General features: G+C 47.4%; 2 protein-coding genes across 3 annotated transcripts; one reads left to right on the top strand and one right to left on the bottom strand.

Annotated features, from left to right (window-relative positions):
* Positions 1-15,436: 15,436 nt before the first annotated feature.
* Positions 15,437-29,354, bottom strand: LOC147083889 (uncharacterized). Its single transcript, XM_085980068.1, has 2 exons — positions 29,127-29,354; positions 15,437-16,823 (listed from the first exon to the last, which is right to left on the bottom strand). Exon 2 carries the CDS (start codon positions 16,714-16,716, stop codon positions 15,595-15,597), a length of 1,122 nt encoding a protein of 373 aa, XP_085836194.1. The 5' UTR covers positions 16,717-16,823; positions 29,127-29,354; the 3' UTR covers positions 15,437-15,594.
* A 6,790-nt stretch (positions 29,355-36,144) lies between these two features.
* On the top strand, positions 36,145-48,490 carry LOC147083888 (uncharacterized). 2 transcript variants are annotated; one of them, XM_085980066.1, is made up of 3 exons: positions 36,145-36,260; positions 39,129-39,200; positions 46,194-48,490. In XM_085980066.1, exon 3 carries the CDS (start codon positions 46,473-46,475, stop codon positions 47,997-47,999), a length of 1,527 nt encoding a protein of 508 aa, XP_085836192.1. In that variant the 5' UTR covers positions 36,145-36,260; positions 39,129-39,200; positions 46,194-46,472; the 3' UTR covers positions 48,000-48,490. The 2 variants fall into 2 exon arrangements, with proteins under 2 accessions (XP_085836192.1, XP_085836193.1); XM_085980067.1 differs by lacking the exon at positions 39,129-39,200.
* The last annotated feature ends 23,255 nt before the right edge of the window (positions 48,491-71,745 follow it).

The following is a 71,745-nucleotide window of genomic DNA, read 5'->3' as shown; positions in this document are numbered from 1 at the left end:
GGAAGCTTTTCAAATATTTTTTTTTGCGAAACAAATTGAAAACACTCATTAATACCCCAACCTCCTCCCCTCTAAAGTGCGATTATTATTATTCTTGTTTTTCCTCATTTGTGTGGGGTGTCTTTTTTTTACCTTGCGGTGGCGTGCGCCGATCCAACCGACCCCTGGGCGTTGCGTGCTGGCGTCAGCGCGTAATCGGAGGGGGGGTGATTGACGCGAGGCGCCCGCCAATCAGGAGCGCGGAAAAAGCTGGGAGGACCGGGCGGGCTGACGGTCCTCCAACCAAAGGCGACGCGGGAGGGAGGGGGGCGGGACCTCGGTGGGCTGCAGGCCGCTTTCCTGCTTTCATTTTCTGCAGGAGCTGTTAAAGGGAAGGGGGGGAGGAGGGGGTGGAAAAAACCCAGCTTGTGAGCGTTTATTCTTTTGCATTACCTTTATTGCAAGGCTATTCATCAACTGCATTCACTTAAAAATAAGTGAACCTTTTCTCTCTTTGACTTTTATCCAGAACAAAGAGCCCTGGTGCTGTGAACATTTTGGTGGGCAGCCACTTTTAAAGGGACAAAGACCAGCATTCTTCCTCCTCTCTCACTCTCTCTCTTGTGAGTATTTGTGGTGGGTGAGAGGCGGGGGGCGGTGAGTCAAAGGGGACTGCAGCCCCTTTTCAACAAAAACAATTGCTTGGCCATTTAAAGGGGAATGGGTGCCCCACAGGGGCAGTGCCTCTCTTTCTGTATCATGTCAGAGCAGGGAGGTTCTGCTTGAACTTTACAAAAACACCAGTTAGGCCACTGGCTAGAGTGCTGCGTGCAGTTCTGGTTGTCCCCATTGCAGGAAAGATGTGACTGTGCTCTAGACGGGAGATTTTCGAGGATGTTGCCAGGACTAGAGAATTTCAGCTACAAGGAAAGATTGAATACATAGAAACATGGAAGATAGGAGCAGGAGTCGGCCATTCGGCCCCTCGAGCCTGTTCCGCCATTCAATGAGATCATGGCTGATCATCCAAATTCAGTACCCTGTCCCTGCCTCCTCCCCATATCCCTTTAGCCTTAAGTAATATATAAGTACAGGAGTAAAGAAGTCTTGGTGAGACCACACCTGGAGTACTGTGTACAATTTTGGTCTCCTTACCTAAGGAAGGATATACTTGCCATAGAGGGAGTGCAATGAAGGTTCACGAGATTGATTCCTGGGATGGCGGGACCGTCGTATGAGAAGAGATTGAGTAAACTAGGCCTGTATTCTCTTGAATTCAGAAGAATGAGAGGGGATCTCATTGAAACTTATAAAATTCTAACAGGACTAGACAGACTAGATGCAGGAAGGATGTTCCCGATGGCGGGGAAGTCCAGAACCAGGGGTCACAGTCTAAGGATAAGGGGTAAGCCATTTAGGACAGAAATGAGGAGGAATTTCTTCACCCAGAGAGTGGTGAACCTGTGGAATTCTCTACCACAGAAGGCAGTGGAGGCCAATTTATTAAATATATTCAAGAAGGAGTTCGATATATTTCTTAAGGCTAAAGGGATCAAGGGATATGGGGAGAAGGCAGGGACAAGGTACTGAATTTGGATGATCAGCCATGATCTCACTGAATGGCGGAGCAGGCTCGAGGGGCCGAATGGCCTACTCCTGCTCCTATCTTCTATGTTTCTATGTCTTAAAGGAGGATAGCGAGGCGGAGAGGTTCAGGGAGGGAATTCCAGAGCTTAGGGCCGAGGCTACAGAAGACACGGCCACTGATGGTGCAGCGATTATAATCAGGGATATTCAAGAGGGCAGAATTGGAGGAACGCAGATGTCTCGGGGTGGGGGTGGGGGTTTGTTTTCTTTGGAACCGGGGAGGCTGAGGGGAGACCTGATTGAGGTGTATAAAATTCTGAGGGGCCGAGATAGGAAGGACCTATTTCCCTTGACAAGAGAGGTCCACAACCAGGGGACATAGATTTAAAATAATTGGTCAGAGGTTTAGAGGGGAGTTGAGGAGAAATGTTTTCACCCAGTGGGTGGTGGGGGTCTGGAACTCACTGCCTGACAGGGTGGTAGAGGCAGAAACTCTCATCACATTTTAAAAGTACTTGGATGTGCACTTGAAGTGCCGTAACCTACAAGGCTACGGACCAAGTGCTGGAAAGTGGGATTAGTGTGGATAGCACTTAATCGGCCGGCACGGACAAGATGGGCCGAATGGCCTCCTTCTGTGCCGTAATTTTTCTGTGATTCTATCGCGGGGGGCGGGTGGTTGTGAGGCTGAAGGGAATAACTAAGATAGGGAGGGGCGAGGCCATGGAGGGATTTGAAAACAAGGATGAGAATTTTTAAATCGAAGCATTGCTTAACCGGGAGCCAATGTAGGTCAGTGAGCACAGGGGTGATGGGTGAATGGGACTTGGCGTTGAGTTACGACACGGGTAGTTTTGGATCACCTCAAGTTTACGTGGGGCGGAATGTGGGAGGCCAGCCAGGAGTGTGTTGGAATAGTCGAGTCTCGAGGTAACAAAGGCCCGGGTGAGGGTTTCAGCAGCGGATGAGTTGAGGCAGGGGCGGAGACGGGCCATGTTACCGAGGTGGAAATAGGCGGTCTTAGTTATGCTGCGGATATGTGTTCGGAAGCTCATTTCAGGGTCAGATATGACACCGAGGTTGTGAACAGTGTGGTTCAGCCTCAGAGAGATGTTAGGGAGAGGGATGGAGTCAGTGGCTAGGGAACAGAGTTTGTGGCAGGGACTGAAAACAATTGCTTCAGTCTTCCCAATAATTAATTGGAGAAAATTTCTGCTCACCCAGAACCGGATTAGAAGATCGTGGAGGGGTCGAGAGAAGTGGTGGTGAGGTGGAGCTGGGTGTCGTCAGCGTACATGTGGAAACTGAGGCTGTGTTTTCAGATGATGTCGCCAAGGGGCAGCATTTAGATGAGAAATAGGAGGGGCCCAAGGATAGATCCTTGGGGGACACCAGAGGTAACGATGCGGGAGCGGGAAGAGAAGCCATTGCAGGTGATTCTGTGGCTACGATTAGATAGATAAGAATGGAACCAGGCGAGTGCAGTCCCACCCAGCTGGACGATGGTGGAGAGGCGTTGGGAGAAGGATGGAGTGGTCAACCGTGTCAAAGGCTGCAGACAAGTCAGGAAGGACGAGGAGGGATAGTTTATCTTTGTCACAGTCACAAAGGATGTCATTTGATGAGACTTTGATGAGACTTGATTTGACTTTAGGGCCAAGTCAGTGAGGTGGATTGGGCTGTTTCTGGCCCGCTGGTTATTGTGGGCACGGCAGGACACCAGTGGGACCGGCTCTGCCCTGTTTGTTCTTTGAGGCAAAATAAGCCAAAAAAAATTCCTGCTTCCCGCCTTACCCTTTCTACACTCCTTTTACAGGGTTTTAGAAGTGGAGCATTTACAGACAGGAAGCTCAAACCAAACAGCACCTCAAGATCTGACAGAGTTACACGTTTCCTCAGGACCTGATTCAGTCGCTCATCCAATCTGCTGGCACAGCCGTGAGTTCACACTGATGAGAGACCTTTTAAATGTTCTGAGTGTGGGAAGAGCTTCAAAATCTACAAGTACTTGAAGCGACAACAGTGGCTACACACTGGGGAGAAACTGTTCACCGGCCCCGTGTGTGGAAGGGATTAATTGCACCATCCGTGCTGCTGAGACACCAACTTGTCCACACCGATGAGAGACCGTTGACCTGCTCCGTGTTTTTGATGCGATTCACTCATTCTTCCACCCTCCTAAGACACCAGCTTGTTCACAGTGATGAGAGACCGATTAAATGTTCTGACTGTGGGAAGAGATTTAAACGGTCCTAGGAGCTGAAGCGACACCAGCTGGAGAGAGCAGGAGAGATTCTGTTCACCTGCTCCGTGTGTGGGAAGAGATTCACTCGGTCCTCAAATCTGCTGGCACACCAGCGAGTTCACACTGGGGAGAGGCCAGTGAAACATTCCGACTGTGGGAAAAGCTTTCAAATGTCCCAGGAGCTGAAGGGACACCAGCTGGAGAGAGCAGGAAAGAGACCATTCATCTGCGCCGTGTGTGGGAAGGGATTCATTCGGCCATCCCACCTACAGGCACACCAGCGAGTTCACACTGATGAGAGACCATTCACCTACTCCGTGTGTGGGAAGGGATTCACTCAGTCATCCCACCTGTTGGGACACCAGCGAGTTCACACTGATGAGAGACCATTTAAATGTTCTGACTGTGGGATGAGCTTTAAAACCTCTGGGGATCTGAAGGAACACCAGCGACTTCACTCCGATCAGACACCGTTTACATGTTCTGTCTGTGGGATGAGCTTTAAAAGCGCTGGGATTTTGAATGGACACCAGCGAGTTCACACCGGGGAGAGACCATTCACCTGCTCCGTGTGTGGGAAGGGATTCACTCAGTCATCCCACCTGTTGGGACACCGAGTTCACACTGATGAGAGGCCATTTAAATGTCCTGACTGTGGGAAGAGCTTTAAAAGCTCTGGGGATCTGATGGGACACCAGCGACTTCACACTGGGGAGAGGCCGTTCACCTGCTCTGTGTGTGGGAAGAGCTTCACTCGGCCATCCCACCTACTGAGACACAAGCAAGTCCACACTGGAGAGAGGCCATTCACCTGCTCTGTATGTGGGAAGGGATTCACTCAGTCCTCCAACCTGCTGATGCACCAGCGAGTTCACACTGGGGAGAGGCCGTTCACCTGCTCCGTGTGCGAGAGGGTATTCGCTAAGTACTCCAACCTGCTGAGACACCAGCACATTCACACGGTTCCAGTCATAGAGTCATAACGGCACAGAAGGAGGCCATTCGGCCCATCAAGTCCGTGCCAGCTCTCTGTAGAGCAATCCAGTCACTCCCATTCCCCCGCTCTATCCCCGTAGCCCTGCAAGTTTATTTCCCTCAAGTGCCTATCCAGTCTCCCCTTGAAAACATTGAGTGTCTCCGCTTCCACCACTTCCGTCGGCAGCGAGTTCCAGGTCATCACCACTCGCTGCGTAAAAAAGCTTTTCCTCACATCCCCCCTGTATCTCTTGCCCAAAACCTTAAATCTGTGTCCCCTAGTCCTTGTACCATCAACTAGTGGGGACAGCCTTTCCCCGTCCAGCCTATTCAAACCCGCCATAATCTTGTACACCTCTATCAAATCACCCCTCAACCTCCTTTGCTCTAATAAAAACATCCAGCTTCTCCAACCTGTCCTTGTAGCTAAGATCCCCCATCCCCGGAACCATTCTGGTAAATCTCCTCTGCACCCTCTCAAGGGCCTTCACATCCTTCCTAAAGTGTGGTGACCAGAACTGGACGCAATACTCCAGTTGTGGCCTAACCAGTGCTTTATAAAGTTTCAGTATAACTTCTCTACTTTTGTACTCAATACCTCTATTTATGAAGCCCAAGATCCCATATGCTTTGTTAACCACTCTCAATATGTCCCGCCACCTTCAGGGACCTACGCACATTAACTCCCAGGTCCCTCTGTCCCTGCACACTCTTTAAAACTGTGCCATTAAGTGTATATTGCCTCTCCCTGTTCCTTCTGCCAAAATGCATCACCTCACACTTCTCTGTATTAAATTCCATCTGCCACTTGCCTGCCCATTCTGCTAGCCTTTCTATGTCCTGTTGCAGTTGTTTGGTATCATCCTCACTGTTTACCACACCCCCAAGTTTGGTGTCATCGGCAAATTTAGAAATTCTACACTGAATTCCAATATCCAGGTCATTTATATATATCAAAAAAATTATATAACTGCTGTGCTGATGATTCTATAGACACTGGAACAGTTCCCATGGATTGGAGGGTAGCTAATGTTACCCCACTGTTCAAAAAAGGTGGTAGAGAGAAAACAGGGACTTATAGACCGGTAAGCCTGACATCGGTAGTGGGGAAAATGCTAGAGTCCATTATAAAAGATGTAATAGCAGAGCACTTGGAAAACAGTGACAGGATCAGACAAAGTCAACATGGATTTACAAAAGGTAAATCGTGCGTGACTAATCTACTGGAATGTTTTGAGGATGTAACTGGTAGAATAGATAAGGGAGAACCAGTGGATGTGGTGTATTTGGACTTTCAGAAGGCTTTCGGTAAGGTCCTGCATAAGAGATTAGCGTGTAAAGTTAAGGCACATGGGATTGGGGGCAAGGTACTGACTTGGATAGAGAACTGGTTGGCAGACAGAAAGCAAAGAGTTGGAATAAACGGGTCTTTTTCCGAGTGGCAGGCAGTGACTAGTGGGGTACCGCAGGGATCGGTCCTAGGACGCCAGCTATTCACAATATAAATGATCTAGACGAGGGAACTAGATGTAATATCTCCAAGTTTGCAGACGACACAAAGCTGGGTGGGCGTGTGTGCTGTGAGGAGGATGTTGAGAAACTCCAATATGATTTGGACAGGTTGGGTGATTGGGCAGATGCCTGACCGATGCAGTATAACATGGATAAATGCGAAGTTATCCACTTTGGTGGCAAAAACAGGGAGGCAGATAATTATCTGAACAGCAATAGATTGGGAGAAGGGGAAGTGCAACGAGACCTGGGTGTCCTTGTGCACCAGTCGCTGAAGGTAAGCATGCCGGTGCAGCAGGCAGTTAAGGCAAATGGTATGTTGGCCTTCGTAGTGAGAGGGTTTGAGTACAGGAACAAGGATGTCTTGCTGCAGTTGTACAGGGCCTTGGTGAGACCACATCTTGAGTATTGTGTGCAGTTTTGGTCACCTTATCTGAGGAAGGATGTTCTTGCCATGAGTGCAGCTAAGATTCACCAGACTGATATCTGGGATGGCAGGAATGATGTATGAGGAAAGTTTGGGTCGACTGGGCTTATACTCGCTGGAGTTTAGAAGAATGAGAGGGAATCTTATTGAAACGTATAAAATTCTAACAGAACGAGACAGACTAGATGTAGGAAAGATGTTCCCGACGGTCGGGGAGTCCAGAACCAGGGGTCACAGTCTAAGGATAAGGGGTAAGCCATTTCGGACAGAGATGAGGAGGAATTTCTTCACCCAGAGAGTGGTGAACCTGTGGAATTCTCTACCACAGAAGGCAGTGGAGGCCAATTCATTAAATATATTCAAGAGGGAGTTGGATATATTTCTTAAGGCTAAAGGGATCAAGGGATATGGGGAGAAAGCAGGGACCGGGTACTGAGTTTGGATGATCAGCCATGATCTCATTAAATGGCGGAACAGGCTCGAGCGGCCGAATGGCCTACTCCTGCTCCTATCTTCTATGTTTCTATGATTCCCTTCTTTTGACTGTTCTTGGTGTTACATAGAATGTACAGCACAGAATCAGGACTTTCAACCCAACTGGTCCATGCCGGTGTTTATGCCCCACACCCGCCCTACTTCAATTAACCCGATCAACATATCCTCCTATTCCTTACACACTCATGTGGCTTCCCCTTAAATGCATGTGTACTTTTAGCCGCAACTACTCTTTGTGGCAGCGAGTTCCACATTCTCACCACTCTCTGGGTAAAGAAGTTTCTCCTGAATTCCCTCCTGGATTTATTGGTGGCCATCTTATATTTCGTGGATATTAAAACCCCAATAACTGGACTGGATTTTAATATTCTGTATCAATAAATCAGCTTTGTTTGAAACACCCAGTCTATTGAGGCCTTGTTTCTAAGAAAAGCCGAGAGCTAATTGATGACTTGTTACAGACATTCCCTGTCCTCTCAATGTCGGTGTCCAGGGGAGAAGCTGATGGGTTTGTGTTACTTTCTTGAAGTGAATTTTTGTGTTCATGAAGGTGCTGGATGTCACTGTGGGGAAAGGAACATTTTAACATTCTCAGCACCTGGTGTCAACATCAAACACTCTTAGGCCAGGTACAGCACAGGTTAGATACAGAGTAAAGCTCCCTCTACACTGCCCCATCAAACACTCCCAGGGCAGGTACGGCATGGGTTAGATACAGAGTAAAGCTCCCTCTACACTGTCCCATCAAACACTCCCAGGGCAGGTACAGCACAGGTTAGATACAGAGTAAAGCTCCCTCTACACTGCCCCATCAAACACTCCCAGGGCAGGTACGGCATGGGTTAGATACAGAGTAAAGCTCCCTCTACACTGCCCCATCAAACACTCCCAGGGCAGGTACGGCATGGGTTAGATACAGAGTAAAGCTCCCTCTACACTGCCCCATCAAACACTCCCAGGGCAGATACAGCACAGGTTAGATGCAGAGTAAAGCTCCCTCTACACTGTCCCATCAAACACTCCCAGGGCAGGTACAGCACAAGTTAGATACAGAGTAAAGCTCCCTCTACACTGTCCCATCAAACACTCCCAGGGCAGGTACAGCACGGGTTAGATACAGAGTAAAGCTCCCTCTACACTGTCCCATCAAACACTCCCAGGGCAAGTACAGCACGGGTTAGATACAGAGTGTCAGCCGTGGCTGGGGCGGCAGCACTCTCTCCTCTGAGTCAGAAAGTTGTTGGTTGAAGTCCCACTCCAGAGTCTCGAGTCTGAAACTCTGTGCTGCCCCTCCAGTGCAGTGCTGAGGGAGTAAAGCCTAGTGCAGAGTAAAGTTCCCTCTGCACTGCTCTACTAACAGGCCTGAGCCCCAAACTCAGAAGAGCGCCCTCTGCTGCATTCCACTTGTCTCAGCAGCGGGAGAAGCAGGCGGTTAAGAAGGCAAATGGTATGTTGGCCTTCGTAGCGAGAGGGTTCGAGTACAGGAACAAGGATGTCTTGCTGCAGTTGTACAGGGCCTTGGTGAGACCACACCTTGAGTATTGTGTGCAGTTTTGGTCGCCTTATCTGAGGAAGGATTTTCTTGCCATGGAGGGAGTGCAGCGAAGATTCACCAGACTGATACCTGGGATGGCAGGAATGACATATGAGGAGAGATTGGGTCAATTGGACTTGTACTCGCTGGAGTTTAGAAGAATGAAAGGGGATCTCATTGAAATTGTAAAATTCTAACAGGACTGGACAGACTAGATGCAGGAAGGATGTTCCCGATGGCCGGGGAGTCCAGAACCAGGGGTCACAGTCTAAGGATAAGGGGTAAGTCATTTAGGACAGAGATGAGGAGGAATTTCTTCACCCAGAGAGTGGTGAAACTGTGGAATTCTCTACGACTGGAGGCACTGGAGGCCAATTCATTAAATATATTCAAGAAGGAGTTGGATATATTTCTTAAGGCTAAAGGGATCAAGGGATATGGAGAGAAGGCAGGGACAGGGTACTGAATTTGGATTAACAACAGAAAATGCTGGAAATACTCAGCAGGCCAGGCAGCATCCGTGGAGAGAGAAACAGAGTTAACGTTTCAGGTCTGGGACCGTTGATCAGTTCTGATGAAGGGTCCCAGACCTGAAACGTTAACTCTGTTTCCCTCTCCACAGATGCTGCCTGGCCTGCTGAGTATTTCCAGCATTTTCTGTTGTTATTTCAGATTTCCAGCATTCGCAGTATTTTGCAATTATATTACTGAATTTGGATGATCAGCCATGACCTCATTGAATGGCGGAGCAGGCTCGCGGGGCCGAATGGCCAACTTCTGCTCCTATCTTCTATATTACCCCCTAATCTTTTCTCATATTCTCTTTGCCCTTCTTATATCCTGTTTCAATTTCCCCCGCACTCTCTGTATTCTGCCTGGTTTTTGACTCTATTCTGTACCTGACATTTGTCGTAAACCTCCTTTTTCTGTTTTATTCTAACCTCTGTATCCTTTGTCATCGGGAGCTCTAGCTTTGGATGGCCCATCGTTCCTCCTTATGGGAATATGCTTGGTTTGTACCTGAACTATCTCAGCCTTGAGGGCCTGCCATTGGTCATTCACTGTTTTCCTGGACAATCTTTGTTTCCAGTCCATCTGTACTCGATCCCTTCTCAAATCACTGAAACTGGCTCTCTTCCAGTTGGGTATTTTCACCGTTGATTTTATTTTGTCCCTTTCCATAACTACTTTAAACCTAATGATATTGTGATCACTGTTAACCAGATCCCTCCTGCCCCAGAACCGATGAGAGACCCTTTAAATGATCTGACTGTGCAAAGAGGTTTCAGAGTTCATCCCACCTGCTGAGTCACCAGCCTGTTCACACAGATCCTCAAAAAAGGAAGATGTTTTAGAAAGGCTGGTGGCAGTAAAAGTTCGCAGCCATCTCAGAGCAGTGTCCCTTTAATTACAATCTCGCAAAACAAGGAGAATTGCTGTCCCTTTAACTACCACAAATCCCTGTGTGGAGGAGAGGGGAGATACAGTCTGTCCCAGTAACAGTCGCAGAACAGAATTAGCGACCCTGTCCCATAAGGGCCCTCCTGCCATCTGGGAGACGCTACAGATGCATTCGCACCTGAACGACCAGATTTAGGAACAGCTTCTTTCCCAGGGCTGTCATCCTACTAAACTCCACAAATAAACTCTAAAGCCTGCACATCTGCCAATGCACTTTATTATGTTTATGTTAATGTATTACAAGCCAAATGAATGTTGAATGTTTAAATGTCTTAATCTAAATGTACACTCTCGGGAGCCGCAAGCTTACATTTCGTTGTACTGCACTTGTGCACTAACAATGACAATAAAGTTGATTGTTATTATTATCCCTGCTTTTCTTCAAGTGTCTCATCCTTAAAATTTTCATCCTTGTTTTCAAATCCCTCCGTGCCCTCGCCCCTCCCTATCTCTGGAATCTCTTCCAGCCCCGACAACCTTCTGAGATATTTGTGCTCCTCTCATTCCGGCCTCTTGAGCATCCCCGATTTTAATCGCTCCACCATTGGTGGCCGTGCCTTCAGCTGCCTGGGCCCTAAGCTCTGGAATTCCCTCCCTAAACCTCTCCATCTCTCTCTCTCCTTCTTTAAGATGCTCCTTAAAACCTACTTCTTTGACCAAGCTTTTGGTCATCTGCCCGAATATCGCTTTATGTAGCTCGGTGTCAGATTTTGCTTTCTAACGCTCCTGTGAAGAGCCTTGGGATGTTTCACTACATTAAAGGTGCTTTATAAATACAAGTGGTTGTTGTTGTTTCCTGAAACTAATAACTAATTCCCCAGAGGGGAAAAAACTTGTACTTTTACTCCCAAATATTAAAAAGTTTGTGCCACAGAAGCACGAGGTTTATCTGCTTTTATTCATGTATTTAAAAAGTCTGTCTTGCAATCTGAGCCCGTGGGTTGTGAGCCAAAGAGCCTTGTGTCCAATGAGGGGAATAAAGGCCCACAGCCTCCCCTGGCCCCGGGCCCTGAACAAGGGACTGGAGAAACTCGCTGCCCTGCGGATCAGATAATCAGCCGGTGCAAGTCCCGCCCCGTGGGCTCCCCGATTGGTTGGAGGACCCGCCGCCAGCTCGCTCCTCCAGCCCCACCCCGCTCGCTCCCTATTGGTCGGAAGCTCCCGTCAATCAGGCCGTGGGCCCGGGTCATGTGTCCCTCACCGACTTTACAAAGAAAGCCCTGCGCGGTCGCCGGGCGGAGCTGCTGGTCGGTGGGAGCGGGGTCGGGAGATTAATAAACTGCAGGTAGGCCCCGAGCCCCATTATTAAAACACTCAACATTATCCGCTTTACAAACACCCGGGGTGGGCCTCAGGCCCCAAACAAGAGCCTCCATGTTAGTCCAGTGGCTGAAGGGTCTGTAACCCTGTCAGGGACGCCCCTGCAACAAACTTCCCTTAACTCCAACCCTCTGATTTCTATTTTGTAGCCAGCTTTCCATCCATTCTGCTGCCGGGCCCTTCACTCCACACGGCCTGACCTTGGTCATCTTGTCGGTCTTACATACTGTTTATTGATATAGCAAGCTGGTCACAAAACAGAAAACAGAGAGATGGGGTTGGGAGCAGCTACTCAGACTGGCAAAAGGTGGGAAGTGGAGTTCCACAGGGATCGGTGCTGGGATCACTGTTGTTCATAAACGATTTGGACTCGGGAATCAGAAGAACAATTTCAAAGTTTGTCGATGACACCAAATTGGGAGGTAGAGTTAATACTGAGGAAGACAAAATGCAAGAAGACATTAATAAATTTCAGAATGAGCATGTAATTGGCAAATGAATTTCACTGTAGATCAGTGTGAGGTGGTGTGTTTTGGTGGGAAGAATAAGGAGGCCACTCACTACTTGGACAAGGGGGTGAAATTGGGTTGCTTTGTGCCTCCTGTGATATTCAGCGGGAGGTTAGCGGTGGCGGTAGCCGGTAGCGCCCCGCGGCACTGCACCGCCGGCAATGACGTCATCGCCATGTGCAGCACCCCGGCTGCAACCTTGGGTTGCGACCTCTGACCTATCGCTGGACGATATGTCTGACAGGGTCAGGGGTCGTTCCTGCAACCATGGCGATGCCACTTAAAGGGCAGGTGTCGGGCGGCAACTTTTTATTTTGTACGAGGCCCCTTGGGTCTGAGCGATCATAATATGATTGAATTCTTCATTAAGATAGAGAATGAAGTAGTTCACTCAGAGACTAGGGTCCTCAATTTAAATAAAGGAAACTACGATGGTCTGAGGAGCGAGTTGGGTAGGATTGATTGGGGAATGACACTCAAAGGGTTGACGGTGGATAGGCAATGGCAAACATTCAAAGACCAAATGGATGAGCTACAGAATTTGTTCATCCCAGTTTGGCATAAAAATAAAACAAAAAAGGTGACTCAACCATGACTAACAAGGGAAATTAGGGATAGCATAAGATCCAAAGGAGACGACATATAAATTGGCCAGAAAAAGCAATAATCCTGAGGATTGGGAGCAATTTAGGATTCAACAAAGGAGGACAAAGGGATTAATTAAGAAAGGGAAAATAGAATATGAGAGTAAGCTATCAGGGAACATAAAAACTGACTGTAAAAGCTTTAATAGACATGTGAAGAGAAAAAGATTGGTGAAGTCAAGCGTAGGCCCCTTACAGTCAGAATCAGGGGAATTTATAATGGGAAACAAAGAAATGGCAGACCAACTAAATTCATACTTTGGTTCTGTCTTCACAAAGGAGGACACAAATAACCTCCCAGAGATGCCGGGGGACATAGGGCCTGATGAAAGGGTGGAACTGAAAGAAATCAGTATTTGTAGGGAAATGGAGCTAGGAAAATTGATGGGACTGAAAGCAGATAAATCCCCAGGGCCTGATAATCTACATCCCAGGGTACTTAAGGAAGTGGACCTAGAAATAGTAGATGCATTGCTGGTCATCTTCCAGAACTCGATAGACTCTGGAACAGTACCCATGGGTTGGAGGGTAGCTAATGCTTCAAAAAAGGTGGTAGAGAAAAAGCGGGGAATTATAGACCGGTAAGCCTGACATCGGTAGTGGGGAAAATGCTAGAATCTATTATTATAAAAGATGTAATAGCAGAGCACTTGGAAAGCAGTGACAGGATCGGACAAAGTCAACATAGATTTACAAAAGGTAAATCGTGCTTGACTAATCTGGAATTTTTTGAGGATGTAACTGGTAAAATAGATAAGGGAGAACCAGTGGATGTGGTGTATTTGGACTTTCAGAAGGCTTTCGATAAGGTCCCACATAAGAGATTAGCGTGCAAAATTGAGGCACATGGGATTGGGGGCAAGGTATTGACCTGGATAGAGAACTGGTTGGCGGACAGAAAGCAAAGAGTTGGAATAAACGGGTCATTTTCCGAGTGGCAGGCAGTGACTAGTGGGGTACTGCAAGGATCGGTCCTTGGACCCCAGCTGTTCACAATATGTATTAATGATCTGGACGGGGGAATTGGATGTAATATCTCCAAATTTGCAGATGACACAAAGCTGAGTGGGAGGGTAAGCTGTGAGGAGGATGTCGTGAAACTCCAGTACGATTTGGACAGATTGGGTGATTGGGCAGAAACATGGCAAATGCACTATAATGTGGATAAATGTGAGGTTATCCACTTTAGTGGCAAAAACAGGAAGGCGGATTATTATTTGAATGGCAATAGATTGGGAGAAGGGGAAGTGCAAAGAGACCTGGGTGTTCTTGTGCACCAGTCGCTGAAGGTAAGCATGCAGGTGCAGCAGGCAGTTAAGAAGGCAAATGGTGTGTTGGTCTTCGTAGCAAGAGGGTTCGAGTACAGGAACAAGGATGTCTTGCTACAGTTGTACAGGGCCTTGGTGAGACCGCACCTTCAGTATTGTGTGCAGTTTTGGTCGCCTTACCTGAGGAAGGACGTTCTTGCCATGGAAGGAGTGCAGCGAAGATTCACAAGGCTGATACCTGGGATGGCAGGAATGACGTATGAGGAGAGATTGTGTCGATTGGGATTATACTCACTGGAGTTTGGAAGAATGAGAGGGGATCTCATCGAAACCTATAAAATTCTGTCAGGTCTGGACAGAGTAGATGCAGGAAGGATTTTTATGATTGCCGGGGAGTCCAGAACCAGGGGTCATAGTCTAAGGATAAGGGGTAAGCCATGTAGGACTGAAATCAGGAGGAATTTCTTCACCCAGAGAGTGGTGAACCTGTGGAATTCTCTGCCACAGAGGGCGGTGGAGGCCAGTTCATTAAATATATTCAAAAAGAGTTGGATATATTTCTTAAGGCTAAAGGGATCAAGGGATATGGGGAGAAGGCAGGGACAGGGTACTGAATTTGGATGATCAGCCATGATCTCATTGAATGGCGGAGCAGGCTCAAAGGGCCGAATGGCCTACTCCTGCTCCTATCTTCTATGTTTCCCCTTTATTCTTCGGGGTGCCGGCCACGATCTCTCAGCCCGGCGCTCCTCTTGATCCAACACCCCGTTCCCCAGTGGCCCAGCAGGGCCCCGGTGTGCGCAGTGCCATACCCCTCCCCTTTAATCAGGGAGGGAGGTCTGCTATGACATGGTGCTATGTGCCGACGGGTATGGCGACGTTACACAAAGCACCGTGAAATTCACTGGTAGCACCTCAAGAGGGAAGGGCGCGCTTCCAGTACCACCCCGCCTCCTGCCTGGGGCGCTACCACTGAATTTAATGCGCAGGGGCGCTAACTTTTTCAGGGCGCTAAAATTAGCCCCGGTGACGTTAGCGACCCAAAGGGGGCGCCACTGAATTTCCCCCTAATAGTCTAAATGGGCTGGAGGAGCAGAGGGATCCAGGGATACAGATACACAAATCACTAAAAGTAGCAACACAGGTTAATAAGGCCATTAAATAAAAAGCACTGGGCTACATTCGTAAAGGAGCCTCCAGTTCCGTGTCTAGGAGCTCTAAACCATGGCAGAGAGCAGCTGGGACACATTTCTCACACATCTCGAGATTAACCCACACGGCAACTTTGCTGTCAGTGAAGAGAGACGAGAAAGACCAAAGTGCCGTTTGCCCCTCTCAGTGTGGCCCTGAAGGACTGTGTCCAGGCTGGAGTTCTGTTCCCACCGTATGATCCTCCCCCAGATTGTCCTTTCTGAGCTCCAGCCAGGTGATGCTAAACACTCAGGTGGGAAAGAAGAAAATCTGCAACAATGTGTTTAACACAAAGCTGATTTATTTGACATCTATCCAGAATATTAAACTCCAGCCCAGTTCCCAGACTTATTAATATCAGCAGAAACAATCCCCACCTGTCAGAATGAACATGGTTCAGTCCTGGATGTGATTAACAGCAGCAACAACAGAATCCAATCCCTGCAGTCACTTGTGAACTCGCTGGTGTGTCAGTAGGTTGGATGACTGAGTGAATCCCTTCCCACACTCAGGGCAGGTGAACGGCCTCTCCCCAGTGTGAACTCGCTGGTGTCTCAGCAGGTGGGATGACTGAGTGAATCCCTTCCCACACTCAGGGCAGGTGAACGGCCTCTCCCCAGTGTGAACTCGCTGGTGTGTCAGCAGGGTGGATGACTGAGTGAATCCCTTCCCACACTCAGAGCAGGTGAATGGTCTCTCCCCAGTGTGAACTCGCTGGTGTGTCAGCAGGTGGGATGACTCAGTGAATCCCTTCCCACACTCAGAGCAGGTGAACGGCCTCTCCACAGTGTGAGTGCGCTGGTGTGTCAGCAGGTGGGATGAGCGAGTGAATCCCTTCCCACACACGGAGCAGGTGAACGGCCGCTCCCCAGTGTGAGTGCGCTGGTGTATAGTGAGCTCAGATGACTGCCTAAACCCAGTCCCGCAGTGAGAGCAGGTGAACGGCCTCTCCCCAGTGTGAGTGCACAGGTGTACAGTGAGGTCAGATGATCGCCTGAACCCAGTCCCGCAGTGAGAGCACCTGAACGGTCTCTCATCAGTGTGAACACGTTGATGGCGTATCAGTTCCCCGGACACTTTATAGCACTTCCCACAGTCCGAGCATTTAAAAGGTCTCTCATCAGTGTGAACTCGCTGGTGTATCAGCAGGGTGGATGAACGAGCGAATCCCTTCCCACACACGGAGCAGGTGAATGGCCTCTCCCCAGTGTGAACTCGCTGGTGTGTCAGCAGGTGGGATGAGCGAGTGAATCCCTTCCCACACACGGAGCAGGTGAACGGCCTCTCCCCAGTGTGAACTCGCTGGTGTACAGTGAGGTCAGATGACTGCCCAAACCCAGTCCCGCAGTGCGAGCACCTGAACGGTCTCTCCCCAGTGTGAACACGTTGATGGTGTATCAGTGCCCCGGAACTTTTAAAGCACTTCTCACAGTCCGAGCAGTTAAAAGGTCTCTCATCAGTGTGAACTCGCTGGTGTCTCAGCAGGCGGGATGAATTAGTGAATCCCTTCCCACACTCGGAGCAGGTGAACGGCCTCTCCCCGATGTGAACGGTGCTTTTTGCTTCCATATTCAAAGGCCGATGATATTCAGTTCCTGATGAATCGAGTGACTGTCAGATCTTGACGTGATGTTTGGTTTGAGTTTCCTGTCTACAAATCCTCCCCTTCTAATACCCTGTAAAATGAATTTAAAATGGAGCGTGAGAGAGAACCCTCTAAAGAGGCAGGTTGTGAAATTGAGCTCAATGAATCTGGTTGTTTGTGGGGCCGGCACTAGAAAAAAAGTGACCATGAAAGCTGCCGGATTGTCATAAAATCCCACTGGTTCACTAATGTCCCTCGGTGAAGGGAATCTGCCACCTGGTCTGGGCCTCTGGCCTCTATGGGAGGAGAGAGAGAGAGAGGTGGGAGTGGGAGGGGGCGAAGGAGATGGACTTTATACCTCTGCAACTCGACCAGAACTTTGACAGAACCTCCAAAACCCGCAACCTCCAGCACCTAGAAGGACAAAGGCAGAAGGTGCATGGGAGCACCATCACCTCCAAGTTCTCCCAGTCACACACCATCCTGACTTGGACATATATCGCTGTTGCTGCATCATCACTGGGTGAAAATCCTGGAACTCCTTACACAACAGCATTGTGGGAGTACCTTCACCACATGGACTGCAGCGGTTCAAGAAGGCGGCTCACCACCATCTCAAGGGCAATTGGGGATGGGCACTAAATGCAGGCCGAGCCAGCGACGCCCACATCCCATCAATGAATAAAAAAAGGTGGCCCACCATCACCACCTCAATGGGAAGATGGGGATTGGCAACATATTCTGGTCTTGCGAGCGACGCCCACATCCCAAGAATGAATTAAAACAAATCTGTATATGTAAACTGGATTAAAAGCCTCTACAGAAATACTTATTCCTAAAACAATACTCTTTTACATTGTAGGGACAGTGTCTGTGTAACAACCTAATCTCCCCCAGAATCCACCGCCCTTGACTGTCACACATTGGAAATTGTTGGGTCCCCCTGGGCTCAGAAGTACTGGGGGTTAAACCCAGCAGCTTCTCCTCCATCTCCACTCCAGTTCAAACTGAAGCAACAAAAAGACCTACACAGGCGGCCAGGGACCTACCTGCCATCACCTGCAATAAAACTCTTCCCCACAGCCGCTGACTAATGGTGGCCGCAGCACCCACAATCACCGCGCCCCAGAAACCGCTCTATCCAACGCGATGATGTCCCCGCTGAGAGTGCACATGCTCCTCGGGGCCACGGGCCATTCTGGGAGCCTGGCTCCTGTCCTTTCTCCCGAGTCGGACTTGGTGGAACCGGCTGAAGAAACCGGGAAGCGGCGGCTCGGATGGGGGAGGTGCTGCACCCTGGGTTTCCTGGTGCTGGGGCCCGGCCGCTCTGATTCTGATTGAGTTTTTTGATGAGGTAACAGAGAGGGTTGATGAGGGCAATGCGGTTAACATGGTGTACATGGATTTCCAAAAGGCGTTCGACAAAGAGCCACATACTAGGCTTACCAGCAAAGTTGATACCCATGGAATAATAGGGACAGTGGCAGCATGGATACGAAATTGGCAAAGTGACAGGAAACAGAGAGTAGTGGTGAACGGTTGTTTTTCAGACTGGAGGAAAGTACACAGTGGTGTTCCCCAGGGGTCGGTACTAGGATCAGTGCTTTTCTTGATATATATTAATGACTTTGACTTGGGTGTACAAGGCACAGTTTCAAAATATGCAGATGACACAAAACTTGGAAGTATAGTGAACAGTGAGGAGGATAGTGATAGACTTCAAGAGGACATAGACATGCTGGTGGAATGGGTGGACACGTGGGAGATGAAATTTAACGCAGAAAAGTGCGAACTGATATATTTTGGTAGGAAGAATGAGGAGAGGCAATATAAACTAAAGGGTACAATCCTAAAGTGGGTGCATGAACAGAGAGACCTGGGGGCATGTGTGCACAAATCATTGAAGGTGGCAGGGCAGGTTGAGAAAGCGGTTAAAAAAGCTTACGGGAACCTGGGCTTTATAAATAGAGGTATAGAGTCCAAAAACAAGGAGGTTATGATGAACCTTTATAAAACACTGGTTCGGCCTCAACTGGAGTATTGTGTCCAATTCTGGGCTCCGCACTTTAGGAAGGATGTGAAGGCCTCAGAGAGGGTGCAGAAAAGATTTACAAGAATGGTTCCAGGGATGAGGGACTTCAGTTACGTGGATAGACTCGAGAAGCTGGGGTTGTTCTCCTTAGAGTAGAGAAGGTTGAGATGAGATTTGATAGAGGTATTCAAACTCATGAGGGGTCTGGACAGAGTAGATAGAGAGAAACTGTTCCCATTGGCGGAAGGGTCGCGAACCAGAGGACACAGATTTAAGGTGATTGGCAGAAGAACCAAAGGCGACATGAGGAAAAACTTTTTTACGCAGCGAGTGGTTAGGATCTGGAATGCACTGCCTGAAAGGGTGGTGGAGGCAGATTCAATCACCGCTTTCAAAAGGGAATTGGGTAAGTGCCTGAAGTAAAGAAATGTGCAGGGTTACGGGGAAAGGGCGGGGAGTGGGACTCCCTGAAGTGGTCTTGCAGAGAGCCGGCACGGGCTCGACGGGCTAAATGGCCTCCTTCTGTGCTGTAACCATTCTATGGTTCTATAAAATATTAGAAAGTTTGATCTACAGAAGCACGAGGTTTATCTGCTTTTATTGATGAATTTAAAAAGTCTCTATTAAAACCTGAGCCAGTGTGTTGTGAGCCAAAGAGCCTTGTGTCCAGTGAGGGGAATAAAGGCCCACAGCCTCCCCTGGCCCCGGGCCCTGAACAAGGGACTGGAGAAACTCGCTGCCCTGCGGATCAGACAATCAGCCGGTGCCAGTCCCGCCCCTCGGGCTCCCCAATTGGTTGGAGGACCTGCCACCGGCTCGCTCCTCCAGCGCCGCACCACTCGCTCCCTATTGGTCGGAAGCTCCCGTCAATCAGGCCCTGAGCTGGGTCACGTGTCCCCGCAGAGATCACGTGCTCCGTCCAACTGACGTCGCTTGGTCCAGGGCCTCGCGGACTCTCAGGTTTTTCTATTTCTCTTTGTTCTCTCCCGATCCACCCCTCCCCCCCCACCCCGCACGAATCTCCACCCAATCGGACCGGAGAAAACTCACTTTGCGTCACCGATCGCGACTCTGGACCCGACACCAAGGACTTTCCCCGGAATGTCCCGCGCCGACTCCGTCCGGCAGGATCCGAGTGCGCAGGCGCAGCTCTGAATGGGGGAGGGGGCTGGTCTCCTCTGGGCATGCGCGGTTGTTGCCCTTGGTGACCGGGAGGGGTCACTGTGCCGGACTCGGCCCAAACCGCCGCTCCGTGTGTGCATGCGCGGACTCTCGGCTGTCAATCAACCATCAGCCAGTAGAGGTCGCTGGTGAGACCAGTGAAAAAAGAAACACTTGCATTTCTATAGCGCCTTTCAACACCACCGGACGTCCCAAAGTGCTTTACAGCCAACGAAGTACTTTTGAAGTGTAGTCACTGTTGTAATGTAAGAAATGCGGCAGTCAAATAGCGCACAGCAAGCTCCCACAAACAGCAATGTGATATTGACCAGATAATCTATCTTTTTGTTAACTCTGTTTCTCTCTCTACGGATGTTGTTTGGCCTGCTGAGTGTTTCCAGCATTTCCTGTTGTTATTTCAGATTTCCAGCATCCGCAGTATTTTGCTATTATCCTTTTGTTACATTGATTGAGGGATAAACATTGGCTCGGACACCGGGGATATTTCCCCTGCTCTTTCCCACATTACAACAGTGACTACACCTCAAAAGTACTTCATTGGCTGTAAAACACTTCAAGACGTCTGCTGGTCATGAAAGCACGATATAAATGCAAGTCTTTCTTTCTCAAAATAGTGCCATGGGATCTTTTACATCCACCTGAGAGAGCAGACAGGGCCTCAGTTTAATGTCTCATCTGAAAGACGCCACCACTGACAGTGCCTCAGTACTGCACTGGAGTGTCAGCCTGGATTTTTGTGCTCTAGTCTCTGGAGTGGGACTTGAACCCACAACCTTATGCCTCAGAGGCAAGAGTGCTACCATAGAGTCATTGATTTATACAGCACAGAAAGGGGCCCTTCGGCCCATCGTGCCCACGCCGGCCATCAAGCCCTGTCTATTCTAATCCCATTTTCCAGCACTTGGTCCGTAGCCTTGCATGCTATGGTGTTTCAAGTGCTCATCTAAATGCTTCTTGAATGTTGTGAGGGTTCCTGCCTCTACCACCCTTTCAGGCAGTGAGTTCCAGATTCCAACCACCCTCTGGGTGAAAAAGTTTTTCCTCAAATCCCCTCTAAACCTCCTGCCCCTTACCTTGAATCTATGCCCCTTGTTATTGACCCCTCTACTAAGGGGAAAAGTTCCTATCTACCCTATCTATGCCCCTCATAATTTTGTACACCTCAATCAGGTCCCCCCTCAGCCTTCCCTGCTCTAAGGAAAACAACCCCAGCCTGTCCAGTCTCTCTTCATAGCTGAAGCGCTCCAGCCCAGGTAACACCCTGGTGAATCTCCTCTGCACCCTCTCCAATGCAATCACATTCTTCCTATAGTGTGGCGACCAGAACTGCAAACAGTATTCCAGCTGTGGCCTAACTAGCGTTTTGTACAGCTCCATCATAACCTCCCTGCTCTTATATTCTATGCCTCGGCTAATGAAGGCAAGTATCCTATATGCCTTCTTAACCACCCTATCTAGCTGTCCTGCTGCTCTCAGGGATCTGTGTACATGCACACCAAGGTCCCGCTGATCCTCTGTCCTTCCTAGGGTCCTACCATTCATTGTGTATTCCCTTGTTAGTCCTCCCAAAATGCATCACCTCACACTTTTCAGGGTTAAATTCCATTTGCCACTGTGCTGCCCATCTAACCAACCCGTCTATATTCTCCTGTAGCCTGAGGCTTCCCTCCTCGCTATTTACCACTCCACCAATTTTCGTGTCATCAGCGAACTTACTGATCATACCTCCTACATTCATATCTAAATCATTAATGTACACTACAAGCAGCAAAGGACCCAGCACCGATCCCTGTGGTACACCACTGGACACAGGCTTCCAGTCACAAAAACAACCTTCGACCATCACCCTCTGCCTCCTGCCACTAAGCCAATTTTGGATCCAATGTGCCAAATTGCCCTGGATCCCATGGGCTCTTACCTTCTTGACCAGTCTCCCATGTGGGACTTTGTCAAAAGCCTTACTGAAGTCCATGTACACTACTTCAACTGCACTACCCTCATCCACACACCTAGTCACCCCCTCTCAAAATTCAATCAAATTGGTTAGACATGATCTCCCCCTGACAAAGCCATGCTGACTATCTTGATTAATCCTTGCCTCTCCAAGTGGAGACTAATTCTGTCCCTCAGAATTTTTTCCAATAATTTCCCTACCACTGATGTTAGGCTCACTGGCCTGTAATGCCGTGGTTTATCCCTACTACTACCCTTCTTGAATAATGGTACTATGTTAGCTGTCCTCGTCCTCTGGCATGTCCCCTGTGGCCAGAGAGGTTCTGAAAATTTGTGTCAGAGCCCCTGCAATCTCCTCCCTTGCCTCTCACAGCAGCCTGGGATACATCTCATCTGGGCCTGGGGGTTTATCCACTTTTAAGCCCGCTAAAACCACGAGTACCTCCTCCCTCTCAATACTAATTTGTTCAAGTATATCACAATCCCCCTGCCTGATTTCTATGCCTGCATCGTCCTTCTCCATAGTGAACACAGATGCAAAATATTAATTTAAAACCTCACCTACATCTTCTGGCTCTACACACAGATTGCCACTTTGGTCCCTAATGGGCTCTACTCTTTCCCTGGTTTTCCTCTTGCCTTTAATATACTAATAAAACACCGTGGGATTTTCCTTTATTTTGCCTGCCAGTGTTTTTTCATGACCCCTCTTCGTTCTCCTAATTTCTTTTTTAAGTACCCCCCTGCACTTTCTATACTCCTCTAGGGCTTCCACTGTTTTTAGTCCTTTGTATCTGCCAAAAGCCTCCCTTTTTTTCCTAAACCATTCTTGTATGTCCCTTGACATCCAGGGTTCCCTGGGCTTGTTGGTCCCACCCTTGACCTTTACAGGAACATGGTGGCATTGTACTCTCTCTATTTCCTTTCTGAAAGACTCCCACTGCTCTGATGTGGATTTTCCTACAAGTAGCTGATCCCAGTCCACTTTGGCCAGATCCTGCCTTATCATATTAAAATCGGCCTTCCCCCAATTTAGAACCTTTATTTCCGGTCCATCTTTGTCCTTTTGCATAACTACTTTAAATCTCACCGAATTATGGTCACTGTCACCGAATTATGGTCACTGTCACCAAAATGCTCTCCTACTAACCTTTCTACCACTTGCCCTGCTATATTCCCTCGAATTAGGTCCAGTACCGCCCCCTCTCTTGTAGGACTTTCTACATGTTGGCTGAAAAAGCTCTCCTGGATGCACTTTAAGAATTCCACACCCTCTAAGCCTTTCACACCCTGACTATCCCAGTTAATATTGGGGAAGTTGAAATCCCCAACAGTTATTACCTTATTATTTCTACACTTCTCTGAGATTAGCCTACATATCTGTTCCTCTATCTCCCCCTTACTGTTTGGGGGCCTATAGTACACTCCCAGCAAAGTGCTTGCCCCCTTTTTGTTTTTAAGTTCTATCCATATGGCCTCATTAGAGGAACCTGCTAAGGTATCATCCCTTCTTACAGCAGAAATTGACTCGATTAATATTACTCACCTGATTTTTGGTCAACTCTTGGAGTATTCACGTTTAATAAATCTCCGGGAGAAGGAGTCGCTTCACTTGTACTGGTTACATAAGAACATAAAAAATAGGAGCAGGAGTAGGCCAATTGGCCCCTCGAGCCTGCTCCGCCATTCAATAAGATCATGGCTGATCTGATCCGAACCTCAAATCTACTTTCACTCTCCGTCCCACCCGAACCCATGTGATCTCCCGGGAGAGGCGAAAAACCAGTTGAAAAACCCAATGACCAATTTGGGAGAAAAAATCTGAGAAATTCCTCTCTGACCCTTCTAGGCGATCGAAACTCGTCCAGGAGATCACTCTGTCCCTGTATTTCCTGCAGTACTTACATTCTGTAAAAGGTGATCTCCACCCCAGCCAGGAACAGGCCCAATTTACTCTTGAAGGACTCCTAGCTGGCAGCCTGTTCCCGAGGTCTCCACTAATCCCTGTGAATAGAACCATCTCCTGAAATCTAACACAGAATTAGAACACAAGAAGTAGGAGCAGGACCAGGCTACACGGCCCCTGGGCCCACTCCGCCACCCAGAGGGCCATGACCGATCCGAACCTAGCCTCATGTCTGATATCCTGCCCGCTCCCCGTAACCCCTAATTCCCTTTACTTCTAGGAAACTGTCGATTTCCGTTTTAAATTTATTTAATGATGTAGCTTCCACAGATTGAAAACTGCTAATGTAACACCCTTATTTAAAAAGGGTAGTAGGCAGAAGGCTGGAAACTAGAGACCTGTTAGCCTAACATCTGTGGTTGGTAAAATGTTAGAGTCCATTATTAAGGAGACAGTAACGGGACATTTGGATAAACATAATTTAATAGGACAAAGTCAGCATGGTTTTATGAAGGGGAAGTCATGTTTGACAAATTTGCTTGAGTTCTTTGAGGAAGTAACATACAGGGTGGATAAAGGAGAACCAGTGGACGTAGTGCATTTAGACTTCCAAAAGGCATTTGACAAGGTGCCACACAAAAGATTATTGCTTAAGATAAAAAATCACGGGATTGGGGGTAATATTCTGGCGTGGGTGGAGAATTGGCTCTCTAACAGAAAGCAGGGAGTTGGGATAAATGGTTCATTCTCAGACTGGCAATCAGTAACTAGTGGTGTTCTGCAGGGGTCAGTGCTGGGTCCCCAACTCTTTTCAATCTATATTAACGATTTGGAGGAGGGGACCGAGTGTAACATATCAAAGTTTGCAGATGATACAAAGATGGGAGGGAAAGTAGTGAGTGAGGAGGACATAAAAAACTTGCAAAGGGACATAGACAGGCTAAGTAAGTGGGCAGAGATTTGGCAGATGGAATACAATACTGGAACGTGTGAGGTTATGCACTTTGGCAGGAAAAATCATAGAGCAAGTTATTATCTTAATGGCAAGAAACTGGAAAGTACTGAAGTACAAAGGGATCTGGGGGTCCTGGTGCACGAAACTCAAAAGGTTAGTATGCAGGTGCAGCAAGTGATCAAGAAGGCCAATGGAATGTTGGCTTTTATTGTTAGGGGGATAGAATATAAAAACAGGGAGGTATTGCTGCAGTTATACAAGGTATTGGTGAGACCGCACCTGGAATACTGCATACAGTTTTGGTGTCCATACTTAAGAAAAGACATACTTGCTCTCGAGTCAGTACAAAGAAGGTTCACTCGGTTAATCCCGGGGATGAGGGGGTGGTCATATGAGGAGAGGTTGAGTCGATTGGGACTCCTCATTGGAGTTCAGAAGAATGAGAGGCGATCTTATTGAAACATATAAGATTGTGAAGGGGCTTGATCGGGTGGATGCGGTGAGGATGTTCCCAATGATGGGTGAAACGACAACTAGGAGGCATAATCTTAAAATAAGGGGCTGCTCTTTCAAAACTGAAATGAGGAGAAACTTCTTCACTCAGAGGGTGGTAGGTTTGTGGAATTTGCTGCCCCAGAAAGCTGTGGAAGCTACATCATTAAATAAATTTTAAAACAGAAATAGATAGTTTCCTAGAAGTAAAGGGAATTAAGGGTTACGGGGAGCGGGCAGGAAATTGGACATGAGTCTAGGTTCGGAATGGTCATGGCCCTGTGGGTAGTGGAGCGGGCCCAAGGGCCGTGTAGCCTGGTTCTGCTCCTACTTCTTGTGTTCTAATTCGGTGTTAGATTTCAGGAGATGGTTTTATTCCTGTTCCTGGCTGGGGTGGAGATCGCCTTTACAGAAGGTAAGTACTGTAGAAAATACAGGGACAGAGTGATCTCCTGGAAGAGTTTCGATCGCCTAGATGGGACAGAGAGGAATTTCCCAGATTTTTTCTCCCAAATTGGCCATTGGGTTTTTTATCTGGTTTTTCGCCTCTCCCGGGAGATCACATGGGTTCGGGTGGGATGGAGAGTGATAGAAGATTTGAGTTTAGGATCAGATCAGCCATGATCTTATTGAATGGTGGAGCAGGCTCGAGGGGCCGATTGGCCTACGCCTGCTCCTATTTCTTATGTTCTTATGTCCCCTTGTCCTCGGCTGCCCCACCGGCGGAAAAAGTTTCTCTCTATCTACTCTACCAATTCCTTTCAAAATCCGAAAATCCTCAATCACTCCTTAACCTTCTAGATTCCAGGGAACACAAGCCTAGTTTATGTAATCTCTCCCTCATAATCTAACCCTTGGAGCCTGGGAAACATTCTGGTCAATCTGTGCTGCACTCCTTCCAAGGCCAATACATCCTTTCTGAGGTGCGGTGCCCAGAACTGTACACAGTGCTCCAGGGAGTTCCTGGGAGTTACTGTGCGTAGGTCCCTGAAGGTGGCGGGACATATTGAGAGAGTGGTTAACAAAGCATATGGGATCTTGGGCTTCATAAATAGAGGTATTGAGTACAAAAGTAGAGAAGTTATGCTGAACCTTTATAAAGTGCTGGTTAGGCCACAACTGGAGTATTGCGTCCAGTTCTGGTCACCACACTTTAGGAAGGATGTGAAGGCCCTTGAGAGGGTGCAGAGGAGATTTACCAGAATGGTTCTGGGGATGGGGGATCTTATCTACAAGGACAGGTTGGAGAAGCTGGATTTGTTTTCATTAGAGCAAAGGAGGTTGAGGGGTGATTTGACAGAGGTGTACAAGATTATGACAGGTTTGGACAGGCTAGACGGGTAAAGGCTGTTCCCACTAGTTGATGGTACAAGGACTAGGGGACACAGATTTAAGGTTTTGGGCAAGAGATACAGGGGGGATGTGAGGAAAAACTTTTTTATGCAGCGAGTGGTGAGGACCTGGAACTCACTGCCGACGGAAGTGGTGGAAGCGGAGACACTCAATGTTTTCAAGGGGAGACTGGATAGGCAGCTGAGGGAAATAAACTTGCAGGGCTACGGGGATAGAGCGGGGGAATGGGACTGACTGGATTGTATACAGAGAGCCGGCACGGACTCGATGGGCCGAATGGCCTCCTGTTGTGCCGTTATGACTCTCTTGGGGTCTAACCAGGGCTTTGTATAGCTGTAGCTTATAAGCAGAAACTGTTTCCAGTGGCAGGAGGGTCGGTAACCAGAGGACACAGATATAAGGTCATTGACAAAAGAACCAGAGGCGAGGTGAGGAGAATTTTATTGACGCAGCGAGTTGTTGTGATCTGGAATGCGCTGCCTGAAAGGGCGGTGGAAGCAGAGTCAATAATAACGTTCACTGGGGAATTGGATAAACACTTGAAGGGGAACAATTTTCAGGGCTATGGGGACAGAGCAGGGGAGTGGGACTAAATGGAGAGCTCTTTCAAAGAGCCGGCACAGGCACAATGGGCTGAATGGCCTCCTTCTGTGCTGTATGATTCTAGGAGCCACTCCTAGAGTGGAGTGGTGCCCACAGGGATCGCTTGGCAGGAAATTGGGAGGAGGTGGTTCACACGCAGACAGCACCTGATTTCGAGACGCTGTCCTTTTAAAATAATCCCTCCACAGGCAAGGAGGGACTCGGACCTTTAATGAAAATCACATTGAAAAGGAGAGTCCCTGTCCCTTTAAGAGCCCTCCGCCCACCACTCCCGCCTTTTTCTTAAAGTCTTTGAAATTAATAATAAAAGTTCATGCAGAAAAAATGAGAGTGTGGGTCTGACTGTATTTTAGTGAGTATCTGTGTCTGTGTGTCTGTCTGACTGTATGTGTGTGTGTGTCTGTGTAGAACAGCATCATAGAATGATACAGCACAGGAGGCCGCCATTCGGCCCATCGTGCCTGTGCCGGCTCTTTGAAAGAGCGATCCAATTAATCCCACTCCCCATGCTCTTTCCCCAAAGCCCTGTAAATGTTTTCCCTTCAAGTATTTATCTCAATCTCTTTTGAATTATAATATCGAATCTGCTTCCACCGCCCTTTCAGGCAGTGCATTCCAGATCACAACAACTTGGTGTAAAAATCTGTTTCCTCATGTCACCTCTGGTTCTTTTGCCAATCGCCTTACATCTGGTTTCTGTCCCTTCAGCCATTGGAAACGGTTTCTCCTTATTTACTCTCTCAAAATCCATCCTGATTTTGAACAACTCTATCAAATCTCCTCTTCATCTTCTTTGCTTAAGGAGAACAACCCCAGCTTCTCCCGTCTCTCCACGTAACTCAAGTCCCTCATCCCTGGTCCCATTCTCGTAAATTTCTTCTGCACCCTCTCTAAGGCCTTGACATCCTTCCTAAAGTGTGGTGCCCAGCGGAAGCCTAGCCAGTGTTTTATAAAGGCTTAGCATAACCTGCTTGCTTTTGTACTCTATTCCTCTATTAATAAAGTCAAGGATCCTGTTTGCTTTATTAACAGCCTTCTCAACTTGTCCTGCCACCTTCTAAGATTTGTGTACATACACCCCGAGGCCTCTCTGTTCCTGCACCCTCTTTAAAACTGGACCATTTAGTTTATATTGCCTCTCCTCATTCTTCCTACCAAAATGAATCACTTCACACTTCTCTACATTAAATTTAATCTGCCACGTTTCTGCCCATTTCACCAGTCTGGCTACATCCTCCTGAAGTCTGTTACTATCCTCATTGTTTGCTACATTTGAGTTTCGTGTCGTCTGTAAATTTTGAAATTTTGCCCTGTATCCCCAAGTCCAGGTCATTGATATATATCAAAAAAAGCAGTGGTCCGAATCAATGTTCACGTTAAGTTGCGCGGCCACGCAGCGGTCTGGAGGTCCCGCGCAGCCGGCTCACCGCCCTATAAATGGAATAAACGCGCATGCGTGGAAATTTGAATGGGCCGTGCAGCCCGTTAAAGGGGCCACGCACCTCAAAGAAAAGAGGGAACATTGATCCTAATACCGACCCCTGGGGAACATCACTGTTTACCTCCCTCCAGTCTGAAAAGCAACCGTTCACCACTACTCTCTGCTTTCTGTCCCTTGGCAGAAAATTGGGAGGGGGCGAGAGCAAACAGCACCTGATTTGTCGCCAAGCACTCAGTGGAGCAGGGGATTAGCCCTACTTTAAATGTCAGTCTCTTACACATACATTAATAAAAAGGGAGACGCTGTCCCTTTAAAATCGGTCATCCACGGGGACGCGGTCCCTTTAATGAAAATCTCATAGAAAAAGAGAGCGCCTGTCCCTTTAAGAGAACCCCCACCACTCCCATATTTCTCTTAAAGTGCTTGAAATTAATAATTAAAAACGCAGAAAATTGGAGAAAAAATATTTTTACTCACATTTGCTCCGCAGGGTTTCTTGTTTCTGTTTCATCAATTTAAAAACAAACTGCTTTTTTTATGATCAGCCATGATCGCATTGAATGGCGGAGCAGGCTCGAGGGGCCGAATGGCCTACTCCTGCTCCTATCTTCAATGTTTCTATGTTTAAAACAAGTACCTTCTGTAAAATAAAATTCGTTTGAGCTGTAAAATGGGAAAGGAACATTAAAAATAAACTTTCCCAGGATCACAGATTCTGACCAGACCGCTTTACAAAATGGCGGCGGGCCGATCCCAGGTCCCGCCTCCTCCTTCGCCGCGATTGGTTGGAGGACCAAAGCCCCTCGGTCAGTCCTCCAGGCTCCGCCTCCCCTCGCTCATTGGTGGAGAGCTCAGTGTCAGTCAGTGCACGCCGGCGACGTCGTGACGTTGCAGGGTGGGCGGTTGGAGCAGGCGGGAAATTAAATTCATTTAAATTAAATCTCCCGTCAGCCTCCTCTGTCCCAATCAGCCGGCGCAAGTCCCGCCCCTCGGGCTCCCCGATTGGTTGGAGGACCCGCCGCCGGCTCGCTCCTCCAGCCCCGCCCTGCTCGCTCCCTATTGGTCGGAAGCTCCTGTCAATCAGGCCCTGGGCCCGGGTCCTATCTTCTATGTACTTTCAGTGATGACTTTTATAAACTGGTTTTACAGGAAATTAGAAGAGGAGGGGAGAGATTTGAAGACACTCGGTCCCTTTGTGACTCGAAAGTTGCAGCTGGCCCCGCGCATGCGCACCATGGCCCCGCCCTCTCCTGCTCCACAGGCGCCCGGCCCGCACCGCGCATGCTCAGCACACCCAGCGCCCCTGTCAATCATCCTCCCCCTCTGAACAAGCCCCGCCCCCTTCCCCTACTCCGCATGCGCCGCCAGGCCCCGCTCCCGAGGATGAGCAGTTACCGCGCCTGCGCAAGACCTCGCATTCTGGGGAAGGCCCGGGCAACCGCGAGAGTCCGGATCACCGGCGGAAAGTGAGCTTTATCAGGGTTTTTTTAATATATAGCGGAGAGAAGCGCGGGCGGGGAGATAAATAAATAGAAAATACAAACCGCACCGTCCCAGCACCCTCCCGGCACCGAGCGGAGCGGATTGAGCGGCCGCAGCCCCTTGTCTTCTGCAGGGAGCCGGACTGGGGCACGTCATCAACTCCAAGGCGGTGACTGACGGGAGCTCGGACCAATAGGGAGAGAGCGGGCGGAGCTTGGAGGACTGAGGTGGCGGCGGGTCCTACAGCCAATCGGGGTGTCCGAGGGGGCGGGACTTCCGCTGCCTGCTTCTCCCGCTGCTGAGACAAGTGAAATGCAGCAGAGGGCGCTCTTCTGAGTTTGGGGCTCAGGCCTGTTCGTGGAGCAGTGCAGAGGGAACTTTACTCTGCACTGGGCTTTACTCCCTCAGCACTGCACTGGAGGGGCAGCACAGAGTTTTAGACTGCAGTCTCTGGAGTGGGACTTCAACCCACAACCTTCTGACTCAGAGGAGAGAGTGCTGCTGCCTGAGCCACGGCTGACACTCTGTATCTAACCCGTGCTGTACCTGCCCTTGGAGTGTTTGATGGGACAGTGTAGAGGGAGCTTTACTCTGTATCTAACCCATGCTGTACCTGTCCTGGGAGTGTTTGATGGGACAGTGTAGAGGGAGCTTTACTCTGTATCTAACCCGTGCTGTACCTGCCCGCACGAGCAAGTTTGGCTAGGGTAAATAAAATCAGAGAGTTAAATGCGTGGCTCAAAGACTGGTGTGGGAGTAATGGGTTTTGCTTCTTGGGACACTGGCACCAGCACTGGGACAGGAGAGAGCTGTTCCGTTGGGACGGACTTCACTTGGCCAGTGCTGGGACTAGAATCCTGGTGAATCGAATAACTAGGGCTGTAGAGAGGGCTTTAAACAAATTAGTGGGGGGGAGGTTTCAAGAGAGCGAAAAATAAAAATGTCAGCGGAGAAGGCAATAGAGCAAGGTAGCAGAGGGGGAATTAAAAACCAGAGCGTGTCAGGAAGGGACAGAATATATAAAGGTAAAGTAGTAAAGGGGGTAAAAGCAGGAATAAATTGTCACAAAACATATTTAAAAGTTCTTTATCTGAATGCACGCAGCATTCGTAACAAAATAGACAAGTTGACGGCACAAATAACTACACATGGGTATGATCTGGTGGCCATTACGGAGACATGGCTGCAGGGTGACCATGACTGGGAACTAAACATCCAGGGGTATTTGACTATTAGGAAGGACAGACAAGAAGGAAAAGGAGGTGGGGTGGCTCTGTTATTAAAGGATGGAATCACTGCAATAGTGAGAAATGATATTGGGTCAAAGGATCAGGATAGTGAAACAGTTTGGGTGGAAATAAGGAATAATAAGGGGGGAAAGTCACTAGTGGGCGTAGTCTATAGGCCTCCTAAAAGTTCCAAATCTATTGGTCGGAGTATAAATCAGCAAATAGTTGGGGCTTGTAATAAGGGAACAGCTATAATCATGGGAGATTATAACTTTCATATTGACTGGACAAATCAAATTGGGCAGGGCAGCCTTGAGGAAGAGTTCATAGAGTGCATTAGGGACGAGTTCCTTGAGCAGTATGTTACTGAACCAACCAGGGGGCAGGCAATCTTAGATCTGGTCCTGTGTAATGAGACAGGATTTATAAAAATGTCCGAGTAAAGGATCCCCTTGGAATGAGTGACCATAACATGGTTGAATTCCAAATTCAGTTGGCGGGTGAGAGAGTTGGATCTCAAACCAGCGTACTAAGCTTAAATAAAGGAGACTATGAAGGTATGAGAGCAGAGTTGACTAAAGTGGACTGGGAAAATAGATTAAGGTGTAAGACGGTACATGAGCAGTGGTGTACATTCAAGGAGATATTTCACAACTTTCAAGAAAAATATATTCCACTGAGGAAAAAGGGGCGTAAAAGAAAAGACAGCCATCCGTGGTTAAGTAATGTAATAAAGGACAGTATCCGACTGAAAACAAGGGCATATAAAGTAGCCAAATCTAGTGGGAGGATAGAAGATTGGGAAGCATTTAAAAGCCAGCAAAGAATAACTAAAAGATTAATTAAGAAAGGGAAGATAGATTATGAAAGTAAACTAGCAAAAAATATAAACATAGAAGATAGGAGCAGGAGTAGGCCATTTGGCCCTTCGAGCCTGCTCCGCCATTCAATGAGATCATGGCTGATCATCCAAATTCAGTACCCTGTCCCTGCCTTCTCCCCATATCCCTTGATCCCTTTAGCCTCAAGAAATATATCCAACTCTTTCTTGAATATATTTAATGAACTGGCCTCCACCGCCCTCTGTGGCAGAGAATTCCACAGGTTCACCACTCTCTGGGTGAAGAAATTCCTCCTCACTTCAGTCCTAAATGGCTTACCCCTTATCCTTAGACTATGAGCCCTGGTTCTGGACTCCACAGCCATCAGAAACATCCTTCCTGCATCTAGTCTGTCCAGACCTGACAGAATTTTATAGGTTTCGATGAGATCCCCTCTCAATCTTCTAAACTCCAGTGAGTATAAGACCAATCGACACAATCTCTCCTCATACGTCATTCCTGCCATCCCAGGTATCAGCCTGGTGAATCTTTGCTGCACTCCCTCCATGGCAAGAACGTCCTTCCTCAGGTAAGGTGACCAAAACTGCACACAATACTCAAGGGTTACGGGGAGAGGGATGGGAAGTGGACGTGAGTCTAGATTCGGATCAGCCATGATCCTATTGAATGGCGGAGCAGGCCCGAGGGGCCGTATGGCCTACTCCTGCTCCTATTTCTTATGTTCTTATGTTCTTAAGGTGCGGTCTCACCAAGGCCCTGTACAACTGTAGCAAGACATCCTTGTTCCTGTACTCGAACCCTCTTGCTACGAAGGCCAACATACCATTTGCCTTCTTAACCGCCTGCTGCACCTGCATGCTTACCTTCAGCGACTGGTGCACAATAACACCCAGGTCTCTTTGCACTTCCCCTTCTCCCAATCTATTGCCATTCAAATAATAATCTGCCTTCCTGTTTTTGCCACCAAAGTGGATAACCTCACATTTATCCACATTATAGTGCATTTGCCATGTTTCTGCCCAATCACCCAACCTGTCCAAATCGTACTGGAGTTTCACGACATCCTCCTCACAGCTTACCCTCCCACCCAGCTTTGTGTCGTCTGCAAATTTGGAGATATTACATCCAATTCCCTCATCCAGATCATTAATATGTATTGTGAACAGCTGGGGTCCTAGGACCGATCCTTGCGGTACCCCACTAGTCACTGCCTGCCACTCGGAAAAAGAGCCGTTTATTCCAACTCTTTGCTTTCTGTCCGCCAACCAGTTCTCTATCCAAGTCAATACCTTGCCCCCAATCCCATGTGCCTTAATTTTGCACGCGAATCTCTTATGTGGGACCTTATCGAAAGCCTTCTGAAAGTCCAAATACACCACATCCACTGGTTCTCCCTTATCTATTTTACCAGTTACATCCTCAAAAAATTCCAGTAGATTAGTCAAGCATGATTTACCTTTTGTAAATCCCGATAATGGGACTTAAGGCGGATAAATCCCCTGGACCTGATGGCTTACATCCTAGGGTCTTGAGAGAGGTAGTGGTGGGGATTGCGGATGCATTGGTGGTAATTTTCCAAAACTCCCTGGATTCAGGAAAGATCCAAGCAGATTGGAAAACTGCTAATGTAACGCCCTTATTTAAAAAGGGAGGTAGACAAAAGGCTGGAAACTATTGACCAGTTAGCCTAACATCTGTGGTTGGTAAAATGTTGGAGTCCATTATTAAGGAAGCAGTAACAGGACATTTGGATAAGCATAATTTAATCGGACAGAGTCAGCATGGTTTTATAAAGGGGAAGTCATGTTTGACAAATTTGCTCGAATTCTTTGAGGATGTAACAAACAGGGTGGATAAAGGGGAACCAGTGGATGTGGTGTATTTGGACTTCCAAAAGGCATTTGACAAGGTGCCACACAAAAGATTACTGCACAAGATAAAAAATCACGGGATTGGGGGCAATATACTGGCATGGGTGGAAGATTGGCTATCTAACAGAAAACAGAGAGTTGGGATAAATGGTTCATTCTCGGGTTGGCAATCAGTAACTAGTGGTGTTCCGCAGCGGTCACTGCTGGGACCACAACTCTTTACAATCTGTATTAACGATTTGGAGGAGGGGACCGAGTGCAACATATCCAAGTTTGCCGACGATACAAAGATGGGAGGGAAAGCAGTGAGTGAGGAGGACATAAAAAACCTGCAAAAGGACATAGACAGGCTAAGTGAGTGGGCAGAAATTTGGCAGATGGAATATAATGTTGGAAAGTGTGAGGTTATGCACTTTGGCAGAAAAAATCAAAGAGCAAGTTATTATCTAAATGGAGAGAAACTGCAAAGTGCTACAGTGCAAAGGGATCTGGGGGTCCTGGTGCATGAAACACAGAAGGTTAGTATGCAGGTACAGCAGGTGATCAGGAAGGCCAATGGAATCTTGGCTTTTATTGCAAGGGGGATGGAGTATGAAAGCAGGGAAGTCTTGCTTCAGTTTCCATATTTAAGAAAATATATACTTGCTCTCAAGGCAGTTCAGAGAAGGTTCACTCGGTTGATTCCGGAGATGAGGGGGTTGACTTATGAGGAAAGGTTGAGTAGGTTGGGCCTCTACTCATTGGAGTTCAGAAGAATGAGAGGCGATCTTATCGAAACATATAAGATTGTGAGGGGGCTTGATCGGGTGGATGCGGTGAGGATGTTTCCACTGATGGGTGAGACTAGAACTAGGGGGCATAATCTTAGAATAAGGGGCTGCCGTTTGAAAACTGAGATGAGGAGAAACTTCTTCACTCAGAGTGTGGTAAATCTATGGAATTTGCTACCTCAGAGAGCTGTGGAAGCTGCGACATTAAATAAATTTAAAACAGAGATAGACAGTTTCCTAACTGATAAGGGAATTAGGGGTTACGGGGAGCGGGCAGGGAAGTAGACGTGAGTCTAGGTTCGGATCAGCCATGATCCTATTGAATGGCGGAGCAGGCCCGAGGGGCCGTATGGCCTACTCCTGCTCCTACTTCTTATGTTCTTTTTCTCTTCACATATCTATAAAAGCTTTTACATTCAGTTTTTATGTTCCCTGCAAGCTTACTCTCATATTCTATTTTCCCCTTCTTAATTAATCCCTTTGTCCTCCTTTGTTGAATCCTAAACTGCTCCCAATCCTCAGGTTTACTGCTTTTTCTGGCCAATTTATATGTCCTCTCCTTGGATCTTATGCTATCCCTAATTTCCCTTGTTAGCCATGGTTGAGTCACTTTTTTGTTTTATTTTTATGCCAAACTGGGATGAACAAATTCTGTAGTTCATCCATGCGGTCTTTGAATGTTTGCCATTGCCTATCCACCGTCAACCCTTTGAGTGACATTCCCCAATCAATCCTACCCAACTCGCTCCTCAGACCATCGTAGTTTCCTTTATTTAAATTTAGGACCCTAGTCTCTGAGTCAACAACTTCATTCTCCATCTTAATGAAGAATTCGATCATATTATGATCACTCCGACCCAAGGGGCCTCATAGAACAAGATTGCTAATTTATCCTTTCTCGTTACATAATACCCAGTCTAAGATGGCCTGACCTCTGGTTGGTTCCTCGACATATTGGTCAAGGAATCCATCCCGTAAACACTCCAGGAATTCCTCCGCCACAGTAGAGGACATGAGAGGGGGGGAGGGAGTCCCTTTAAATGTGGAGGAGTTGGGTGTCCCTTTAAATGTGCAGGGGGTGGGTGTGCCTTTAAATGTGCAGGGGGTGGTTGTCCCTTTAAATATGCAGGGGTTGGGTGTCCCTTTAAATGTGCAGGGGGTGGGTGTCCCTTTAAATGTGGAGGGAGTGGGTGTCCCTTTAATTGTGGAGGGGGCGGGTGTCCCTTTAACTGTGGAGGGGGTGGGTGTCCCTTTAAATGTGGAGAGGCAGGGCCGCGCATGCTCATTCGGTCCACCACAAAAGGAGGCTGCCAGTGCGCCTGTGCGGGGCCTCCGGGGAGAAGACGGAAGGCCGGGCCCGGGGAAGAGGCAGATTCAGCGGCCGGGGTAAAGTGTTGGGGAATCGATTTAAATTGAGGTGAGGGGGGAGCGGAGCGAGATTATAAAGTAAAATACGAGAAAAACCAAACCTGAGAGTCGGGCGGGCGGGACCTCCGCGGACGCCGAATGGAGCGGATTGAGCTGCGTGAGATGGTGGAGTGAGACGGAGGAATGTGATTCTGACTGACGGGAGCGCTGACCAATAGGAAGAGGGTTCAGCTGGGAGGACTGAACTGGGCAGCCTGGTCCTCCAAGCAATGGCGGCGTGGCTAGTGGGCGGGACCTTCCCCGGGCGTTGGTGGGCTGGGACCCGTTTGTGACGCCATCAGAGGAAGAGGCCATTCAGGTGGATGGAGGTCGGCCCGGCCTGTGATTGGCGGGTGCTCTGACCAATAGGGCGAGGGCTGAGGTGGGAGGGCTGAACTGGGCGGCCTGGTCCTCCAACCAATGGCGACGCGGCAAGGGGGCGGGGCCTCCTCTCCAGTTCAGGTGCGCTGGGGCCGATTGTGACGCACTGTCCCCAGGTGAGAGCAGCTCAGTCAGCACAGAGCTGGGGCTGGAATCTGGGAGAGGGGCCGCAGGCAGCGGGCCTGGCAAAGGGGCACAAGCTTCACAATACAAGCTGCTTTCAAATGCACAATTGTTTCCTCCAGACAGTCTTGGTCACTCTGCAAAAAAAACTGTTTAACAATTCATCATAACTCCCCTGCTTTAGGAGAGGCGCAGAGTGCAAAAAGCAAGGAAGTTATGATGAAACTGTGTAAAAGACTGGAGTCAGCTGTGGCTCAGTGGATAGCAGAGCCAGAAGGTTGTGGGTTCAAATCCCGCTCCAGGGACTTGAGCATATAAAGCGAGGCTGACACTCCAGTGTGGTGCTGAGGGAGTGCCGCACTGTCGGAGGAGCAGTACTGAGGGAGCGCCGCACTGTCGGGGGAAGCAATGCTGTGGGAGTGCCGCACTGTTGGGGGGGTAGTGCTGAGGGAGCGCCGCACTGTCGGAGGGGCAGTACTGAGGGAGCACTGCACTGCAGGCGGGGCAGTACTGAGGGAACGCCGCACTGTTGGAGAGACAGTACTGAGGGAGCGCCGCCCTGTCAGAGGGTCAGTACTGAGGGAACGCCGCAGTGTCGCAGGGGCAGTACTGAGGGAGCACTGCACTGTCGGATTGTCAGTACTACATAGAAACATAGAAGATAGGAGCAGGATTAGGCCATTCGGCCCTTCGAGCCTGCTCTGCCATTCAATGAAATCATGGCTGATCATCCAAATTCAGTACCCTGTCCCTGCCTTCTCCCCATATCCCTTGATCCCTTTAGCCTTAAGAAATATATCCAACTCTTTTTTGAATATATTTAATGAACTGGCCTCCATCGCCCTCTGTGGCAGAGAATTCCACAGGTTCACCACTCTCTGGGTGAAGAAATTCCTCCTCATTTCAGTCCTAAATGGCTTACCCCTTATCCTTAGACTATGACCCCTGGTCCTGGACTCCCCGGCCATCATAAACATCCTTCCTGCATCTAGTCTGTCCAAGCCTGACAGAATTTTATTGACAAGGTATTGACTTGGATAGAGAACTGGTTGGCAGACAGAATGCAAAGAGTTGGAATAAATGGGTTGTTTTCCGAGTGGCAGGCAGTGACTAGTGGGGTACCACAAAGATCGGTCCTAGGACCCCAGCTGTTCACTATATATATCAATGATCTGGACGAGGAAATTGGATGTAGTATCTCCAAATTTGCAGATGACACAAAGCTGGGTGGGAGGGTATGCTGTGAGGAGGATGTCGTGAAACTCCAGTACGATTTGGACAGGTTGGGTGATTGGGCAGAAACATGGCAAATGCTCTATAATGTGGATAAATGTGAGGTTATCGACTTTGGTGGCAAAAACAGGAAGGCAGATTATTATTTGAATGGCAATAGATTGGGAGAAAGGGAGGTGCAAAGAGACCTGGGTGTTCTTGTGCACCAGTTGCTGAAGGTAAGCATGCAGGTGCAGCAGGCGGTTAAGAAGGCAAATGGTATGTTGGCCTTCGTAGCAAGAGGGTTCGAGTACAGGAACAAGGATGTCTTGCTGCAGTTGTACAGGGCCTTGGTGAGACCGCACCTTGAGTATTGTGTGCAGTTTTGTTCGCCTTATCTGAGGAAGGATGTTCTTGCCATGGAGGGAGTGCAGCGAAGATTCACCAGGCTGATACCTGAGATGGCAGGAATGACGTATGAGGAGAGATTGGGTCGATTGGGCTTGTACTCGCTGGAGTTTAGAAGATTGAGAGGGGGTCTCATCAAAACCTATAAAATTCTGTCAGGCCTGGACAGACTAGATGCAGGAAGGATGTTCCCGATGGCCGGGGAGTCCAGAATTAGGGGTCATAATCTAAGGATAAAGGGTAAGCCATTTAGGACTGAGATGAGGAGGAATTTCTTCACCCAGAGAGTGGTGAACCTGTGGAATTCTCTACCACAGAGGGCAGTGGAGGCCAGTTCATTAAATATATTCAAGAAGGAGTTGGATATATTTCTTAAGGCTAAAGGATCAAGGGATATAGGGAGAAGGCAGGGACAGAGTACTGAATTTGGATGATCAGCCATGATCTCATTGAATTGCGGAGCAGGCTTGAGGGGCCGAATGGCCTACTCCTGCTCCTATCTTCTATGTTTGCTCCTCCAACGTGCGCGCTCCACCAATGAGCGAGGGGAGGCGGAGCCTGAAGGACCGACCGAGGGGCTTTGGTCCTGCAACCAATCGCGGCGAAGGAGGAGGCGGGACCTGGAACCGGCTCATTGGACGGATCGGCCCGCCGCCTTTTCGTAAATGGGCCTGCTCAGGATCTGTGAGCCTGGGAAAGTTTATTTTTAATGTTCCTTTCACATTTTACAGTTCAAACTAATCTTGTGTTGCAGAAGATACATTTAAAAAACAGTGTGTTTTCAAATTGATATAGCAGAAACAAAAATCCTCTGGAGCAAATACTTGTGAGTAAAAATACTTTTTCTCCCTGAATTAATTTTTAAAATATAAATTTCCAGCATTTTTAATTATTAATTTTAAGCACTTTGAGAAATATGGGAGTGGTGGGGGTTCTCTTAAAGGGACAGGCACACTGTGATTTTCATTAAAGGGACTGAGTCTCCCTTTTTATAATATACATGTAAGAGACTGACATTTAAAGTAGGGCTAATCCCCTGCTCCCGTGAGTGCTTGGCGAGAAATCAGGTGCTGTTTGCACTCGCCCCCTCCCAATTTTCTGCCAAGGGACAGAAAGCAGAGAATAGTGGTGAACGGTTTCTTTTCAGACTGGAGGGAGGTAAACAGTGATGTTCCCCAGGGGTCGGTATTAGGACCAATGTTCCCTCTTTTTTTTTTGAGGTGCGTGGCCCCTTTAACGGGCTGCACGGCCCATTCAAATTTCCGTGCATGCGCGTTTATTCCATTTATACGGCGGTGAGCCGGCTGCGCGGGACCTCCAGACTGCTGCGTGGCCGCGCAACTTAACGTGAACATTGATTCGGACCACTGCTTTTTTTGATATATATCAATGACCTGGACTTGGGGATCCAGGGTAAAATTTCAAAATTTACAGATGACACGAAACTCGGAAATGTAGCAAATAATGAGGATAGTAACAGAATTCAGGAGGATGTAGCCAGACTGGTGAAATGGGCAGAAACGTGGCAGATTAAATTTAATGTAGAGAAGTGTGAAGTGATTCATTTTGGTAGGAAGAATGAGGAGAGGCAATATAAACTAAATGGTCCAGTTTTAAAGAGGGTGCAGGAACAGAGAGGCCTCGGGGTGTATGTACACAAATCTTAGAAGGTGGCAGGACAAGTTGAGAAGGCTGTTAATAAAGCATACAGGATCCTTGGCTTTATTAATAGAGGAATAGAGTACAAAAGCAAGCAGGTTATGCTAAGCCTTTATAAAACACTGGCTAGGCTTCCGCTGGGCACCACACTTTAGGAAGGATGTCAAGGCCTAAGAGAGGGTGCAGAAGAAATTTACGAGAATGGGACCAGGGATGAGGGACTTGAGTTACGTGGAGAGATGGGAGAAGCTGGGGTTGTTCTCCTTAAGCAAAGAAGATTAAGAGGAGATTTGATAGAGTTGTTCAAAATCAGGATGGATTTTGAGAGAGTAAATAAGGAGAAACCGTTTCCAATGGCTGAAGGGACAGAAACCAGATTTAAGGCGATTGGCAAAAGAACCAGAGGTGACATGAGGAAACAGATTTTTACACCAAGTTGTTGTGATCTGGAATGCGCTGCCTGAAAGGGCGGTGGAAGCAGATTCAATATTATAATTCAAAAGAGATTGAGGTAAATACTTGAAGGGAAAACATTTACAAGGCTTTGGGGAAAGAGCAGGGGGAGTGGGATTAATTGGATCGCTCTATCAAAGAGCCGGCACAGGCACGATGGGCCGAATGGCCTCCTTCTGTGCTGTATCATTCTATGATGCTATTCTACACAGACACACACACATACAGTCAGTCAGACACAGATACTCACAAAAATACAGTCAGACACACTCACATTTTTTCTGCATCAACATTTATTATTAATTTCAAAGACTTTACGAAAAAGGTGGGAATGGAAGGCGGAGGGCTCTTAAAGGGACAGGAACTCTCCTTTTCAATGTGATTTTCATTAAAGGGACCGAGTCACTCCTTGCCTGTGGAGGACCAATTTTAAAAGGACAGCGTCTCGAAATCAGGTGCTGTCTGCGTGTGAACCACCTCCTCCCAATTTCCTGCCAAGCGATCCCTGCGGGCACCACTCCACTCTAGGAGTGGCTCCTAGAATCAGACAGCCCAGAAGGAGGCCATTCAGCCCATCGTGCCTGTGCCGGCCCTTTGAAAGAGCTCTCCATTTAGTCCCACTCCCCTGCTCTTTCCCCATAGCCCTGCAATTTTTCCCCTTCAAGTATTTATCCAATTCCCCAGTGAACGTTATTATTGACTCTGCTTCCACCACCCTTTCAGGCAGCGCATTCCAGATCACAACAACTCGCCGCGTCAATAAAATTCTCCTCACCTCGCCTCTGGTTCTTTTGTCAATGACCTTATATCTGTGTCCTCTGGTTACCGACCCTCCTGCCACTGGAAACAGTTTCTCCTCATAAGCTACAGCTATACAAAGCCCTGGTTAGACCCCAGAGAGTCATAACGGCACAGAAGGAGGCCATTCGGCCCATCGAGTCCGAGCCGGCTCTCTGTATACAATCCAGTCAGTCCCATTCCCCCGCTCTATCCCCGTAGCCCTGCAAGTTTATTTCCCTCAAGTGCCGATCCAGTCTCCCCTTGAAAACATTGAGTGTTTCCACTTCCACCGCTTCCGTCGGCAGCGAGTTCCAGGTCCTCACCACTCGCTGCGTAAAAAATGTTTTTCCTCACACCCCCCCTGTACCTCTTGCCCAAAACATTAATTCTGTGTCCCCTAGTCCTTGTACCATCAACTAGTGGGAACAGCCTTTCCCCGTCTAGCCTATCCACACCCGTCATAATCTTGTACACCTCTGTCAAATCACCCCTCAACCTCCTTTGCTCTAATGAAAACAAATCCAGCTTCTCCAACCTGTCCTTGTAGCTAAGATCCCCCATCCCCAGAACCATTCTGGTAAATCTCCTCTGCACCCTCTCAAGGGCCTTCACATCCTTCCTAAAGTGTGGTGACCAGAACTGGACGCAAGGCTCCAGTTGTGGCCTAACCAGCGCTTTATAAAGGTTCAGCATAACTTCTCTACTTTTGTACTCAATACCTCTATTTATGAAGCCCAAGATCCCATATGCTTTGTTAACCACTCTCTCAATATGTCCCGCCACCTTCAGGGACCTACGCACATTAACTCCCAGGAACTCCCTGGAGCACTGTGTACAGTTCTGGGCACCGCACCTCAGAAAGGATATACTGGCCTTGGAAGGAGTGCAGCGCAGATTGACCAGAATGTTACCCGGGCTCCAAGGGTTAGATTATGAGGGAGAGATTACATAAACTAGGCTTGTGTTCCCTGGACTCTAGAAGGTTAAGGAGTGATTGAGGATTTTCGGATTTTGAAAGGAATTGGTAGAGTAGATATGGAGAAACTTTTTCCGCCGGTGGGGCAGTCGACGACAAGGGGACATCACCTTAAAATCAGAGCCAGGCCATTCAGGAGAGAAGTTGGGAAACACTTCTTCACACATAGGGTGGTAGAAGTGTGGAACCCTCTCCCACAGAAAGCAGTCGATGCCAGCTCAATTAATCATTTTAAATCCCAGAGTGATAGATTTTTGCTAGACGAGGGAGCAAAGGGATATGGAGCCAAGGCAGGTGGGTGGAGTTAAGACACAGATCGGCCATGATCTCATTGAATGGCGGAACAGGCTGGAGGGGCTGAATGGCCTCCTCCTGTTCCCATGCTCCTATTTACTCTATCAAAACCCTTCATGTTTTGAACACCTCCATTAAATCTCCGCTGCACCTTCTCTGCTCCAAGGAGAACAATCCCAGCTTCTCCAGTCTCTCCACATAACTGAAATCCTCTGTGTATTTGTCGTGGGGCAGCAGGCTATAGCAAACAGCTTTCTTAAGAACATAAGGAATAGGAGCAGGGCATTCGGCCCTTCGAGCCTGCTCCGCCATTCAATAAGATCATGGCTGATCTTCTACCTCATCCCCGCCTTCCCGCCCGATCCCCATATCCCTTGATTCCCCATGAGTCCAAAAATCTATCGATCTCAGCCTTGATTATACTCAATGACTGAGCCTCCACGGCCCTCTGGGGCAGAGAATTCCAAAGATTCACCACCCTCTGAGTGAAGAAACTTCTCATCTCAGTCCTAAATGGCCGACCCCTTATTCTGAGACTGTGACCCCTGGTTCTAGACTCCCCAGCCAGGGGAAACAGTCTCCCAGCATCTACCCTGTCAAGCCCTGTAAGAATTGTAGATGTTTCAATGAGATCACCTCTCATTCTTCAAAATTCATGGGAATATAGGCCCAGTCTACTCAATCTCGCCTCATGGGACAATCCCCCCATCCTAGGAATCAGTCTGGTGAACCTTCGTTGCACTCCCTCTAAGGCAAGTATATCCTTCCTTAGGTAAGGAGACCAAAACTGTACACAATACTCCAGGTGTGGTCTCACCAAGGCCCTGTATAATTGCGGTAAGACTTTACTCTTGTACTCCAATTCATTTGTAATAAAGACTAACGTACCATTTGCTTTCCTAATTGCTTGCTGCACCTGCGTGTTAAGATGAGAAATGATAAAGGCAAGAAGTCACTTGTGGGAGTGGTGTACAGGCCCCCTGACAGTAACCACACGGTAGGATGGAGTATAAAGGAAGAAATAACGAGAGCTTGTCAGAAAGGTATGGCTATAATCATGGGGGATTTTAATCTATATATAGACTGGAAAAATCAGATGGGCAAAGGTAACCTAGTTGAGGAGTTCATAGAATGTTTTCGGGATAGTTTCTTAGAACAGCACGTTCTGGAACCAACCAGAGAGCAGGCTATGCTAGACCTGGTATTGTGCAGTGAGATAGGATTAATGAATGACCTCATAGTGAAGGTGCCCCTAGGTAGCAGCGATCGTAATATGATTGAATTTTACATTCAGTTTGAGGGAGAGAAGAGTGGGTCCAAGACTAGTATTTTAAACTTAAATAAGGGCAATTATGAGGGCATGAAAGCAGAGCTAGCTAAAGTGAACAGGCAAATTAGGTTAAGGGATAGGTCAATAGAGTTGCAGTGGCAGACATTTAAGGGGATATTTCAGAATACACAGAATAGATACATTCCAACGAGAAAGAAAAATTCCAAGGGGAGGAGCCACCATCTGTGGTTAACTAAAAAAGTTAAAGATAGTATCAAACTTAAAGAAAAAGCATATGATTGTGCAAAGATGGCTGGCAGGTCAGAAGATTGGACAGAATATAAAAAACAGCAAAGAATGACTAAAAGATTAATAATGAGAGAAAAATGAGAGTACCAGAGAAAGCTAGCTAGAAATATAAACACAGATAGTAAGAGTTTCTATAGATATTTAAAAAAGAAAAGAGTTAACAAAGTGAGCATTGGTCCTATAGAAAGTGAGTCTGGGGAATTAATAATGGAAAATAAGGAGATGGCAGTTGAATTGAACAGGTATTTTGCATCGGTCTTCACTATAGCGGATTCAAGTAACATCCCAGAAATAGCTGTAAATCAGGAAATGGAAGGGAGGGAGGAACGCAAGAAAATTACAATCACCAGGGAAGTGGTACTGAACAAATTGTTGGAGCTGTGGGCTGACAAGTCCCCGGGTCCTGATGGACTTCATCCTAGGGTCTTAAAAGAAGTGGCTAGTGAGATAGTTGATGCATTGGTTTTAATTTTCCAAAATTCCCCAGATTCGGGGAAGGTTCCATTAGATTGGAAAATAGCGAATGTAACTCCTTTATTCAAAAAGGGAGGGAGACAGAAAGCAGGAAACTACAGGCCAGTTAGCTTAACATCTGTCATCGGGAAGATGTTAGAAGCTATTATTAAAAACGTTATAGCAGGGCACTTGGAAAAGTTCAAGGTAATCAGGCAGAGTCAACATGGTTTTGTGAAAGGGAAATCATGTTTAACCAATTTATTGGAGTTCTTTGAGGAAGTAACATGTGCTGTGGATAAAGGGGAACTGGTGGATGTACTGTACTTAGATTTCCAGAAGGCATTTGATAAGGTGCCACATCAAAGGTTATTGTGGAAAATAAAAGCTCATGGTGTAGGGAGTAACATGTTGGCATAGCTAGAAGATTGGCTAGCTAATAGGAAACAGAGAGTAGGCATAAATGGGTCATTTTCTGGTTGGCAAGATGTAACGAGTGGTGTGCCACAGGGATCAGTGCTGGGACCTCAACTTTTTACAATTTATATAAATGACTTGGATGAAGGGTCCGAAGGCATGGTTGCTAAATTTGCTGATGACACAAAGATAGGTAGGAAAGTAAATTGTGAAGAGGACATAAGGAGGCTACAAAGGGATATAGATCAGTTAAGTGAGTGGGCAAAGATCTGGCAAATGGAGCATAATGTGGGAAAATGTGAAGTTGTCCATTTTGGCAGGAAGAATAAAAAAGAAGCATATTATCTAAATGGTGAGAGATTGCAGAGCTCTGAGATGCAGAGGGATCTGGGTGTCCTAATGCGTGAATCGCAAAAGGTTAGTATTCAGGTACAAGAAGTAATCAGGAAAGCTAATAGAATGTTATTGTTTATTGCGAGGGAAACTGAATATAAAAGTAGGGAGGTTATGCTTCAGTTATACAGGGCATTGGCGAGACCACATCTGGAGCACTGTGTACAGTATTGGTCTCCTTATTTAAGGAAGGATGTAAATGCGTTGGAAGCAGTTCAGAGAAGGTTTACTAGACTAATACCTGGAATGGGTGGGTTGTCTTATGAGGAAAGGTTGGACAGGCTAGGCTTGTATCCGCTGGAGTTTAGAAGAGTAAGAGGTGACTTGATTGAAACATATAAGATCCTGCGGGGTCTGGACAGGGTGGATGTGGAGAGGATGTTTCCTCTTGTGGGAGAATCTAGAACTAGGGGTCACAGTTTAAAAATAAGGGGTCACCCATTTAAGACCGAGATGAGGAGAAATTTTTTCTCACACAGTGTCGTGAGACTTTGGAACTCTCTTCCACAGAGGGCGGTGGAAGCAGAGTCTTTGAATATTTTTAAGGCAGAGGTAGATAGATTCTTGATAAGCAAGGAGGTGAAACGTTATCGGGGGTAGGTGGGAATGTGGAGTAATCAGATCAGCCATGATCTTATTGAATGGTGGAGCAGGCTCGAGGGGCCGAGTGGCCTGCTCCTGCTCCTAATTCGTATGTTCGTATGTAACCTGTGCAGCAGCTGGGGCCTGAAAATCAGCTTCACTGCCTCTGGGCTCGGAAAGGGGGACATGAGGCAACATTCTCCCTCTTACCCCTTTCTGCACTCCTTTTACAGGGTTTTAGAAGTGGAGCATTTACAGACAGGAAGCTCAGACCGAACATCACGTCAAGAACAGACAGAGTCGCTCAATTCATCAGGACCTGATTCAGTCGGTCCTCCAATCTGCTGGCACACCAGCGAGTTCACACTGATGAGAGACCTTTTAAATGTTCTGAGTGTGGGAAGAGCTTCAAAATATACAAGTACCTGAAGCAACAGCAGTGGCTACACACTGGGGAGAGCCCGTTCACCGGCCCCGTGTTCCAGAAGTGATTAACTCAGTTATCCACTCCAATGATACACCAGCAAGATCACACTAGGGAGAGACCTTTAACCCGCTCCGTGTGTGGGACGGGATTAATTGCACCCTCCGTGCTGCTGAGACACCAGCTTGTCCACACCAAAGAGAGACCGTTGACCTGCTCTGTGTTTTTGAAGCGATTCTCTCATTCTGCCACCCTCCTGAGACACCAGCTTGTTCACATTAAATGTTCTGACTGTGGGAAGAGATTTAAAAGGTCCCAGGATCTGAAGAGACACCAGCTGGAGAGAGCAGGAGAGATTCTGTTCACCTGCTCCGTGTGTGGGAAGAGATTCACTCGGTCCTCAAATCTGCTGGCACACCAGCGAGTTCACACTGGGGAGAGGCTGTTCATCTGCTCTGTGTGTGGGAAGGGATTCACTCAGTCATCCCACCTGTTGCGACACCAGCAATATCACACTGATGAGAGACCATTTAAATGTTCTGACTGTGGGAAGAGCTTTAAAACCTCTGGGGATCTGAAGAAACACCAGTTGGTTCACACCGATGAGAGACCATTTAAATGCTCTGACTGTGGGATGAGCTTTAAAAGCTCCAGGAGTCTGAATAGACACCAGCGTGCTCACACTGATGAGAGACCATTTAAATGCCCTGACTGTGGTAAGAGCTTTAAAAGCTCCGGGCATCTGAATGGACACCAGCGTGTTCACACAGGGGAGAGGCCATTCACCTGCTCCGTGTGTGGGAAAAGATTCACTCGGTCCTCAAATCTGCTGGCACACCAGCGAGTTCACACTGGGGAGAGGCCGTTCATCTGCTCTGTGTGTGGGAAGGGATTCACTCAGTCAACCCACCTGTTGAGACACCAGCAATATCACACTGATGAGAGACCATTTAAATGTTCTGACTGTGGGAAGAGCTTTAAAACCTCTGGGGATCTGAATAAACACCAGTTGGTTCACACCGATGAGAGACCATTTAAATGCTCTGACTGTGGGATGAGCTTTAAATGTTCCAGGAATCTGAATGGACACCAGCGTGTTCACACTGGGAAGAGGCCATTCACCTGCTCCGTGTGTGGGAAGGGATTCACTCAGTCATCCCCCCTGCTGGCACACCAGCGCGTTCACACTGATGAGAGACCGTTTAAATGTTCTGACTGTGGGAAAAGGTTTAAAAGGCCCGGAGATCTGAAGGAACACCAACGTACTCACACTGGGGAGAGGCCATTCACCTGCTCCGTGTGCGGGAAGGGATTCACTCAGTCATCCAACATGCTGACACACCAGCGTGTTCACACTGATGAGAGACCGTTTAAATGTTCTGACTGTGGGAAAAGGTTTAAAAGGTCCGGAGATCTGAAGGAACACCAGCGTACTCACACTGGGGAGAAGCTGTTCACCTCCGTGTGCGGGAAGGGATTCACTCAGTCATCCAACATGCTGACACACCAGCGAGTTCACACTGATGAGAGACCATTTAAATGCTCTGACTGTGCTAAGAGCTTTAAAAGCTCCGGGGAGCTGAAGAGACACCAGCGAGTTCACACTGATCAGTAGCACAGGGCCCTGGAGACAGCTAGGGTGACATGAACATGGAATGGATGAATGTTTTATAAATTTTTGTACTGCTGTTTAATCTTTCAATCTGTTGTGCTGATGATTCCCTTCGATTGACTGTTCATGGTGTTACATCGAATGTACAGCACAGAAACAGGCCATTCGGCCCAACTGGTCCATGCCGGTGTTTATGCCCCACACCCACCCTACTTCAATTAATCCAATCAACATCTCCTCCCATTCCTTTCTCCCTTGTGTGGCTTCCCCATAAATCCATCTGTGCTGTTCACCTCAACTACTCCCTGTGGTAGCGAGTTCCCCATTCTCACCATTCTCTGGGTAAAGACATTTCTCCTGAATTCATTACTGGATTTATTAGTGACTATTTTAAGTTTGTGGCCTCATATATATGATGAGATTCTGTTAAGCTGACCAGTATGTTGTTGTACTTTGTCTTTTTCTGATGTATTAAACATTACTGAGCCCTTGTACGCATGTTATGGGATGAAGTTTTTTTTAATTCGTTCATGGGATGTGGGCGTAGCCTTGTATGCTATGGCGTTTCAAGTGCTCATCTAAATGCTTCTTGAATGTTGTGAGGGTTCCTGCCTCTCCCACCCTTTCAGGCAGTGAGTTCCAGATTCCAACCACCCTCTGGGTGAAAAAGTTTTTCCTCAAATCCCCTCTAAACCTCCTGCCCCTACCTTGGAACTATGCCCCCTGGTTATTGACCCCTCTACTAAGGGGAAAAGTTACTTTCTACCTCCCCTATCTCTGCCCCTCATAATTTTGTACACCTCAATCAGGTCCCCCTTCAGCCTTCTCTGCTCTAAGGAAAACAACCCCAGCCTGTCCAATCTCTCTTCATAGCTGAAGCGCTCCAGCCCAGGTAACCTCCTGGTGAATCTCCTCTGCACCTTCTCCAATGCAATCACATCCCTCCTATAGTGTGGCGACCAGAACTGCACACTGTATTCCAGCTGTGGCCTAACTAGCATTTTGTACAGCTCCATCATAACCTCCCTGCTCTTATATTCTATGCCTCAGCTAATGAAGGCAAGTATCCCATATGCCTTTTTAACCACCTTATCTACCTGTCCTGCTGCCTTCAGGGATCTATGTATTCTATCAGGTGTTCCCATGTGCCTGCTGTCCTTGTCCTTCTAGGTGGAAGAGGTCGCGGGAAGGGAGGTGCTGCCGAAGAAGCCTTGCGAGTTGCTGCAGTGCATCTTGTGGATGGTACACACTGCAGCACGGTGTGCCGGTGCTGGAGGGAGTGAATGTTTAAGGTGGCGGATGGGGTGCCAATCAAGCGGGCTGCTTTGTCCTGGATGGTGTCGAGCTTCTTGAGTGTTGTTGGAGCTGCACTCATCCAGGCAAGTGGAGAGTATTCCATCACACTCCTGACTTGTGCCTTGTAGATGGTGGAAAGTCTTTGGGGAGTCAGGAGGTGAGACACTCGCCACAGAATTCCCAGCCTCTGACCTGCTCTTGTTGCCACAGTATTTATGTGTCTGATCCAGTTAAGTTTCTGGTCAATGGTGACCCCCCAGGATGTTGACGGTGGGGGATTCAGTAAAGGTGATGCTGTTGAATGTCAAGCGGCGGTGGTTAGACGCTTGCTTGCCGAAGATAGTCATTGCCTGGCACTTGTGTGGTTTGAATGTTACCTGCCACTTATCAGCCCAAGCCTGAATGTTGTCCAGGTCTTGTTGCATGCGGGCATGGACTGCTTCATTATCTGAGGAGTTGCAAATGGAACTGAATACTGTGCAGTCATCAACAAACATCCCTACTTCTGACCTTATGATGGAGGGAAGGTCATTGATGAAGCAGTTGAAGATGGTTGGGCCGAGGACACTGCCCTGAGGAACACCTGCAGCGATATCCTGGGGCTGTGATGATTGACCTCCAACCACCATAACCATCTTCCTTTACATAGATACATAGAAGATAGGAGCAGGAGTAGGCCATTCGGCCCTTCGTGCCTGCTCCGCCATTCGATGAGATCATGGCTGATCCTTTAATTCAGTATCCCGTCCCCGCCTTCTCTCCGTAACCCTTAACCCCTTTTGCCCGTAGAAATATATCTAATTCCCTCTTAAATATATTTAATGAGCTGGCGTACACTGCCCTCTGTGGCAATGAGTTCCACAGGTTCACCACTCTCTGAGTGAAGAAATTCCCCCTCATCTCTGTCCTAAATGGTTTAGCCCTTATCCTTAAATTATGTCCTCTAGTTCTGTTCTCACCCGCCAAGGGAAACATTCCTTCTGCATCCAGTCTGTCTAGACCTGTCAGAATTTTATACACTTCTATGAGGTCCCCTCTCAATCTTCTAAACTCCAGTGTGTACATCCCTAAACTACATAGTCTCTCCTCATAGGTCATTCCCGCCATTCCTGGTATCAGCCTGGTGAATCGCCGCTGCACCCCCTCCATGGCAAGAACATCCTTCCTCAGATGAGGCGACCAAAACTGTACACAGTACTCGAGGTGTGGTCTCACCAGTGCCCTGTACAGCTGCAGCAAGGTATCCCTGTTCCTGTATTCTAACCCTTTTGCTATGAAGGCCAGCATACCGTTTGCCTTCTTGACCGCCTGTTGCACCTGCATGCTCGCCTTCAGTGACTGGTGTACAAGAACACCCAGGTCTCTCTGTACTTCCCCCTCTCCCAATCTATTGCCATTTAAATAATAATTTGCCCTCCCGTTCCTGCACCCAAGGTGGATAACTTCGCACTTGTCCACATTATAGTGCATCTGCCATTTATCCGCCCAATCGCCCAGTCTGTCCAAATCGCTCTGGAGCTTCCTGGTCTCTTCCTCTGAGCCCACCCCCCCTCCTAGTTTAGTGTCGTCTGCAAATTTGGAAATGCTGCATCCGACTCCCTGATCCAGGTCATTAATGTAAATTGTGAACAGCTGGGGGCCCAGGACAGATCCCTGTGGTACCCCACTTGTTACTGCCTGCCATTCAGAAAATGAGCCGTTTATTCCAACTCTCTGTTTTCTATCTGACAGCCAGTTCCCTATCCACGCCAAAACTTTCCCCTTTATCCCATGAGCCTCAATTTTCCATGCTAATCTTTTATGTGGGACCTTATCGAAGGCCTTTTGGAAGTCCAGGTACACCACATCTACTGGCTCTCCCCCATCTATTCTACCAGTTACTCCCTCAAAAAATTCCAATAGATTAGTCAAGCACGATTTACCCTTTGTAAATCCATGTTGACTCTGTCCTATCCTGTCCCCATTTGCTAAGTGCTCCGCTATTTCATCCTTAATGATGGACTCCAGCATTTTGCCCACAACTGATGTAAGGCTTACAGGTCTGTAATTACCTGCTTTTTCCCTACCCCCCTTTTTGAATAGTGGGGTAACGTTAGCTACCCTCCAATCCATCGGCACTGTTCCCGAGTCTAATGAATTCTGAAAAATCATCCTTAGTGCATCCGCTATCTCTAGGGCCACCTCCTTCAGTACCCTAGGATGCATGTTATCAGGCCCTGGGGATTTGTCCACCTTCAATCCCTTTAGCTTCCTTAACACCATATCCTTAGAGATATTGATTTGCGTCAGTTCCTCCTTTGCCAATGTCCCTATTTTTCCCGATATCCCAGGGAGGTTTTTTGTGTCTTCCTTCGTAAAGACTGACCCAAAGTATGCATTTAGTTGATCTGCCATTTCCTTATTTCCCATTATATATTCCCCCGTATCTGACTGCAATGGACCAACTTTGGTTTTCACCAGTCTTTTCCTTTTGATATACTTATAAAAGCTTTTGGAGTTAGTTTTTATATTTTCCGCCAGCTTGTTTTCGTAAGCTATTTTGCCCCTCTTGATTATGCCCTTTGCCCTCCTTTGCTCTATCTTAAACTGTTCCCAATCTTCCGCTCTGGCGCTTTTTTTGGCTATTTTATACGCCCTATCTTTGGATTTTATGCTGTCTCTAATTTCCCCTGTTATCCACGGTTGAGTCACCTTTTTAGATTTCCTTTTATGCCAGATTGGTATAAACAATTTTTGCAATTTTGTCATTCTATCTTTAAATGTTTGCCATTGTTTATCTACCTCCAGTCCTCCCAGGAACGTTGTCCAATCAGACCTACTCAGTTCCCGTCTCATGGCATCATAATTTGTGCTCAGTCTGACTCCAGCCAGTGGAGAGTTTCCCCCCGATTGATTAGCATTGAGGTAATAGTGAGAGTAATAAGGGAAGCGAAACAGGACATTCGAAATAAATGAGAGACAAGGAAAGAAAAACTAAAGATCAAAGTAAGAAAGAGACAAACGAAGGAGATGAGAAGAAAAGAATTTGAGGAGAAAGTGAGTGATGATAAGAAACATTGACATTTCAAAAATGAGACAGGAGAGGAGAAGATAAGTACGAAGAAAGAAAGATCTTGAATATGTATCGCACCTTTCACAATTTCAGGACATCTCCAAGCGCTGTGCAGCAATTGCAGGACTTCTGAAGTGTGGTCATGTAGGAATGTAATGTAGCAGCCAATTAGAGAGAGATGTGGAGAGGAAAGGCAAGAAGAGAAAGAGCAGGAAGGGAAAATAAATGGACAAAATCAGGGAGTTTGTATTTTTTTTATTTGTTCATGGGATCTGGGTGTCGCTGGTAATGCCAGCATTTATTGCCCATCCCTAATTGCCCTGGAGAAAGTGGTGGTGAGCTGCCTTCTTGAACCGCTGCAGTCCTTGTGGTGAAGGTACTCCCGCAGTGCTGTTAGGGAGGGAGTTCCAGGATTTGGACCCAGCGACGATAAAGGATCGGCGATATACTTCCAAGTCAGGATGGTGTGTGACTTGGAGGGGAACGTGGAGGTGGTGGTGTTCCCATGCGCCTGCTGCCCTTGTCCTTCTAGGTTGGTAGAGAGTCATAACGGCACAAAAAGGAGGCCATTCAGCCCATCGAGTCCATGCCGGCTCTCTGTAGAGCAATCCAGTCAGTCCCATTCCCCCACTCTATCCCCGTAGCCCTGAAAGTTTATTTCCCTCAAGTGCCTATCCAGTCTCCCCTTGAAAACATTGAGTGTCTCCGCTTCCACCACTTCCATCGGCAGCGAGTTCCAGGTCCTCACCACTCGCTGCGTAAAAAAGTTTTTCCTCACGTCCTCCCTGTATCTCTTGCCCAAAACCTTAAATCTGTGTCCCCTAGTCCTTGTACCATCAACTAGTGGGAACAGCCTTTCCCCGTCTAGCCTATCCAAACCCATCATAATCTTGTACACCTCTATCAAATCACCTCTCAACCTCCTTTGCTCTAATGAAAACAAATCCAGCTTCTCCAACCTGTCCTTGTAGCTAAGATCCCCCATCCCCGGAACCATTCTGGTAAATCTCCTCTGCACCCTCTCGAGGGCCATCACATCCTTCCTAAAGTGTGGTGACCAGAACTGGATGCAATACTCCAGTTGTGGCCTAACCAGCGCTTTATAAAGGTTCAGCATAACTTCTCTACTTTTGTACTCAATACCTCTATTTATGAAGCCCAAGATCCCAAATGCTTTGTTAACCATTCTCTCAATATGTCCTGCCACCTTCAGGGACCGATGCACATTAACTCCCAGGTCCCTCTGTCCCTGCACACTCTTTAAAACTGTGCCATTAAGTGTATATTGCCTCTCCCTGTTCCTTCTGCCAAAATGCATCACCTCACACTTCTCTGTATTAAATTCCATCTGCCACTTGTCTGCCCATTCTACTAGCCTTTCTATGTCCTGTTGCAGTCGATTGGTATCATCCTCACTGTTTACCACACCCCCAAGTTTGGTGCCATCGGCAAATTTAGAAATTCTACTCGGTATTCCAATATCCAGGTCATTTATATTTATCAAAAAAAGCAGTGGCCCCAGCACTGACCCTTGGGGAACACCACTGTCTACAATCCTCCAGTTTGAAAAACAGCCATTTACCACAACTCGCTGTTTTCTGCCCTTAAACCAATTCCTTATCCAAGCTGCCGCTGACCCACTTATTCCATGAGCTGCCTCAACCAGCCTTCTATGTGGTACAATAGGAACTTTCAAAGGCAATTAGACATGTACTTGAAGAGGACTAGTTTGGAGGTTATGGGGATAAAGCAGGGGAGTGGGACTAAATTCAACAGCTCTTTCAAAGAGCCGGCACATCACAATGGGCCCAAGAACCTTCTGTGCTGTAAGATTCTAGGAACAGTGTGAACTCGCTGGTGTCTCTTCAGGCTCTTAGAGCTTTCAAAGCTCTTCCCACAGTCAGAACATTTAAATGGTTTCTCTCCAGTGAGAACTCGCTGGTGTCGCTTCATCTCCCCGGTGCTTTCAAAGCTCTTCCCACAGTCAGAACATTTAAACGGTCTCTCATCAGAGTGAGCACGCTGGTGTCTCAGCAGGTGGGATGGATTAACAAATCCCTTCCCTCACACGGAGCAGGTGAACGGACTGTCCACGGTGTGACTGCGACGATGAACTTCCGATGGACAGGGAACTGAATCCCTTCCCACCATCCCCGCCTTTACCCGGTTTCTCCCCGGTGTGACGGTGCACGTGTCTCGCCAGGGCAGGTGATCGGCTGAATCCAAGTCAACACACGGAACACGTGTGCAGTTTGTCTGCGCTGCGATCACTGCTCTCTCCTTCCATGTGCAATGGCCGATGATATTCAGGCCCCGATGAATCGAGCGACTCTGTCAGATCTTAACATCAGTTCTGCACCTGCCCTGGGAGTGTTTGATGGGACAGTGTAGAGGGAGCTTTACTCTGTATCTAACCCATGCTGTACCTGCCCTGGGAGAGATTAATGGGACAGTGTACATAAGAACATAAGAAATAGGAGCAGGAATAGGCCAATCGGCCCCTCGAGCCTGCTCCACTATTCAATAAGATCATGGCTGATCTGATCCTAACCTCAAATCTTCTATCACTCTGCACCCACCCGAACCCATGTGATCTCCCGGGAGAGGCGAAAAACCAGATAAAGACCCAATGGCCAATTTGGGAGAAAAAAATCTGGGAAATTCCTCTCCGACCCATCTAGGTGATCGAAATTCTTCCAGGAGATCACTCTGTCCCTACATTTTCTACAGTACTTACCTTCTGTAAAGGCAATCTCCACCCCTGCCTGCTCCCCGTAACCCTTAATTCCCTTTACTTCTAGGAAACTATCTATTTTTGTTTTAAATTTATGTAATGATGTAGCTTCCACAGCTTTCTGGGGCAGCAAATTCCACAAACCTACCACCCTCTGAGTGAAGAAGTTTCTCCTCATCTTAGTTTTGAAAGAGCAGCCAGTTATTCTAAGATTATGCCCCCTAGTTCTAGTTTCACCCTTCATTGGGAACATCCTCACCGCATCCACCCGATCAAGCCCCTTCACAATCTTATATGTTTCAATAAGATCGCCTCTCATTCTTCTGAACTCCAATGAGTAGAGTCCCAATCTACTCAACCTCTCCTCATATGACCACCCCCTCATCCCCGGGATTAACCGAGTGAACCTTCTTTGTACTGACTCGAGAGCAAGTATGTCTTTTCTTAAGTATGGACACCAAAACTGTATGCAGTATTCCAGGTGCGGTCTCACCAATACCTTGTACAACTGCAGCAATACCTCCCTGTTTTTATATTCCATCCCCCTAGCAATAAAAGCCAACATTCCATTGGCCTTCTTGATCACTTGCTGCACCTGCATACTAACTTTTTGAGTTTCATGCACCAGGACCCCCAGATCCCTTTGTACTACAGTACTTTCCAGTTTCTTGCCATTAAGATAATAACTTGCTCTATGATTTTTCCTGCCAAAGTGCATAACCTCACACTTTCCAGTATTGTATTCCATCTGCCAAATCTCTGCCCACTTACTTAGCCTGTCTATGTCACTTTGCAGGTTTTTTTATGTCCTCCTCACTCACTACTTTCCGTCCCATCTTTGTATCATCTGCAAACTTTGATAAGTGTAATACCCACTGGAAATGTTATGTACGCTAAGTATGGTTATCAATCTTTAACTTAGACACTGTATTATCATTGTTATAAATCCCTGGGTTAAAGTTGCCCATGTGAAGGTACGGCAAGAACTTTTAAGGACACAATGTGACTAACAGCATACTTTCCATAATTCTGCACCAGTATCAATTGTTGCAGACAGTGAGGCTGGGCAGTCTCCAGGCAGAAACCCCAGGAGGAAGGGGTGGAGTCGGGTTTTTTAAGCGGGAAAAAAGAGAGCGACTGGAAGAGAAGAGGGCAGGAGCTCTGATAAGAGGGCTCAGGAGGCAAATGGCTGCCGCATCCCGTCCCGGGCTTCCAAAATCGGCCGCCGCCCTTCGTATTAGTAGCACTGCATCCTGAACTGGCTGACTGCAAGTCACCAGTACCGGGGGATCGTCGTCTGAACCCAGATCTGCAAGGCAGAGGTCTGGGGAGAGCTGCTTGCCTCGTGCTGATGGGGATCTACTTGGAAAAGCTGCAGAGAGAGAGAGAGAGAGAGAGAGAGAGTCACCAACTCCAGCTGCTGCTGTGAGCTCTGCATCCAGAACTCAAAGTGGGATTCAGTGATCGTGAAGAGAATTCAATGAAGGGGTTCGGAGTCGTAAGTCTTGCAGACATTATACATACCATGAGCTCCAACTTAAGCGTGCCAACGAAAGAGTGCACTCGAAATTGGACACAGGGACAGATTCTCCTTTGAATCCATGTAAATGGAGAATGTATGTTTATTATGTCTAGATTCATTCTAATGCATGCAAATGTCTAATTTAGTTCATTGACCTGTAATCTTCTTATACTGTCTGATGTTAAAACTATAAAGTAAGATAATTAGAATTAAGCCATTGTAGTAGTGATCTCCTTACTGGACTATAGAATACTGTCTACAACAGAGACCACATCTCACATATATCTAGAGAACCGTGAAGGGGTTACATTTTGGGGGCTCATCCGGGATTGTGGTCTATTTATGTCAGTAAACTAACAGTATTGAATGCTCATTGCTAAGAGAGTGGTTTGTGGTTTCTACTGGGCTGTTTGAGCAGAAAAGATGGATGTTATTGAGGTTGAAGTTTGGTGCAACTGGAAGCAGATAGCTACTACCCATGCCATTGTGCTGAATGGTTTTGCTAACGATGACCCTGATGATGTCTTGCTAAGGGTTCTGAATTGTGTCAAAGCCTTTGGAAAGGTTAGGATAGTTGAGCGCTGCTTGGATACAGCTACCAAGATGCAGTTTGTGTTGATCCAGACATCAGAGAACCTTCTCTTTTTTAAACTTTAACTCTGTAGTTTATCGTTACTAGGGTCTTTTCTGGTGTAGCAGGTACTGTTGGTAGACTATACAAGAGCCTTAGAGATATCTTTAATTGGTGATAGTAAATTAATTTAAATTAATTAAGGGGAAAGTCATGCCAGGAGAGCCCAGCCCTGTGATGTGCTCCTCCTGCTCCATGTGGGAATTCAGGGACACTGCCCCTGGTGACTACGTGTGCAGGAAATGCATCCATCTGCAGCTATTAGCAGACCGCATTGAGGAGCTGGATCTGCGGGTGGATGGGTTGTGGAGCATTCACGAGGCTGAGAAGTTCGTGGATAGCACGTTTAGTGAGTTGGTCACACCGCAGGGAAGGGCCGCACAGGAAGAAAGGAAATGGGTGACCACCAGGCGGAGCAATAGAAGTAGGCAGGTAGTGCAGAAAACCCCTGTGACCATTCCCCTCCCAAACAAGTATACCGTTTTGGATACTGTTGGGGGGAATGACTCACCAGGGGAAGGCAGCAGCAGCTAGCTTCCTGGCACTGGGGGCGCTCCTGCTGCCCAGGAGGGGAGGAAAAAGAGTGGGAGAGCAATAGTCGTAGGGGATTCTATAGTAAGGGGAACAGATAGGCGTTTCTGTGGCCGTAGACGTGAATCCAGGATGGTTTGTTGCCTCCCTGGTGCCAGGGTCAAGGATGTCACTGAGCGGCTGCAGGGCATTCTGGAGGGGGAGGGTGAACAGCCAGAGGTCGTGGTCCACATTGGTACCAACGACATAGGTAAAAAGAGGGATGAGGTCCTGCAGCAAGAATTTAGGGAGCTAGGGGCAAGATTAAGGAGCAGGACCTCAAAGGTTGTAATCTCTGGATTACTCCCGGTGCCACGTGCTTGTGAGTATAGGAATAGGAGGATAGAACAGATGAATGCGTGGCTAAAGGGATGGTGCAGGAGGGAGGGCTTTAGTTTCCTGGATCACTGGGTCTGCTTCTGGGACAGGTGGGACTTGTACAAGTCGGACGGTTTACACCTGAACCAGAGGGGAACCAATATCCTTGCGGGGAGGTTTGCTGGCACTGCTGGGGGGGGTTTAAACTAATTCGGCAGGGGGATGGGATACAGAGTGGAGCTATAGTAGGGGGTGATGTACAGCCAAATAAGGAGGAAAAAACAAGTCAGCAGGGAAGGCAGAGCAAAGATGTGAAGGCAAAAGGGAATATGGCAGGGCTGGAAGGCATTTATTTTAATGCAAGGAGTCTTGCAAATAAGGTGGATGAACTGAAGTTGTTGTTGAACACATGGGAGCACGATATTGTTGCTATCACGGAGACATGGTTGAGGGAGGGTCAGGACTGGCAGCTAAATATTCCGGGGTATAGAATCTTCAGGCGAGACAGAGGGGGGTGTAAAAGGGGAGGGGGTGTTGCAATATTAATTAAGGAGTCTATTACTGCTGTAAGGAGGGATGATATATTAGCGGGTTCCTCTAATGAGGCCATATGGGTAGAACTTAAAAACAAAAAGGGGTCAAGCACCTTGCTGGGAGTGTACTATAGGCCCCCAAACAGTCAGGGGGAGATAGAGGAACAGATATGCAGGCAGATATCAGAAAAGTGTGAAAATAATAGGGTAGTAATAGTGGGGGATTTCAACTTCCCCAATATAAATTGGGATAGTCAGAGTGTGAAAGGCTTGGAGGGAGCAGAATTCTTAAAGTGCATCCAGGAAAGCTTTTTGAGCCAACATGTAGAAAGTCCTACAAGAGAGGGGGCGGTACTGGACCTAATTCTAGGGAATGTAGCCGGGCAGGTGGTGGAAGTGTCTGTAGGAGAGCATTTTGGCGATAGTGACCACAATTCGGTGAGATTTAAGGTGGTCATGGAAAAAGACAAAGACGGCCCAGAAATCAGGGTTCTAAATTGGGGGAAGGCCGATTTTAATAAGATAAGACAGGATCTGGCAAAAGTGGACTGGGAGCAGCTACTTATAGGAAAATCCACATCAAAACAGTGGGAGGCTTTCAGAAGGGAAATAGAGAGAGTACAACACCAACATGTTCCTGTAAAGGTCAAGGGTGGGACCAACAAGCAAAGGGAACCTTGGATGACAAAGGATATACAAAAATGCATTAGGAAAAAAAGGGGGGCTTTTGGCAGTTACAAAAGACAAAAGACGGTGGAAGCCCTAGAGGAGTATAAGAGGTGCAGGGGCATACTTAAAAAGGAAATTAGGAGGGCGAGGAGGGGCCATGAAATAACACTGGCGAGCAAAATAAAGGAAAATCCTAAGATGTTTTATAAGTATATTAAGGGCAAGAGGATAACCAGGGAAAGGGTAGGGCCCATTAGGGACCAAAGTGGCAAGCTGTGTGTAGAGCCAGATGAAGTAGGTGGGGTTTTAAATGAACTTTTTGCCTCAGTGTTCACTATGGAGAAAGACGATGTAGACATAGAAGTCGGGCAAGGGGACTGTGACATACTTGAACATATTAGCATCGAGAGGGAGGAGGTACTAGCGGTTTTAGCAGGCCAAAAAGTGGATAAATCCCCAGGCCCGGACGAGATTTATCCCACGCTGTTGTGTGAGGCAAAGGAGGAGATTGCAGGGGCTCTGACACAAATTTTCAGAACCTCTCTGGCCACAGGGGATGTACCAGAGGACTGGAGAACAGCTAATGTAGTACCATTATTCAAGAAGGGTAGCAGGGATAAACCAGGGAATTACAGGCCAGTGAGCCCAACATCTGTGGTAGGGAAATTATTGGAAAAAATTCTGAGGGACAAAATTAGTCTCCACTTGGAGAGGCAAGGATTAATCAGGGATAGTCAGCATGGCTTTGTCAAGGGTAAATCATGTCTGACCAATCTGATTGAATTTTTCGAGGGGGTGACTAGGTGTGTGGATGAGGGAAATGCTGTGGATGTGGTTTACATGGACTTCAGTAAAGCTTTTGACAAGGTCCCGCATAGGAGACTGGTCAAGAAGGTAAGAGCCCATGGGATCCAGGGGGCCTTGGCACGTTGGATCCTAAACTGGCTGAGTGGCAGGAGGCAGAGGGTGATGGTCGAAGGTTGCTTTTGTGACTGGAAGCCTGTGTCCAGTGGGGTACCTCAGGGATCGGTGCTGGGTCCCTTGCTGTTTGTGATCTACATTAATGATTTGGATGAGAATGTAAAGGGTATGATCAGTAAGTTCGCGGATGACACGAAAATTGGTGGGGTGGTAAATTGCGAGGAGGAAAGCCTCAGGCTACAGGACAATATTAACGGGTTGGTCAGATGGGCGGAAAAGTGGCAAATGGAATTTAACCTGGAAAAGTGCGAGGTGATGCATTTTGGACGGACAAATAAGGCAAGGGAATACACAATGAGTGGTAGGACCCTAGGAAGTACAGAGGGTCAGAGGGACCTTGGTGTACATGTACATAGATCCCTGAAGGCAGCGGAACAGGTAGATAAGGTGGTTAAAAAGGCTTATGGGATACTTGCCTTCATTAGCAGAGGCATAGAATATAAGAGCAGGGAGGTTATGATGGAGCTGTACAAAACGCTGGTGAGGCCACAGCTGGAGTACTGTGTGCAGTTCTGGTCGCCTCACTATAGGAAGGATGTGATTGCTTTGGAGAGGGTGCAGAGAAGATTCACCAGGATGTTACCTGGGATGGAGCGCCTCAGCTATGAAGAGAGACTGGACAGGCTGGGGTTGTTTTCCTTGGAGCAAAGAAGGCTGAGGGGGGACCTGATTGAGGTGTACAAAATGATGAGGGGCATAGATAGGGTAGATAAAGAGGAACTTTTCCCCTTAGTAGGGGGGTCAATAACAAGGGGGCACAGATTCAGGGTAAGGGGCAGGAGATTTAGGGGGGATTTGAGGAGGAACTTTTTCACCCAGAGGGTGGTTGGAAGCTGGAACTCACTGCCTGAAAGGGTGGTAGAGGCAGGAACCCTCACAACATTCAAGAAGCATTTGGATGAGCACTTGAAATGCCATTGCATACAAGGCTATGGACCAAATGCTGGAAAATGGGATTAGACTGGACAGGGAGGGATGGGCGGCGCAGACACGATGGGCTGAAGGGCCTCTTTCTGTGCTGTAAAACTCTATGACCAACCTGAGAGGTCATGGTTTACCTGAGGCAGTTGGGCTTTCTGAAGAGGCTGGTCCCTGGCCAGTTCAGTTTGTCCCTATTACTACTAAGGAAGAAGAAGGGTTTCAGACCAAGTTGTTGTCATTCTTGAGACAAGAAGGAAAGACTGTTGCTGATGTCAAAGGTCTGATAGGTCCTTCGGCCCTGGATATGAACACTCAGTTGGTCAGTGCCATTAGTTCTCTGGTGGATAAATGCACCAATCTGCCCTTCGAGGCTCAGGGATACCGTAAGCTCCATATGTTCTCAGGAGTGGGACCAACTCCCAGTGGGGAAGAGGAGTATGACGCCTGGGCTGAGCAGACCCTGCCTCTGCTATAGGAATGGCAGTGCAGTGACAATGTGAAGAGGCAGAGAATAGTAGAAAGCCTTAAGGGTCCTGCTGCTGACATTGTAAGATTCTTAAAGGCGCAGAACACCTCTGCTACTTCCTTTGACTACATGCAGGCTCTAGAAACTGCCTTTGGAACTACTGAAACCATTTCAGATTTGATGGTCAGATTCAGAAGCACATTCCAGTGTGAGGGAGAGAAGCTGTCCAGTTATCTGCTGAGAATAGACAAACTGCTGCATTGTATGTTACGGAAAAGAGGGATTGAGTTGCCTGAAATGAATCGATTCCGCATTGAGCAGGTTGTGCGAGGTGCATTGCTCGAAGACGTGACTGCTCTTCGTATACGCATGACCCATAAGTTGCGAGATCCACCTACCTTCGCTGAGCTGCTAAGGGAAGTCAGAGAGGGGGAGGATATGCTTCAGGCCCGGAATGTAGCAAAGAGTGCTGTGATGTCCAAGCTTGTGACTCCTGTTACAGTTCCTACTCCTAAGGGTGATGTCAACCCTGAGATGGAACAGCTGAAGAAGGAAATAAATGTCATGAGAGCCGAGATGGCATATTTTCGGTCTAAGCCCAACACAGAAAGGGATGACACACGGGTGCAAAAGGTTGAACACCCTACGAAGTCTAACAGCAAAATGAATGATTCCTCGTCTTTTGTTATAACTGTGGAAAGGATGGACATTTCAAGCGAGAATGTAGAGGTGAGGAAAATCTAAAAAAAGTAAATGACCGTCTCATAAAACTTACCAAGAAGTCGGGAAACTACAAAGGGGCACAGTAACGGAACGGCCTGCTGTCCCTGTAGTTAAGACACGTTCCGCTAAGTGCAATAATAGGCGAGGGGATATGAAAGACATCATACCTGAAGGTTTAGTAGGGCCGAGTTCTGCTGTATCAATACAGATTGAAGGCATTTATACTAAAGCTATCCTCGACACGGGTTCTCAGGTTACCATACTGTACAGATCCTTCTATGACCGATACCTGACGCATTTGCCGTTAACCCCAATCAGTCTTCTGCAGATCTGGGGCCTTAGTCCTGCTGATTACCCATATGATGGCTATTTGTCGCTGAGGTTGGAGTTCTTGGAAGCTGATGTAGGGACCACTGAGACCATTGATGCACTTGTGTTGGTTTGCCCTGACCCCATGGTGAAAGGTGAGGTTTCCATACTGGTTGGCAGTAATACACCCATAGTGAGACGACTCCTGACAAGCTGCAAAGAGCAGGGAGGTGAAAACTTCTTGAGCACCAGACACATTTGTGGTGTATGTAACCTGTTCCACCTTAAGAGAACTTAAGCCTGTTCCACCTTAAGAGATATACTACTTTCTCTGGCTGCTGTATACGTAATACCGGTGGTGACCACGCCGGTATATAAGCACTGTGTAGTAATATTGTATTCAGTATAGTCCCTACCTCCAACCAGTAAAGACCTGTTGAATTTACTCTTGTAGTCTGTGTAGTAATTATCACTATAACACACAGACTTAACAGGGGCGACGAGTCCGATTCTTACGCTGCGGCAGTTATTTCCACGGTGGCTTCGTCCACAGACAGGATGTCGAAGAGAGGTTTCCACCCTCATCACCCTACTGGAAGACACGTCGAGCGGCAGGCATCGAGAAACCGGAGTGCAGAAGACATCCTGACCTCGAAGCCTCCATCGGCGACTGTCAGCTTTCTTCTTTCTACCTCGGTGGTGGGTAAGCCGGGCAGCGACGCGACAGAAAGTCAACCGCGTTGGCTGTACAGACGGGGCTGGGAAGACGGAGGAATAAGGGCGGTGAGATCGATCGTGACCGGAGATAAGGGCCGCATTCGGGCTAAAAGGCGCAGCGTCTGGGGAAACTGAAGGTGCGAGAGCCACGGTGAAGCGGAGACAGCGTCGGGGGACGGTTGAAGACCGCCAAGCGCGGGAAAACCGCCATTTTGTGGGCAGAGGACGACGACAAGAGCGGGAAGCCGCCATCTTGGATAACATAAAAATACAATAAATTGCAACGATGCCTAAACATGGGAACATTAATACCTTTGATAGTGACATCGAAGATTGGGCCATGTATGTAGAATGCATACAAAATTATTGTAAGGCAAATAAAATTCCTGATGCAGATAAAGCACTAACATTATTAAATTTAATGGGTGCGAAGACATACGGGCAATTGAAACACCTGTTATCACCAGATGAACCGGCGGATAAGACGTTCGATGAGATTGTTACTGTCCTGAAAAATCATCTAAACCCCACGCCGCTGATGCTAGCGGAACGATTTAAATTTTACGACAGAAGGCAGCTGCAGAATGAAAGCAATGCTGAATATTTGATGGAATTACGTAAGCTAGTAAAATATTGTCAGTTTGGAACGGGACTGACAGAGGCACTACGAGATAAATTTGTGTGTGGTTTATTTAAACAGGATACACAAAAGCGACTGCTCGAGGAGAATGAGCTGACGCTTGAGAAGGCAGTCACTATGGCAGCAGCACACGAAGCTGCAGCGAGAGGCACGGCAGTAATGCAGCTACGGTCACCGGAACTCGGCACAAACAAATTGGGTTTGAGTTCTGTCAAATGTTATCGTTGTGGAAAGACAACGCACGATCAGAACCAGTGTTGGTTTAAAAACCAAGAATGCAGAACGTGTGGCAGGCTTGGCCACATAGCTAAAGTATGCCGGTCAGGAAAGAAGACCAGCAACAAAAAGTCACCGCAAGGAAAATACGCAAAGGTACACAAGGTGACAAAGAACAGTTTGACCGAACAGAAGTCAGATTCAGACGCTAGCAGTAATGAACTGGATAGCTTAAGAGTACACAACGTTGGTAAGGATGCAGATCTCCAAACAATTTGAGTCACTCTTCAGATAGCAGGAGTCCAAGTAAAAATGGAATTGGACACTGGATCGGCATTGACGGTCATGAATAAGAAAGATTACAGAAGGTTATTCCAACATATTCCCCTACAGGATACGGAGATTATATTGAAAACATACACGGGGCAAAGAGTGTACCCCATCGGAAAAATAGAGGTAGAAGTGGTCCACAAGGGCGAAGAAAGCCAAGTAATGGACTTATATGTGCTACCTGAAGGAGGTCCACCACTACTAGGATGGGAGTGGATTAGGAAAATGAATATGGACTGGCACTCCTTGAAGGCACTAACGGTAGATGCCGGGGAAACAGATGTCAAACCTAAACGATTGTCCAGAATATTGGATGATGCTAAAGAGGTGTTCCAGCAGGGACTGGGAACACTGAGAGGAACTACGGCAAACATCAAGATTGATGAACATGCACAACCAAAATTTTTTAAAGCCAGACCGGTACCCTATGCAATACGACCTACTGTTGAAGCGGAACTGGAAGCACTAGAACGTTCAGGTGTACTGTCTAAGGTAGATTGGAGTGAGTGGGCTACGCCCATTGTTCCCGTTATGAAATGTCCTGCGAGCAACAAGCCAGGAGATCCAGGGAAGGTTCGCATCTGTGGAGATTTCAAAATCACCGTTAATCCGGTGCTTCACACGGTGCAGTATCCGCTTCCACGGATTGAGGATATTTTCGCTTCCTTGTCTGGTGGGAAACACTTCACCAAGATAGACCTGGCGCAGGCGTACTTGCATATGGAGGTTGAGGAAGAGTCATGCCAATACCTCACGATCAACACGCATCGAGGGTTGTACTGGTACAATAGGCTGGTTTTTGGAGTGGCATCGGCTCCAGCAATTTGGCAGAGGGCCATGGAGCAGGTATTACAGGGAATTCCAGGCACACAATGTTACCTGGACGATATTCTGATCACAGGTGATGGTGATGAACAACATCTCGCAAACTTGGAACTGGTGCTCAACAGACTGAAAGAGTATGGACTTAGAGTAAATCGGCAGAAATGTGAGTTCTTCCAGAAGCGGATCTCGTACTGTGGCCATGTCATTGACCGGGAGGGGCTTCATAAGTCTCCTGACAAGATTGAGGCAGTTGTAAAGGCTCCCGCTCCGGAGAATGTCTCTCAGTTGAGGTCGTTTCTAGGATTAATTAACTATTACCATAAATTTCTGCCAAATCTATCCACGGTACTGCACCCGTTAAACGCTCTTTTACAGAAAGGGGTACCATGGGAATGGGGCGAAAACTGTAAGAAGGCATTTCACAAAAGCAAAGAATTGATCACCTCAGAGGAAGTGTTGGCTCACTTCAACCCGACACTGCCTATTCGGTTGGCTTGTGATGCTTCTCCATATGGTATTGGGGCAGTACTCTCACACAAGTTGCCAAATGGCACGGAAAGGCCAGTCGCGTTTGCATCCAGATCATTGACCTCCGCTGAGCGCAACTATGCGCAGATCGATAGGGAGGCTCTTAGCCTTGTATGGGGAGTGAAGAAGTTTAATCATTACCTGCAGGGCCAAAAATTCACACTTCTGACAGACCATCAACCGTTAGTATCCATTTTTAACCCTAAGAAGGGTGTTTCGGTGATGGCAGCGCAGCGTCTCCAGAGATGGTCTCTTTTCCTAGGGGCACATCAATATCAAATAGAATTCAAAGGTACGAAACAGCATGGCAATGCTGATGGGCTGTCACGCCTGCCACTACCTGAAGAAGAAGACATGACGAAAGTTGACCCTGTTGAGTTATTTCATTCGACCATCATCGAGTGTTTACCAGTCACCAATGCAAGTATTGAAAGAGAAACCAGGAACGACCCGACACTGTCCAGAGTCTACGAGGTGACAGTGATAGGATGGCCAACACGGGGTGATCCTCTGTTACCGGCATTTTCGGCAAGGCGAGACCAGCTGTCCGTCTGCCATGGTACTTTGATGTACGGGACAAGAGTGATTATTCCTCCCAAGTTAAGGGAAAGAGTTTTAAACGAACTGCATGAAGGTCATCTGGGGGGAGTTAAAATGAAAAGTCTTGCTAGGGCTTATGTATGGTGGCCGGGTATTGACCAACAGATTGAGGAGTTAACGAAAAGCTGCGCTGGGTGCCAAAAAGTGCAAAATGCACCTCCGATAGCACCGCTACACCCATGGGAATGGCCTTCAGCCCCATGGCAACGCATACACATTGACTTTGCTGGTCCATTCATGGACTCCATGTTCCTAATCGTGGTGGACGCACATTCCAAATGGCCAGAAGTCATCAAGATGAATACCACTACTTCAGAAAAGACAATTGCGGTGTTAAGAACAATATTCGCAAAGAACGGATTGCCAGAACAGATCTGTTCGGACAACGGACCACAGTTTGTATCGGAAGAATTCTGACAATTCTTAAAGAAGAATGGAGTAAAACATTATACCTCTGCCCCATATCATCCGGCGACAAACGGGTTGGCTGAAAGATTTGTCCAGACATTCAAAAAGGCAATTAAGGCCATGAACGATGATCAGATTCCGCTGCAACACAAGGTCGACAAGTTCCTGATGTCATATCGAAACGCCGATCATGCAGTGACTAACCAAAGTCCTGCCATGATGTTTTATAACAGGAGGTTGCGGTCCAAGTTGGACTTGTTAAAACCAAATGTGCGGAGGGAAGTGGAAAACAAACAGTTTCGGCATATTAACAACAAGACCACTCGAACTTTCGACATAGGACAACCAGTGTTGGCAAGGGGCTATGGAAACGAAAAATGGCAGTCCGGAACAATTCGGGCCAGACAAGGACCTCTGATGTACACAGTAGATATTGGTCATAATGTGATAAGGCGTCATGCGGATCAACTGGTAGAGTCGAGAGCAAGGGTCGAACCCATGGTTGTGACAGAGACAACTGTGGAAGACGTTAATGAACCTGAAGCATCTACCTCGGCAGGGAATGTACTTGATGATGATGACACCCAATACATTGGAAACCAAATAGAGGAGGCACCTCAACAACAAGAATCAGAGACTACTGAGAGGCGTTATCCAAGCCGCATCAGAAAGCCTCCTGAGAGACTGAACCTTTGAACTGTTATACCTGAAGTTATATATGTATATATGTTATTATGTTATGTTAAATGGGGATATGACTGTTAAGCTAAAAAGGGAGGATTGTGGTGTATGTAACCTGTTCCACCTTAAGAGAACTTAAGCCTGTTCCACCTTAAGAGATGTACTACTTTCTCTGGCTGCTGTATACGTAATACCGGTGGTGACCACACCGGTATATAAGCACTGTGTAGTAATATTGTATTCAGTATAGTCCCTACCTCCAACCAGTAAAGACCTGTTGAATTTACTCTTGTAGTCTGTGTAGTAATTATCACTATAACACACAGACTTAACAACATTCACCCTGTTTTCAAAAAGGCTTTTGAGAAACTGCCTGAACTTTCTTCCGATGTAGATGATAGCAAAAGAGGAACTGTGTGGTACGTTCGAGCCAAACCTATCACCCTGTGTCCTGGAGGAGTGGCTAGAATCCCTGGGATACCAAAATTCCCTGGAACGCCAGGTACTGAAGCCATTCTGATAGAGTCACCTGATGATCCTGCAGAAGAGTCACGGTTTCCAAATGAGCTTCTGGTGAGACCAGAGTTGCAGACCCCGACAGCTGTGATGTCAAGGAGAGTTACAGTGACCGTGAGGAATATGTCAGGCAAAGGAATCACATTGAGGAAAGGAATGCCGATTGCGCATCTGTTTCCTGTAAATGTGCTGTCGTCACATGTGAAGGAAGAGTCCAAAGTTAACTCAACCGGAGATCTGACACCCTCCTCCTTCAACTTTGGAGATTCATTCGTTCCTAAAGAATGGAAGGACCGATTAGTCAGGAAGATGATGGAGCGGAGAGGAGTTTTCTCTACTCATGAGTTTGATGTTGGTTGTAGTAAGAGTACTCGCCATTCTATCAGAATTACCGAGGATAAACCCTTTCGGGAGAGGTCTCGACGGCTGGCACCAGCTGACATCGAAGCAGTGAGACAGCACCTGTCGCAGTTAAAAGAAGCTGAGATCATTACCGAGTCCAGGAGTCCTTATGCATCTCCTATAGTGGTGGTGAGGAAAAAGAATGGAAAGATTCGGATGTGTGTGGACTTTAGGACGCTTAACAGACGTACTATTCCCGACCAATACACCGTTCCAAGAATTGAGGATGCACTGGCTTGTCTTAATGGAAGCAAGTGGTTCAGTGTGTTGGATCTCAGAAGTGGATACTACCAAATACCGATGAGTGAATCGGACAAAGAAAAGACAGCCTTTATATGTCCAGTTGGGTTCTACCAATTTGAAAGGATGCCACAGGGAGTTTCAGGCACTCCAGCAACTTTTCAAAGAATAATGGAACAAACAGTTGGGGACATGAACTTGCTCGAAGTATTGGTGTACTTGGATGATATCATTGTGTTTGGGGCAACCCTTGAAGAACACGAAGCTCGGTTGCTGAAAGTGCTTGGTCGCCTGGAGGATGCAGGTCTCAAGCTATCAGTTCAGTTCAGTTCAGTTCAAATGCTTTATTGGCATGAAAGTTTACAGAGAACCATATTGCCAAAGCTTACATAGCAAAAAGGTACAGTTTTCCAACATTCTGTAGGTGTCAATCGATTTGACATTTGTTGGGTACATACAATATTACTTTTAAACAATATTAATTTTAAAGTCTTTGTACTTCATTTGGTACGTTCAATATTAATTTTAAACAGTCTTAATTTTAAACAGTCCTCAGGTTGTGACATGTTGTTACATATTTGGCCCCTAGGTATGGTCTGTCTCCTTCTCCTAGGACTAATCTCAATTTTGACAGGTCATCCAATTCCTTGAAATCTGGGGTTGTTTGGCTTAGCTTGTTGAATAATATGTTTCTTGATGTGTTGAATTTTTCGCATTTTAGGAGGAAATGCATCTCTGTTTCAACCTCGCCGGCCAGACATTGATCGCATATTCTATTCTCTCTAGGCTGCCAGGATTTCTTGTTTCTGCCTTTTTCAATTTCCAGTTGGTGGTCGCTTAGTCTGTACCTGGTGAGGGTCTGTCTCTGTTTTGTGTCTCTGATGGTCGTGAGGTAGTCTGCCAGTTTATATTCTCTTTTTAGGGCCCGGTAACATTCTAATCTGCTTTGGCTTTCGGTTATTTTGTTCCAATGTTCCAGGTAGGTTTCTTTGAATTTTTTAATGATTTGGTTCACTCGGATTGGTGTTTGGACGGCTGTGTTGGTCTGGGGCTGGTCAGGGTCCGGCTGAGTACTTAGTTTCAGTAGCAGCTGACTCAGGGGACTTTTTTCTGGGTTTAGCTCTTGGGTCTGAAAGGCTTTGAAATGGAGGGTGTCTGGGGAGCTAGATTTGAGGTGATTTAGGAAGTTTAGTGCTCGTTTTTGGATGTTTATTATCAGTGGGTATCTGCCTAGTTCGGCTCTGCATGCATTTGTTGGCGTTTTTCTTTGGGTGCGAAGGATGCTTCGGCAGAATTCTGCATGTAGGGCTTCTATTGTGTGTTTTTCCCATTTAGTGTAGCTTTGGTGATTTAGCGGGCCCCATACTTCACTACCGTACAGTGCAATGGGCAGGATTATGCTGTCAAATATTTTGAGCCAGATTTTGATTGGGATTTGGATGTTGTAGAATTTTCTTTTTATTGCATATAGGGCTCTTCGTGCTTTTTCTTTTAGTGCATTCACTGCTATGCTGAAGCTCCCTGATGCTGTAATAGTTAGACCAAGGTAGGTGTAGCTCATAGTGTGTCCTATAGTGGTATCACTGAGGGTAAACTGGTATTTGTTTTCCTGACATCTGGGCCTTTTTTGAAAAATCATGATGTTGGTTTTCTTTAGATTTACTGTTAGAGCCCAATTTTGGCAGTATTTGTCGAGTAGGTCTAGTTGTTGCTGTAATCCCTGTTCTGTGGGAGACAGCAGAACCAGGTCGTCCGCATAGAACAGGGATTTCACTTCTCCATCCAGGAGACGGAGACCTGGTGACTCGCTTTGCTCCAGCATGTCTGCTAATTCATTTATGTATATGTTGAACAGGGTCGGGCTGGACAAGTGTCAGTTTTGCCAAACATCCGTGTCCTATGTGGGGCATATTGTATCACAGGATGGAGTAGCCACAGATCCATCCAAGATCGAAGCTGTTACCACATGGCCCAAACCAAACACAGTGACTGCCTTGCGGTCATTTCTTGGGTTCTGCGGATATTACAGGCGCTTTGTGCAGGATTACTCCAAAGTGGCCCATCCTCTGAATCAGCTGCTGGCTGGTTACCTCCCACCAGCCGAGAGGAAGAAAAAGGCTAAAGGTAAAGAGAACAAGGACTACTTCAAACCCTCTGAGCCTTTTGGTGTTAGATGGGATGAGAAATGCGAAGAGGCCTTTCACACCTTAAAGCAAAGTCTTACTCAAGCCCCCGTGTTGGCTTTTGCAAACCCACAGCTGCCATATGTGCTACACGTGGATGCCAGTCAAGAAGGGTTGGGTGGTGTGTTGTATCAGGACCAAGGAGCAGGGCTGAGACCCGTAGCGTTCATCAGTCGCAGTCTTACGCCATCAGAGCGTAACTACCCAGCTCATAAGCTAGAATTCTTGGCATTGAAGTGGGGGGTGGTGGATAAGCTGCAGGATTATCTGTATGGAGCGAAGTTTGAAGTGAGGACAGACAATAATCCATTAACCTATGTGTTGACTTCGGCAAAACTTGATGCCACCGGCCACCGCTGGCTTGCTGCACTATCTGCTTACGACTTTAGTCTCAGGTACAGACCTGGGAACCAGAACATTGATGCAGATGCTCTGTCTCGTCGCCCACACTACCAGAAACCAGAGTGGAAAGATGTTGCTTCAGCAGATGTGAAAGTAATGTGTCAGACGTCTGTGGTATCTGGACCAAAGAATTCATTTCATGCCCGAGAGATTGACCACTTGGGAGCGTCAATGCATGCTGTTCCCCAGGCATTTTGCAACCTTTCCAGTTTGGATGTACAAAACTTACCCATGTTGTGTTCATCTGAAATATCCAAAGCACAACAGGAGGATCCCTGTATTCATGAGGTGTTTTCAGCTCTCCGTCTGGGTGATATTACACAGATTGACAAATCA

Source organism: Somniosus microcephalus, unplaced genomic scaffold (genome assembly GCF_052327205.1).
Source record: "Somniosus microcephalus isolate GS21.2 unplaced genomic scaffold, FLI_Smic_1.0 scaffold26, whole genome shotgun sequence".
Taxonomy (NCBI): Eukaryota; Metazoa; Chordata; class Chondrichthyes; order Squaliformes; family Somniosidae; genus Somniosus; species Somniosus microcephalus.
The sequence above is the reverse complement of the archived record's forward strand: the minus strand, read 5'-3'. Positions and strand labels throughout refer to the sequence as shown.

Excerpts from the sequence above, each read along its gene's own strand:
- LOC147083889 (XM_085980068.1), bottom strand. The coding sequence starts at position 16,716 with ATGGAAGCAAAAAGCACCGTTCACATCGGGGAGAGGCCGTTCACCTGC.
- LOC147083888 (XM_085980067.1), top strand. The coding sequence starts at position 46,473 with ATGATACACCAGCAAGATCACACTAGGGAGAGACCTTTAACCCGCTCC.